General features: G+C 51.9%; 1 protein-coding gene across 1 annotated transcript; it reads right to left on the bottom strand.

The window, feature by feature from the left end:
- Positions 1-503: 503 nt before the first annotated feature.
- Wnt3a (Wnt family member 3A) lies at positions 504-46,132 on the bottom strand. Its single transcript, XM_060363641.1, has 4 exons — positions 45,963-46,132; positions 29,666-29,907; positions 9,530-9,795; positions 504-3,312 (listed from the first exon to the last, which is right to left on the bottom strand). Exons 1-4 carry the CDS (start codon positions 46,031-46,033, stop codon positions 2,833-2,835), a joined length of 1,059 nt encoding a protein of 352 aa, XP_060219624.1. The 5' UTR covers positions 46,034-46,132; the 3' UTR covers positions 504-2,832.
- Positions 46,133-58,241: the final 12,109 nt, after the last annotated feature.

The raw sequence follows: 58,241 nt of genomic DNA, 5'->3' as shown, positions 1-58,241 counted from the left end.
TGTCCTGGACTCGAGTTATAGGCCAGGCTGCCCTTGAATTCCCAGAGATCCACCTGCCTCTGCCTCGCTAGTGTGGGATTAAAGGTGTGTGCCACCACTGCCCAGCTTGTGGCCATCTTCCAGCTGGCTCTCAAATCACTTCAGTTGGGGTGGGGTTGGCAGTAATAGATGTAGGGGGATAAGGAGACACAGGGACAACGACTATGCTCAACTTGGGCCTTCTCTTTTTTTTTTGGGGGGGGGACAGGGTTTCTCTGTAGCCCTGGTGGTCCTAGAACCCACTCTGTAGACCAGGCTGGCCTTGAATTCATAGATCTACCTGCCACTGTCTCTCAAGTGCTACGATTAAAGGCATGTGCCACCCTGCTTAACTTCAACTTGGGCTTTTGAGAAGTAGGACTGGGCTTGCTGCTCTCAGCTTCTTCAGGACATTCATTACCCTGTTGTCTGGACATCAAGACAGGACCCAGAGGTGGGGTTAATCTAGAGATGGACATAGGGGGAACAGAAAAGGGAGAGTTGTGACCTTGAGAGAAGTATGGCTTTCAGAGAGGCCTCCTCCCTTTCTTCCATGGTACCCCTGATACCCACTCCTAATCAGCTGGTTTACCTCCGACAGGATGATTACTGCTACCTGGCTTGGCTAAGGGCCTGGACCCTTGTGAAGACAAGTGGGAGGATGGCAGCTCCTGAGCAAAAACCACCCCCACCCAGAGCTTCCCTTGGGTGGAAACCTGAGACATTCCTGGTCTCAGGCAACTGCCCTCTAATGCCAAGGGCTGACATAGCCTAAATACGGTGTTCCTGGGGGATCTGCTATGTGAATTTGGATTCACTGGGAGGTGATTTGCAACACGTTTCTTCTGCATCACCAGTGCGTGAGGGGTCTTGCTTAAGCCTCTTCTCCTGTGGCCCTTATCTGTTCACTGGAACCACCAATACCCTAATTACTACATGACTCCCCAGCTCCCATACTTGTTCAAACCTAAAACCCCATCTGCACCCTCTATTCGAGCTCTCAGATCTACCCTGCTCCAGATTTTGCTACAGCTGAATGGCTCTTTGCCTGACTTAGCGATTTCTATGATCTCTTCTTGGAATTCTAACCCCACAGCCCTTCTTAGAGGCTTGTTGACAGTCTCTACTTGGTTCTGAGACCCAGAGTCTGAGTTGGCATCTTCAGATCCCCAACTCTGTGCAGACCCACAAGTGATAGGGACAGGGGAAATGTGAATCACCCTCAGGGGATCAGCACAGAATTCCATACCAAACCCCATCCATATTTGCAACTAATACATGTTAATAAAAAAGAAATCTAGTACAAACCACAAACTTGGTTTTCTCTCTCTTATTTTTACTTTCCCCATTATTTGAAACAAACATACTATAAACTAAAATAATTTCTTTCATAGAAAGAAAAGAAAAAAGAAAAAAAATCACGTTCGTCTAAATCCAGTGGATGGTGGATATAGCAGCATTGGAAATAAAATTACAACCCCAAACACAAAGTTCCAGGCAGAAGACAGTCGCCGTGCGAGCGCAGCCTCTCTTCAGTCCTCTTGGGGCACACTCCTATGTGGCCACATGCCCTCCCCTGCCTGGAGGTGGGGACAATTCACAGTGGCAGAGATCAGGAAGCTCTTGTGGCAGATGGACTGCAGCATCTCACTTCCAGGCCAGAGAGACACTGGAGAAGCTTGGGGACAGGCTGGTGGCCAAGAGATCTGGTTACCATTGTCTCAATGTCATGTCCTGGGGATCAGATCGGTCCTGAACATGGGGGCTCCAGGAGACACCCTGCAGCTTGACCATGCCCTGATGTCCCTGAAGTTCAAACAACGCAAAGTGAAGCCAACATCTGTAAGCACCTTTGGAGCCTGAGCATCACTGAGCGGAGGAGCTGGGTTTCCTGGGAGAGCTGAGTGTTGGGTGTCAGGGCAGAGGCAAGCTCTGGTGGGAAGGCACCATGCCCCCAGGACCCTTCTTAGCAGCCCCCACCCATTAAGAACCCTCTCTACTCAAGGTGGGTAGAGAAGGCCAGGCAGAAGGGGTACAGGGCTTAGAAAGAGGTCCCCAGGAATGCGGGTAGGACCTGGGCTCACCCCTGAGTTCTCCATGGCTATTCTGTCAGGAGAACCTGCTATGCACATATGATGCTGGCAGGTGGAACCTTACATGGGGACTGGGAAAAAGCCAGATGGGAGCTGAATTGCCTGCTCCAGAGCCTAGGCTTCAACCAGAAGTCTTCAGAGAAGCCTTGCCTCACCCCAGCGGTCGGTCGGTCTCCTTCTTTTCCTCAGGCCCAGAAGTTCCACTCACTCAGAATGAAGTCCCGCCCCCTCTGCACCCCCAAGCCTGGTAGGGCCCACTCTGAATCAGCCTCCTATCTATCTAGAGCAGCGCCTCTGGGAGGAGGGACCCCATTCCCTCCCCTCCCGCTCATCAACGAACTCCACCTAGTTGAGGGAATTTGCTCACCTGTCCTGGTCTGAGCCCCGTCGCCCCGTTGGGTCAAGAGAAGAGCCCAACCCATATGAGGTAGGACCCCCGTCCCAAATTGGAATTCCATCCCCAGATGGAGCCCCACCCTCAGGTAGAAATCCCGTATCCCAGGAAGGAGCTTCTCCCTAAAAATGAACCCAGACCCCAAGTAGGAACCCCAGCCGAAGCCAGAAACCGAGTCCCTAGGTAGGAGACCCTCACAGGTGGGAGCCCCGCCCTCAAGTAAGAACGGGGTCCCCAGGCAGGAGACCCCTCCAAGTAGGCACGCCCACTCCCAGGTAGGAACCCTGCCCCTAGGCGTGAACCCTGCTCCAAGGAGTAGGAAATCTCCTACTTGCAGGTGTGCACGTCATAGACGCGCGTGCACTCCTGGCAGCTGACATAGCAGCACCAGTGGAAAACACAGTGACACTTCTCCCGCCTTCGCTCGGTGCGCGCGTTGTGGCCGCGCCCGCAGCACAGCAGGTCGCAGCCGTCGATGCCGTGCGAGCTCACGTTGCACGTGCGGTCACGCGTCCCGAAGGAGCCGGTCTCCGGGTTCGGCTCGCAGAAGTTGGGTGAGGCCTCGTAGTAGACCAGGTCGCGCTCTGTTGGCACCTTGAAGTACGTGTAACGAGGCCTCAGGGTCTCCACCCAGCCACGGGACTCCCGGTGTTTCTCCACCACCATCTCCGAGGCGCTGTCGTATTTGTCCTTGAGGAAGTCCCCGATGGTGCGGAAGTCCGGCTGCGACCACCAGCAGGTCTTCACTTCGCAGCTGCCGGAGAGTCCGTGGCACTTACACTTGAGGTGCATGTGACTGGCGATCGCCTGAGGAGGCAAGCACACAAGCCCGCGTCTCTACCCGTCCCTGGTGCGGCTCAAGCAGGCGGCCTGCTCTTCGCTTGCAGCCCACCTGTGCAAGCCTCCGAGACTGCTCTCTGTGGGCACGCAGGGCCACTACCTTCCCTGTGGAACCTGGGCTTTCCCTGCCAGATCCAAGGCCTCAGGGGCCTGGGAGTGTCTTTCTCCTTGTAGGCGCAGCTAATTCCCTTTCCAGGAGTGTGTAGGGTAGAGTAAAGAAAGCAGGGAGCTTCAGGTGGACAGTTTGGGGAAGATGTGGGGGGCTGTCCAGAGCAGATGCCAGGGTGTGAAGACTAGTTCAGAGCAGGGGGCCCTCTACTCCCAGGGCCAGGGTGAGCAGCAGCTTTCCCTGTGGACAATGGAGACCTTGCCCCTTCTTCAAGGGAAGACACGGAGGTGCTTCGAGAAGTAGGGAAACCTGCCGCCCTTTCAAAGGAGTAGGGGTAAAGGGCCATACAATCACCAGAACTTTCTACAGTGGCCCTGTCCATTGTCCTCAGATTCCAAGCCTTCCCTACCCCAGGGACCACTCCCCATTCCTCTGCTCTGGACCTCTAGCCTCCCCACCCAGCCCACAAACACCTGCTCTGGCCAGTTCCTGGTGTCTCTCCTCTTACATTCCAAGAAGCACTCCATGTGTGGAACCTGCCCGGAGCCCTTCAGCCTCAGTGTAAGAAAAGCATTCAGAACACTGGAGACACTGCATTTATGATTACAATTTCCCCTTCCTTCCTTCCTTCCTTCCTTCCTTCCTTCCTTCCTTCCTTCCTTCCTTCCCGTTTGTTTTTTTCAAGACAGGCCTTGGCTGTCCTAGACTCATTTTGTAGACCAGGCTGAACTTGAACTCACAGGAATCCACCTGCCCCTGCCTTCTGAATGCTGGGATTACGGGTGTGTAATCCCAGGGTGCCCAACTGCATTTATAATTTCAACATCCACTGCATTATTGAAATATTGAGCTGGCCTTGGGGTTACCACCATTTAGCTCTGGCTGTAGCTAAGCTTCTCATGCTGGATGCTCGCTAAGAAGCAATAGGAGTCCGAAGGAGTCATGGTTGGAAGGGAGGAATCTATACCTGTTGATAGTCTATAGCGCAAAATGACCACCACAGTAGACAGACAGACAAACAAACAAACAAACAAAAAAACTGCTTCAAAATGAGGAGTGTGAGGTTTCGAATGTTCAAAAGGAAAAAAGAAAAAATCATTTTGAAACAGGTTCTCACTCTGTAGCCCTGGATGGTCTGGAACTCAGTGAAAACCCAGGCTAGCCTCAAACTTGTGGCAATTCTCCTGCCTGTGCCTCCAGGTGCTGGGATTGCAGATATACACCACCAGGCCTGGTCGAAGTGGCTCTTCACGGGATGGGGCTCTTCCCAACCAGTTGGGGTCACGGTGTGCTATGGTCACATAGGGTAAGTTCTCATGCATCTAGGAAGCATGGTCAGTTCAAGCATTTTAAGCAGAGGCAGGAAGCTGTTAGGTGGCTAGGAAGTACCCTCTCAAGGACCTTGCCTGCTGCCCAACTGCTCTATAAAACTACCAGGAGTCTGAGACACGGGCCATCCGCATGTGCCCCTGTGACCTTCCCTATGGTAATAGTTCACTTGTCAGACTCCAGGAGCCAAGAGTCTGTGAGGCTCTCTCTCCATCATTTCCCTTTGTTCATTCTGTATCGAGTCTGGAACTGAAAGGAAGGAGAAGAGAGAGTATGATAAAAGAGCAAGACCAGCCCGTCCTGATGGCTCAAGACCACAATCTCAGTGGCACCGTGGATGCTAAGCCTGGGGGACTGAGCGCTGGGGGAGTCTGAGCAAACACCATAAGACTCTGTCTTTCAAAAGACTCCTAGTGAATTTTAACTCTGCATTTTTTGTTGTTTTTTTAATTGGTTTTGTTCTGTTTTCAACACAGTTTCTCCGTGTAGTCCTAGATGTCCTGGAACTCTTTGTAGACCAGGCTGGCCTTGAACTCAAAGAGACTCACCTGCCTCTGTCTCGGAGTGCTGGAATTAAAGGCATGTGCCACCACTGCCCGGCTCTGGGTATTCTTTCAATATTACTACCCGAAAGCTAATCACTATCCAAGGAGCTCTGGCTGTGGTTTGCAAGGCTGAAGGCTTCAATCATTCTGGGTTCAGACCTGCCTGCACCTCATCTAACTCTGAGCTGCTTCTTCACCCTTCTACGAAGTGGCCCACGGGAATGGCCCTATGCCTGGCTTGTCCAGCTTGTCTAACACCCACATCCCTCTCTTTAGCAGCCAGGCTTTGGGAGACAAGACTCTTTCCAACTGTCCTTTTTCAGTCTCTCTTGTTTCTGTTCTACTTGGTCAAAGAGCTCGATGGCTGCTGAGCCTGCTGGTTAAAACAGGGATCCCGACCAGTGCTCACCTGTGTAGCGTGTCCCCTGACCATGCAGGGCAGTGCACAGGTGGGCTGTCACAGCATTTGTCTTGCTGCTGCTTGAATTTTGAGTGGTAATCAATCTGTTGCTCTCTTACCGTACTCTAAGGTGACATTGCCTTTCCCACACAACCTTTTGCTATGTGATCAACACACCCGTCATGGGCCAGGCATGGTTTTCTCATTTCTAAACACCGTCAGGGCTGGGGATGAAGCTCAGTTGCTGGGGTGCCTGCCCAGCCTGCTGGACATGAAGGCCTGGATTTGATCTCATCTCATGAACTGAAAGTGGTGCCACAAGTCCCAGCACTTGGGAGGTGGAAGGGGGCTGAAAGATGGCTACCTAGAAAATTCAAACCAGCTTGGAATACAGAAAACCTTGTCTCAAAACACAAATGAAAAGGGCTGGAAAGGTAGCTCAGTGGGTGGAGGTCTGGCCACTAAGCTAGTTACCCATTTTCATCCCAGGAACCACATGGTGGCATAAGAAAACCAAGTTCCGTAGGCTGTGGTGGCACATGCGCTTAATCCCAGCACTCAGGGAGGCAGAGCTAGGTGGATCTCTGTGAGTTCCAGGACAGCCTCGTCTACAGACTGAGTTCCAGGAAAGGCAAGGCTATACAGAGAAACCCTGTCCTGAAAAAAATAAATAAATAAAAACCCCTGAAAGTTGTTCCCTAATTTCTACACAGATGGAACACACATTACACACACCTACGCATACACACAAAATGTAATATAAATATTAAAACAAAACAAAAAATATTTACTCCTTTCACCTTCAAGCCATCATTTTGCCATCTGGTAAGCTTTGGAAAATGCTACTGTGTGAGGGCAAATCTTCTCACTATACTACCCTCTTTCATTGTGTAGCTGGGAATGAAATTCTTGGTTTAAAATCATTTTGTCACTCAGAATACCTGAAGTATCACTCTATTTTCTTCTAGCTTCCGACGACGACTTTTTGACGCCCCCGTCCTTTGCAGGGACACTGAATATTCTTTGAAGCTTGGAGGGTTTCTCTAGCATATGCTCTGAATTTCATAATGTATCTTGGGGAAGGCCATTTCCCCCATTTTTTGTAGACTAAGAATTTTTTATGTACATGGCGCGCACACGTGTGTGTGTGTGTGTGTGTGTGTGTGTATGTGTGTGTGTCCATGTGTGTGCATGTGCCAGAAGGGGGTAGGAAGTGTCTTGAGCTGGAGTTGCAGCCAGTTAGGAGCCACTCTGTGTCGGTGCTGATAACCAAACGCTGTTTCTCTTAAACAGTGCATCAAGAGCTCTTACCCCCGGGCCGTCTCTCTATCCCTCTTTCCCCATCCTTGCAGCCAGGTCTGGGGGTCTAGGGAAGTGTCCTGCCTTACATCCTTCTCATGTTCTCCCTTGTCTTGTGAATATACCCTTCGAAACTCCCGGTGAAATGTTCTTGTTATTATATCTGTACATTATTTGTTTTGTTGGCCAGGTGGTGGTGGCACACGCCTTTAATCTCGGCACTTGGGAGGCAGAGGGAGGTGGATTGCTGACTTTGAGGCCAGCCTGGCCTACAGAGTGAGTTCCAGGAGGACAGCCAAGGCTACACTGAGTAATCCTGTCTCAGAAAAAAAACAAACAAGTTGTTTTGTTTAAAACAGGGTTTGTAGCCCTGGGTGTGTAGACGAGGCTGGCCTTGAACTCATATATCTGCCTGCCTCTGCCCCCTGAGCACTGGGGTGAAAGGTGTGTGCCACCACTACCTGGCACATTATCAATTTTTGATTTGTTTTGAGACAGAGTTTCTATGTGTAGCTCTGACTGTCCTAGACTTGCTTTGTAGACGAGGCTGGCCCCAAACTCACAGAGATCTGACTGCCTCTGCCTCCCTGAGTGCTGGGATTATAGGTGTGCACCACCACGCCTGGCATATATATCTATATATATGCACTGAAGGGCAGACATGGTGGCACATACCTTAAATCCCAGCACCCCAGAGCAGACTCCGGCAGATCTCTGAGTTCAAGACCAGCCTGATTACATAGTGAGTTTCAAGACAGCCAGCGCTACATAGAGAAAGCAAGAACAAACAACCCCACCACCTTTCATTCATTTACTGTGTGTGTATATAAATGCACACATGGACGTGTCACAATGTGACATCAGAGAATGTCACTAGCACGAGGAGGGGTTTCTTCTTCCACTCTGTGGATTATGGAAATTGACCTCAAGTTGTCAGCCTTGGAGGCAAGTGTGTTTATCTGCCGTGCCATCTTGCAGGCCAAACATTTTTAATTCCTAAGAGCTCTTCTTTCTCACTCCTTTAAAATAAATAAATAAATAAATTATATATATATATATATATATATATATATATATATATATATATACTGTTCCAGTGTCACGGGTACAATGTTTGATCTCTCTGGGGATTCTGATATTTTTTGTGACTTTTCTACACAAATTCTGTTTGTTTTTAAACCAAGTTGGGTGTTTTGGGTTTTTTCTTTGTTGTTGTTATTGTTTTGTTTTGTTTTTAAACAAGGTCTCACTGTGTACCCCAAGCCAGCCTCAAAGTCACAATGTAGCCCAGGCTCAAACTCATAATCCTCCTTCCTCGGGCCCCCAAGTGCTGGGATTGCTGGCCTGAACCATCACACCTAGCTAAACACTTGTTTGTTGTTTGTTTTATTGTGTGCTTTCTGGAAATTCTGTTTTTTTTTTTTTTTTTTTTTTTTTTTTTGTTCTAGGCTGAGGCGGGAGCAGGGTTTCTATTTGTAGCCCTGGCTGTCCGTCCTGGAACTCTCTAGGTAGGGCAGGCTGGCCTTGAACATAGAGAACCACTTGCCTCTGCTTCAGATTAAAGACCTGCCCCACTCCGCCCTCCTCCACACTGCTTTCTGGAAATTCCTGCAGGTGGGAGGCAATTATCACCTTCAACACAGGCACTGTAAAGTGATCTAAGTGCCCTGTTCTAGGAACCCCCTCCATTCATTCTGAGAGAGCTGGGTTTTCCAGAGGGCAACATCCTATGCTTTGAAGGATAAGGAGGCACTTTGAGCCAGTGTTGGGCTTTAGAAAGAGGTGGAATGTCTGAAGTTCCTTATGTATGGATGTTAAGTTTCACTGTGACGTTTGACATCTGAGCATATCTGCTAACAGCGAAGGACAGGCAGATGCCTGGCTACAGGAGCTGGGCAGAGGAGCCAACAGTTAGGAAAGGTGACGGACATGCCTGGGTGGTGCGAGGTCCCCCTCGATTTGATGACTCAGTTCTTACCTCTTATATGTCGATGGGCACTACCTATCTGGACATTCAACCTGTTCTCTGAGAAGGGAAACAGGGTCTCTGGGTGAGGACGCTAAGCATATCTGAGGATGGGCTGCTGCGGCAGAACCTTGTCTGTGTGTGAAAAGTTCAGACCTTCTCCTGAAATCTCAGCATCAGCTCCCGGAAGTGCAGGCATACCCCAGCCAGGGGAACGAACCCTCAACAACGCTCTGTCATCCCTCCCCCCACCTCGTCTCAATAGCAGAATCCTCAGACACTCCATGCTCTGCAGCTGCCTGCCTCCACTCGTTAACTTCCCAGGTACCCTAAGTCCACAGGTGAGCTTGGCATCCTCTGGGAATGCACTGGACACCTGAGGTACAGCTGGGCAGTGTCGCAACATCCCCTGGTAGAAGGTAAGCAGAGCAGCCCAGTCCGGAAGGGCAGCCCTCCTCCACCCCTGCCCTGCCCCACTGGAGACCCCAATGAAAAAGCAGCTCTCGCTTTACAAGCCTGGGGTTCTGTGTACATACCTGGCGCCCAGCCTCGTTGTTGTGACGGTTCATGGCAGAGCGGGCATCTGGCCGATTCTCCCTGGCATCAGCAAACTCCCGAGACACCATCCCGCCAAATTCAATGTCTTCGCTACAGCCGCCCCACTTCCAGCCCTCGCCCGGGGAGCCCTGGAGGCGGCTGCTGCACCCACAGATGGCAGCTGAGCCTTCAGCACAGGAGCGTGTCACTGCAAAGGCCACTCCAGCAGAGGCGATGGCGTGGACGAAGGCCGACTCTCGGGTGGCTGCAGAGGAAGGAGATGGGGGTGGGGGTGGGGGTGGAAGCCAGGTGAGGAGGGCTGCAGTCCAAAAGGCAGCAGTCCAAAAAGCAGGGCCCAGGAAGGACAACTCAGCACAAACAGGATCCATGCCTCACCCCTGGGCCTCCGAGGAGCTTTTGTGTAGAACACTGGCCCTAATTACCTATGTCCCAACTGTTTTCCCTGTGTGTGTGTGTGTTGTTGTTGTTGAGGTAGGAAATCACTACAGAGCTCTGGCTGGCCTCAAACTCAGAGATACTCCTGCCTCTGCCTCCTGAGTGCAGGGATTAAAGGCATCACCACTGTGCCCAAGCCCTGTGATTTTTCCAGTAGTTTCAGGTCTAACACTGAGTTGGTTTTTTGTGTGTAGGAAATAGGGAGACTCAAGTCGTTCTTCTCCGTGTGGATAAAAATATCCAATTTCCCAGTACCACTTATCAAAGAGACTTTTTCATTTTTTCTCAAATGTGTGTTCTTCATACCTTTTGCTGAAAACCAATTGGGTGTAACTATGTGGATTTAAGCATATCTGAGGATGGGCTGCTGCGGCAGAACCTTGTCTGTGTGTGAAAAGTTCAGACCTTCTCCTGAAATCTCAGCATCAGCTCCCGGAAGTGCAGGCATACCCCAGCCAGGGGAACGAACCCTCAACAACGCTCTGTCATCCCTCCCCCCACCTCGTCTCAATAGCAGAATCCTCAGACACTCCATGCTCTGCAGCTGCCTGCCTCCACTCGTTAACTTCCCAGGTACCCTAAGTCCACAGGTGAGCTTGGCATCCTCTGGGAATGCACTGGACACCTGAGGTACAGCTGGGCAGTGTCGCAACATCCCCTGGTAGAAGGTAAGCAGAGCAGCCCAGTCCGGAATTGCTGTTCCGAGCCATCGGCTTGCGTGTGTTGTTTGAAGCCAGCATGGTATGGTTTTTGTTAGGAGAGCTCTGTAGTGTACACAATGAAATATTATTTAGTCATAAATACATATGAGACCCCGTCACTTGCAGCAAGACTGACGAGCCCAGAGGACATTATACTAAGGGAATAACCCAGGCACAGAAAGACGAGGACTTCAACCCATTAACTCAGGTGTGCACTCTAAAAGCCTTCGTTTCATAGCAGGAAGTAGAATGGGTTAGTGAGCAGAGGCCAGGGCTGGAGAGACAGTGGAGAGAGGTTGATCAGTGGGTCCAAATTTCAGTTAAAGAGGAGGAAAAGGTTCTGGTGTGCTACTAAGCAGTAGTGTGAGGATTGTGAAATTTTGATTGTATTTTTAAAAAGAGCTTTAAGCCAGGGCGTGGTGGTTCATGCCTGTAATCCCAGCATGCAGGGAGGCAGAAGCAGGCAGATCTCTGTGAGTTCAAGGCTGGCCTGGTCTACAAAGTGAGTCCAGGACAGCCAAGGCTACACAAAGAAACCCTGTCTTGAAAAATAAAAAACAAACAAACTAATAAAAATAGCTTTGAAAAGATTTTTAATGTTCTCAGCGGACAGGCTAAGAATCCTGATCATTTTTTAAAATATAATCCTAAACTGAACTATTACATAGTACCTTGAAAATACATACAATTATGTTGGTAGAAGCGAGTAGGGGCTGAGACTGTAGCTCAGGTGGCAGGGTGTTTGCTAAGCATGAGTGGAGCCCTGGGTTCTTAGCCCTAACGCCACGTAAACTGTGTAGCCTTGGGTGTTCAAGACTCACTTTGTAGACTAGGCTGACTTCGAACTCACAGAGATCTGCCTCGCTCTGCCTCCCAGAGTGCCAGGATTACAGGCGTGTGCCACCGGACCAGCTAGGAAAGCTATTCTTGGTTGTCAAATTGACTATATCTGGAACTAACTAAAGCTGAAGCTGCTGAGTATATCTGTGGAGGTGCTTGTTTTGTGTTTTGTTTTGTTTTGTTTTGAGTCAGAGTTTCTCTATGTAATCCCGGCTGTCCTGGAACTCACTTTTTATAAAAACCAGGCTGGCCTAGCACACACAGAGATCTGCCTACCGCTGCTTCCTTCATGCTGGGATTCCAGGTGTGTGCCACCACACTCTGGGAGGAATTTTTCTTGGTTGGATCGTTAGAGGTCAGAAAACCCACCCTGAATCCAGGCTATACTGTCTGGTGGCAGCCTTTAAGCCTATGGCAAGGACATGGAAGAAAGCTTTGGCTTTTTGCCTGCTCCCGTCACTCTCTCCGGTAAGTTCCTTCCTGCACTGGTATTCGATTCGCATTTCTTTGGAATGCCAATGTATACTGAAGGCCAGCTGAGACATCCAGCCTCGTGCACCAGACAACTCCTGAATTCTTGGACCTTCTGTTGGAAGACAGCCGTTGTTGTACTAGCCGGATCGATCGCAGCCTATGAGCTACACTAACAAATCTCTCTATGTAGAGATTCACTCTTATCACTTTTGTTTTCCTGGAGAATCCTGCACAATACACTAGAGTTCCAAAAGTTCACAGCCTGGTGCTGAGCACCACCAGTCAGGGTGCAATGCAAGTCTGTATTAATCTGCACCCCCACCAATGATGAGTAGGAGTAGCTTTTTTTTTTTTTCTTTTTCCCATACAAGATTTCTTTGTGGCCCTGGCTGCCCTGGAGCTCGCTCTGTAACCCAGGCTGGCCTGGAGGACAGGAGTTTCTTACCCCGGGAAGGCACTCCCTCCTCTGCTTGACACCAGATGCAGGTGTACTGAGCACGATGGATATGAGCTTGACACGTTGACTAGCAGTTTACAAACCCAGCCAGAGAGAGGCCCTCCCAGACTGACAGCCTCGCAGGCCTGCAGAGGGTCTCCTGGGTCTGGGGCCCTCTACTACAGGTGGGGTGGTGTCACTGAATCCAGTATAGAGACTCTTAATCACCTCTTGGGATTATAAGACTCTCACAGAAAGTGGTGTTCTCTGCCGTGGTCTCTTCAACCCCGCCTGCACACTCAAGGAGCTGTCATCCTGGGAGACAAGCAGGTGACTGCTTTCCGTGCTTCCACAAGCCCTATCTAAGAGGTTCAACTCTTGGGAGTCTGTGTGTCCCAAAGCCCGAATAGGCAAGGACAGAGAAACTGCGACCGACTACACATGCTCAGACTTGCCCACAAAACCCAGTGCATCCTCGCACAGGATCAAAGAATGCACATTTATTCTCGTACTTAGAACACAGCATGAGCTGTGGCCCCAACAGAGCCCTTAGCCCAGGCTGTGGAGTTGCACCTCTCCCTGGATGGCCCTCTGCAGAATCCAGCTGCTCTGTCCCTACCCTGGGAGCACTGTCAGAGACACCTTCTCCAGCCACCTAGGAGCCCAGCGTCTTCCCACAGGAAGTTGGCTGTCTAGAAACCGCCCACTCTGGATGCCAGAAGATGGACACAGAGTCCATCTCCTACCAGAACTACGGAGAAGCTCTCACTTGGACGGCCACCCAGCATTCAGCTGCCTCCACTGGCGGTGCACACAGCTGCCCACTGCAGGCCCAGCTCTGTGCCCACCGGCGCCAGTGTGATATACGGCCCTCCAAAAGTTATTTAAGATTTCTCACTGCCAGCCTTGATTGCCTCTTCTCAGTCTCTCGCTGGCCTCTGGCCACACTCAACCTTTATTCTTCCCTGGGCCCAAGCTGCTCCTACCTTGGAGCTACCAGTTCCGCTCTGCAGCATGGCGGCTGAGGTCCTGGTCATTGTCTACCCAACATGTGTCCTCCGGCTCCCCGAAATGCCAGCTGTGGCTATCCCTCAAGAGGGGTTCGGCGGAGTCCAAGGGTCTGTATCTTGTCCACTGTTTATTTCCATTCCGGGGCACAGGCTATCTGTAATGTGGTGTCAGAGGTAAGGGCAGGAGTCCAGGGCTGAAGCATTTAGTCCACCTTGGCGAGGCAGGCCCTGGGTGACACTCTACCATATTTTGTGTTCTTGAATGGAGCCAGAAGAGGCACTCTGTTCTTTCCCAGCATCCTTTGTGTTTGTTTTCTGAGACAAGGTTTCTTTGCATACCCTTGGCTTGGCTGTCTTGGACTCACTTTGTAGACCAGGCTGGCCTCAAACTAAGAAACCAGCCTGCCTCTGCCTCCCAGAGTGCTGGGATACAGGCGTGTGCCACGGCGCCCGGCTCCCAGCATCCTCGAAAAGCCCTCCAGTCTGTTTTTGTCTCCTAATACAGGGATAGGACTGGGCAGCTTTTGCAGAGGCAACAGTGACTTAACCATCACCACGACACGCACGTACCATCCTGCCCACCACCTAGCAAAGCCCCTGTCCCTATTTTTTCTACTTCTTTTGTTTAGGCAGGAACTTTAGCAGAAGCTTGCCTGGAGCTTACTGTGTAGCCTGGATGACCTTGAACTCCAGCAGGTGTTAAAATTACAACTGAGTGCCACACACCTCGTTTTATATAGTGCTGGAAATAGAACCTGGGGGTTTGTCCAGGCTAGGCAACGACTCTACCATCCGAGCTACATCCCCAGCCCCTATTTCATCTTTGAAGGGGCCAAGCCACTCTTGTTTGTGCCTCTAAGGCTCTAGCCTCCTGTCTTTCTGCATAGAACCCAAGCCTGGGCCATGGGTGAGCTACCTACCTCCTGGGTGCCTGGCACTCAGAAGTCTACTTCTCTGCCTGCACCCTCACATTCCAAGACTCAGGGCAGCCCTGGGTCACCCAAACGCCCCTCCCCCACCTTTCTTGGCTCTAAAAGATAAGGGGGCCAGCACTCTAGGCCTTGCCCTTGCCCTGCCCAGAACAAGGGCTTCAGGCTCTCGGCTTATCAGGACTCAAGCAAACAGCCTGGAGCTGGTAGACACACTTGAGGGGAAGGGCGCTCAGAAGGAGAAGGCAAAGCAGGCCTTGAAGTGAACAAGAGCTCATTCTTGCTCAGCATTGTCACCAGCAAGCTGAAAAGTCCTCAGTTTCCCCTAGTGTCAAATGAGGAGGTGGGGCTCTTGATCAAGTCAGGGCATGGCAGGCTCTGGGAGCTGGCTTTCAACTGGCTGGGAAAGAAAGGGAAGACCAGAAGCCTCTACAACTGGGTTCAGAAACTCCATCCGACAGGCCAGCGGAGAAGCTGCAGGCTGCAAGCTCGCAGGCCAAATGAATGTGGAATGGAGCATTATGGCCAAAGAAGGTTGCATACAAGCTGCAGCCACAGGTTTTTAAGCAGTTCCTCTCAAGATATTGGCCAGTTAATTGGGGAAACAGCCGACTCCACGTTAGTGAGATCTGGCACACACCTTTGTTTCTTGGATACAGGTCTTCGTAGCCCAGGCTGGCCTGGAACTCGTGATCCTCCTCGCCTCCCTCTTGAGCACTTGGGTTTCACGTGTGCACCACCACACCCATCTGGCAGACACCGCCCTAAGCACGGGATGGAGTTTACATTCCTGGCAGTGAATAGATAGCGCCTACCTCCCAAGAAGGACTGTATTGTCTTCAAGATTTTCTTGCTAAAAATGTAGAGTCTGCATTTAATGGTTTGGAGGCAGCTGCTAAACCAGATTAAAGGTCTTCCCTGCAAAGTGAGGATGATCTTGGCAGGGAAGAAGGGAAGGATAGTGGAGCTCAAGGCACGTGGAGGCGCAAAGACTCGGGTTGGACTTGGCTTTCACCCTCGTGAGAGATGACAGTTTTGCTGGGTACAGTGGTGTGCAAGGTTGCGTGTGAGAGGACCTGGATTTCATACCACTCCCGCAGTGCTGCTCCATGCTTAAGATATCTAATAATCATTGAGACCATGTCTCCATGCAAAGATTTTAATGCATGGAGATTGTTTCCACCCAGGAGTCAGGGGCCAGACTCAGAATTCACATACTTTCAGGGATCTGGGAGCAAACACGATTTCTTGGAGAGGAAATCCATTGCTCTCGTCAGATTTTAGAGTAAATGTGAGTGAATCACTGTCCCAGAGCTGTCCTCTTTGCAGAGAATGAATGGCAATGGGGCTCTCCTGAGATCCCTGAGGGAGGACACAGCAGCCAGCCCAGCCACAGTCATAGCAGCACTGTTTTCTGCCACAAGGAACACTTTTTGTTAGAGGTTTCCGTTTTCTGTTGACTCGGCAGAGGTGGCCAGCCTAAAGGTGAAGGCCTCCTCACTCCCTCCCCCCCAAAAAAAGCAGCAAGTGAATCAGTTCAGGCATTAGACAGATGCCTTGTTTCAAATGGGTGTTGGACATGAGATGAGGAGAGTGTGGGTACCTGTGGGCTACTGGGCCCAGGACTCTTACAGACAAGCGCTGCCAATTAGGGGGAGCCATCTGGGCAGAGCTGAGATACGCTTTGGGGGCTGGAGATACCCACTGTCATCAGACCCGGGACTCTGCCTATTCACCGGGTGCAGGTAAAGATGAAGAAAAGGAACTACCTGAAGAAGTCGTCTACGAGAAGCAAATGCCAGGCCAGGTGTCATGGCTCAGGCCTGTAATTCCAGCGCCAGGAAGGCTGAGATGGGTGGGAAGATTAGGAACTGATGCCTGTGTCACTTCAGCCAGATCTTGGGAGGTGGAGAGCAAATTCTCCCTGCAGACACAATCTTAAGAGACCAGCCTTGCTGTGGTCTTACTGGGTTGAAGCGAAGTATTAGCTCTCTGCGCTTCCTTCCTTCCTATCCATCTATTTCATTATTTATCATCCATCCATCCTCCACCAAGTACGATCCATTCAACTGTCTGTTTACTATCCGCCTATCGACTACTCATTAATCACCCACTGTCCATTATCATTCCGCTTTCCGTTACCTTCCATTCTTACAATTACCTAGCATCCATCCCTCCATCCGCCCAACTATCCAGAATATGAGCGTCCATAATGAGACAGGCACTAGGCTCAGAACCAGAGATGAGGCGAACAGTAACATGCAAGGCGTCTACTCTCAGGAACCAGGGCCTCGAACTAGAGATCCACCTGCCTCGGCCTCCCTGAGTGCTGGGATTACAGATGTGTGCCACGGAGCCTGGAGGGGGTACATTCTTAACCCCAACAGTTGAGAGGTAGAAGTAGGAAGATCATTTTGAAGTCATCCCGTGCTTGCGTGTGTGTGTGCGTGCGTGCGTGCGTGCGTGCGTGCGTGTGTGTGTGTGTGTGTGTGTGTATTGAAGTTGCATACAATTAATGGGTTGATGTTAATCTGTGCCTTTAAGGTGCACCAAAGTTTGGTGCGTGTATGTTTAGGACCGTACATTATGTATAGGTTTGTTTAGGATCATCTACCCCCGTGGAAGCTACCCTGCACAGAGCTAGAACCAGGAAATCCCAGCAGACAACGGGGCACCCTTACCTAAGCTGCACTGCACACTACACCCTCTGGGGACCACAGAAGGGTTAGGGTTGGCAGCCTGGCCTGAGTTTGTCCCTGTCCCCTTAATTTCCAGAGTCCAGCTGGGAGATCACTCCCCTGCCCACTGGTGGGAAGAAGGAAGGCGACCACTCTCCTAAGAGCCCAGCTATGGCATAGCCATAATTGCCCAGACTGGCCAGAGCCTGCAGGCCATGGAGGCCACCCCACTTGGGAGCCTCACCGGCCCGTCACGCTGAGGAAAGGCGAACCATCTCTCCCATTCCCAAACTGATGTCTGAAAGTCCTTCCAGAGCCTTCAGTGGGTGGGCACCCTTCCCCCTCCAGAGCTAAGCACAGCAGGCGGAGGGCAGACAGGAGGATCGGTGCAGCCCCAGCTGGTAGCTCGCGGCCCAGGCCCCGCCCTGGCGCCTCCCCTCCGAGGCTGCCCACCGTCCCTCCTTCCCCAGGCCCTTTTCCTGGCCTCGAGGAGCCGGGCGGCCCGGAGGGGGTGTCGCAGTGGCATTTGGTAATCACACGGCGGCACAAAAGGCCCCGGAGCCACCTGAGAGCGGAATGCGCCGGTGCCCCACCGTGGCCGCGGCCCCTGACACCGCCCGGGCCCGCGCGGCCGGGCGCCTGGCTGACCTGCTGGGGCTGATGAATCCGGCTTTGTGCGACACTGTCACGCCGCGTTAGCCCCACAATGGCCAGCGATATTTTATATGAATTTCCCCCTGGCCGGTGATTAGGCGATCGCCGGCCAGTCATAGCAACCTGGAAGTATGCGCTGCCCGCCGCGCCGTCGGGCGCGAGGGGAAATCCTCTTTCAGACGCTTTAATTCAACACCCCGAAGGGCGTGTGAATCGCCAACAGCATTTTCACTTTTCCCTTGTGCTTAATCTTGTCGTCCTCGCAGGGACATTGTGCTCCGAGCCGAGCGCAGTGGGACGTCGGCCGGGGTCCCCCCTCCCACAGCGGAGAGTTAATGATATACCGGAGAGGCCCCCCGAGCCAGAGGAGCCCCCACCCCCAACGCATCGTAAAATGGTAACACTTTCGGATGGGGGGGTCAGGGGTCGCAACCTGGATTTGGGGACTCTGCTTCCCTAAAAAGCTGCCCTTTCTGTCCCTCCGAGCCCTAGGCTCCGGCTGTCTCACAGGCTCGCCCCATCGGAGCTGGTCCTTCCCTAAGCTGAGCACACAGAGGTGGAGGACCACCCTCTGAGGAGCCTCGGTACTGAGGCCAGGCATCAGGAAGGGGTTTTGCCTGGGGGAGGGGAGGAGGCCAGGCTGTTCTTCCCTGCTCAGACCCCACGTAGAGGAGGGAGTGAGCTCTTCCCTGGGTTAACCAAGGCCGAAGGGTCTATACTCAGCAGACCTGGAGGCTCTGGTGTCCTTAAACGCCACCTGTTGTGACTCCAGAGGTCCTAGGGACCCAACAGAAGCCCAATATGCTGCAAGTATGGCTGGCCTGGAGGTACGTCACGCGAGGGATCACACCCAACACAAGGAAAGAGGGTCAGGCTGGCGAGACACTTCAGGTCAGCAAGGTCCAAATAAAGAACTCACAGTGAGGAAGGGTTGCCTGGACCAGCAGCGAGCCCAGGAGCCCTTAGGGGCTTGTGGAGACCACCCGAACTAGGGCTGAAGAGTTGCAAGAACGGGTAGGTGACGCCCTTCCCTCTCATGGAAGCCATTAGGGCCCAGGAACCTTGAGCTTCCGAGGACCCCTGGGCTAGCCATCCCAGCATCAGGCTGGCAGAGACCCCAGTTTCCACTGCTGTGGGCTCCAGGCTCCAGCCATGCTCCTTTATGTCCTGAATGTGTCTGTCCCACTCAGCCCAAAGAAAGCTGTCCCCACACAAGGCCACAGACACATAGGACTCTGGGCCCCCATGTCCTATGTGTCTCCCACTGGTCTCCTTCTAGCCTGACCAGCTGTTTCAGTGACCTTCATCCCAAGCCCTGCCTCTGGACAGGCTGGCCCTGCAGCCACCCCACCCATTTCACCTTGCCAAAGGTCAAGACGGGGAGCGCCTGCCTCCAAATGTCCAGGGCCCACCCCAAAGGATGTAGAAACTGCTCATAATCATCCCATACTTAAGATTCTTCAAGTGCTTCCTGAGCCAAGGCAGGTAGGTCGCTCCCTGCCACCTTTGGGTGCAAGAGCCGAGGCCTCTGGAGCCCAGCTCAGCATCCAGAGGCTGGAGCTTCCTCAGGCTCAGTGCCGCATCCTGGGTCTCAGGCCAGGCAGACACAGGAGGGACGGTACTGGCATCAGATGTGAGCACACACTTGCCGTGTATGCTCACAGGTGCCCATTCACACACGCATGCTCACGGCACATCCATGTCCACATCCACAAAGCCACTTGGGTACCCACTTGTGTGTGCATCTGAGCACACTCATGCATACATTTGTGTGTAACCGCATTAACACATCTACGCACACCACACACATGCGATACACAGGTGCGAAAATGTGCGTGCACACCGGCACGAGCATACTTAAACACATCCTGACATTCACACACATTCCCACGTAAGGCACATCCACGCACATGCGCAGATACGTGGGCAGACATATTCACTAACGTGCACATTCACAAGCGCACACACCCACCTAAGACACTCTGTGTGCACGCATGCGCACAGAAAACACACACACTTGTGTACAGCCCGTGGCTGCACAAGCTCACATGCGTACATGCACGGGAGAGGCTGGCTCCCTTCCTCACAGCTGGCTGGTAGATGTTAAACTGCTCAACAGAGGCCACCTCAGCAGGGGTGGCCGGGCACCCCTGTGGTCCCTTCCACAAAGCCTAGGGTAACCTTTGACATGATTAGGGTTGCCCTGACCCTAATCCAATCAGATTGATTACTTCGAGGCCAGCGGGCAGGCAGGGGGTGGGGGGCACAAGGGCTTCTGGAGCCAGCCCTTCTGGGGGCACATGGAGAGCTCCTTCCTCCCCTGGCCACCAGAAGAGAAGGAGAACAAGAACCGAGAACCCGGGAGGCTCACCCGGGGAGAGAGAGGACGGGGTGGGGGGAGGGGGAGGACGCTTTCAGGGAGCGGAGGGACTAGTGAAAGAGGAGCTGGCAAACCCAGAGGGGCTGAGACGCGTTTGCAGGGAGGACCGTGCGTGCTTGCAGGCTGCTGTCTGGCAGGAAATCCTCCTGTACCACCAGGGGAGAGTGGATGGGATCCTGAGGCCTGACATCCTAGGCTCTCTGCTGCAGGTGGCTTCTGGGAGGCGAGGGTGGAGACAGGGTTAGGCGCAGCCAAGGCTGACGTGACTCTCTGCTTTCTAGGGCAGGACCTGCGGCAGCTGCTTACCCCTAGACAGCCTGGTGTGCTTGTCCAAGAGCCTTCTGCGGGGGACCCTCAACACTCTGCAGCTCACCCAACCTCACCCCAAAATGTGAATGTGAGGGGGCGCCAGCCTCAGGGACATCCGGTCTTTTTCCTCCACCCTTGCACCTCCTCTCCTCACAGGCTCCTGCCACGCCAGGAACAGTTTAATCATACCCGTGAGCCCTGCTGCCTTCCCCTGTTCCTTTTTTTCCCTCCCTCCCCCACCCCCGGGGTCTCCCCAAGACCATACCACTGTCTACCTGGAGAGTTTGGAGCCAGGCTGATGAGCACCAATTTTTGCCTCAGTTTCCTGACTTGTAAAACAATATGCACCACAATATCAGCCTCGGATAAGTCTTAGGATTCAAGCGGCTACTGTCTGCTGAATTCTCAGACAGCTCCTGGGAATCATTGCCTGTGCATACTTGAAGAGAGGAAAGGAAAAAGTCCCTCATGATCCAGCCTCCGAGTCTCTCCCCCAAGAAGCCCTCCAAGATACCCCTGGGCATCTGCACCTTGTCCTGGGCTGCCCATAGAGTGTTCATCTCGTGCACAAGGCAGTGTGCACACTCAGTGTGCAGTGAGGGGTTACTACACCTGCTGGAGAACCTCTCGTGGCCCAGCTCTGGTTCTGGAAGATCTCTGGATCTTTCTAGAATGTGCTCAGCCTCAAGAAAGGGGCACTGCCACTAGCTACAGGGCCTTGTGGAACTCTGGTTGCCTCCACTTCTGTTTTCTGCAAAACTTAAGGACGGAAGATGAGTGGGTGGCCCATGCCGGTAGTCTCAGCGACTTGGAAGGTGGAGGCAGTAGGATTGCCTGAATTGGAGCATTCAAGAAGAGCCTGGGCAACACAGTAAGGGGACACCTCTAAACAAACAAACAAGCAAGCAAGCAAATAAATAAATAAATGAGATTGAATTTAGAAAACTTTTTCCCCCCTGAGACAAGGTCTCCCTTGGCTAGCCTGAAACTTGCTATGCAGGCCGGGCTGGCCTCAAACTCATGAAATTCCACCTGTTTCTGCCTCCCAAGTACTGGGATTAAAGATGTATGCCACCATGTCCCCTCTAACCTCCCCTTTTTGTTTTCATTCTTTTGTTTGTTTGTTTTGAGACAGGGTTTCTCTGTGTAGCCTTGGCTGTCCTAGGCTCACTCTGTAGACCAGGCTGGCCTCAAACTCACAGAGATCTGCCTGCCTCTGCCTCTCAAGTGCTGGAATTACAGGCATGTGCCATCTTTTGATAATAGATTGTCATCAAACTTTTGGCATAATTCCAAAAGATCACAAGAATGGATTATTTAAAACAAACATCTCTCAGGGCTGGAAAGATGGCTCAAAAGGTAAGAGTGTGCACAGCTCTTGCAGAGGACTCACCACCTGCATGGCACTTCACAACCATCTGTAACTCCAGCCCCAGGGGATGAATGACCCCTTTTGGCCTTGCACGGAAGCATGCACAGATCTGTGCATGTGCACTCACACGAACAGACTCACAAATAAAATAATAAAATCAAACAAACATATTTTAAGAGACCCTTTAGAGGCTAGAGAGATGGCTCGGTTGTTACGAGCACTGGCTGAGGATACAAGCAGATGCAGAGACTCACAGCTGAAGTCTTATTGAAGAAGGGGGAGATAGAAAGACCTGGAGGGAACAGGAGCCACACAAGGAGATCACCAAGGCCAAAAAAGCAGGGTCCAGGGGGAACTGCAGAGACTGATGCATCCACCGAAGACCATGCATAGAGAGGACCTAGACCCCCTGCTCGGATGTAGCCCATAGACAGCTCAGTCTCTACGTGGGTGCCCTAGTAAAGGGAGAAGAGACAGTCTCTGACATGAACTCGGTTGTCTGCTCCTCGATCACTTCTACCTGGTGGGGCCACCTAGCCAGTCCACAGAGGAAGAGGATCTGATCTAGGCAGTCCTGATGAGACCTGATAGGATAGGGTCAGACAGCAGGGGAGGACTTCCCCTATCAGTGGATTAGGAAAGAGGGATAAGGGAGGAAGAGGGAGGGAGGTTGGGACTGGGAGATGAGGGAAGGGCTACAATAATTATAATAATAAAAGAAAAAAAAAGAGCACTGGCTGATCTTCCAGAGGCCCCAAGTTGTATTCCCAGCACCTTCACGGTGGCTCACAACCATCTGGAAAGCCAGCTCCAGGGACACACCGCCCTCTTCTGGCCACTGTAGGCACTGCATGAATGTGGTGCATAGCCATACATGCAGCCATACCCATAAGATAAAAATAAATGAAATCGTTTTAATTTTGGTTTCCTGAGACAGGGTTTCTCCGTGTAGCCTTGGCTATCCTGGATTCACTTTGTAGACCAGGCTGGCCTCAAACAGGCAGCGATCTGCCTGCCTCTGCCTCCCAGAGTGCTGGGATTACAGGTGTGTGTCACCACGCCCAGCTAATAAATGAAATCTTTAAAAGATATATATCCTTTATCTACTGGTACGTGAATAGTTTCTTACTCTGGAATCTACAAAGCTAAAAATTTGGATGGGCCCACAACTATCACTGCCTATGGTAAAGGGCCGAAAGCTTTTACTTCACACCAGCCCCACAGATTTCTGCTTCCTAGCAACGAACAATCCAAACACAATACCAAACAGGTTAATAAAACAATAATGAGCTGGGAGCAGGAGTTAAAAAAAGGAACACACTGCAAAGCTATAGACATGAAAACAGCATGGCACTGCCATAAAGATGATCATAAAGACCAGTGGAATAGAACAGGCAACTTATACATAAATGCACACATATAGGGCCAGTTGATTTTTCGTGAGTGAACCAAGAACATTCAATGGGGGAACAATACTCTTTTCCACACAGTAAAGAATGAACTTAGAGCCCAGCTGTGGTGACACATGCCTTAAATTCCAGCACTTAGGAGGCAGAGGCAGGTGGATCTCTGTGAGTTCAAGACCAGTCTCATCTACAGAATGAGTTCCAGGACAGCTAGGACTACACAGAGAAACCCTATCTTGGAAAAGAAAAAAAAAAAAGAGCTAGAGAGGTGATGCAGTATTTGAGAACACTGATTACTCTCCCAGAGGACCTTGGTTTAATTTCCAGCACCCACATGGCAACAACCATCTGTAATTACAGTCTCAGAGGATTCTTCTGGCCTCTGTGAGCACCAGGCACATGGTACATAAGCATACATGTATGCAAACACCCAGACACATAAAATAAATATTTAAAAAAAATAAAACAAAACCACAGACCTAAATGTCAGAGTGAAAGCTGTAAGAATCTTTTGTTTTGTTTGTTTTTGCTTTTGTAGACCAGGCTGGCCTCAAACTCACAAAGATCTGCCTGCCTCTGCCTGCCTGAATGCTAGGATTACAGGCATGCACTATGGTGCCCAGCAGCTATAAGAATCTTTACTTTTAAAAAAAATATAGAATATATATATATTTTCTCTATTTTATATCTATCTATCATCTATCTATCTATCTATCTATCTATCTATCTATCTCTATATCTCTCTATAGCTGTATCTATCTATACCTATTCTCACTGTGAGCCCTGACTGGCCTGAACTTACTATAGAGACCAGGCTGTTCTTGCATTTACAGTGATCAGGCTTCTGCCTCCTGAGTAAGAATGAAGCCATACCACATACCATCACATCTAGCTTGAAACTGCAAGACTCCTTCAGGAAAATGTAGTAAAAGCAAGCTTTTGTAGCCAGTGTGAGGCAGAGGCAGAGGCAGAGGCAGAGGCAGAGGCAGAGGCAGAGGCAGAGGCAGAGGCAGAGGCAGAGGCAGAGGCAGGTGATCTCTGTGAGTTTTAGGTCAACTTGGTCTAGAAACATTGGTGACCTCAGGTTCAGCAAAAGTTTTCTTAGAGATCAAAAGCCAAAGAAAGAGTTGGGAGATTGCCATCAAAGTTAAAGGCTCTAGGAGGAGCTCAGAGAGACAGTTCAGCAGTTGACAGTATGTTCTGCTCAAGTCCAGTTCCCAGCACGCATATTGGACATTTCACAACTGCCTGCAACTCCAGCTCAGGGGAGATCTTAACCCTCTTCTAACCCCCAAGGGCACCCTCACACAAGTGCACAAACCCATACATAAACAGACACAGTGCTACACACTAAAAAATAACTTCATATGTATGTGTGTTTTGTCTTCATGTTATGGAGGCTAGATGAGAGTGTAGGATTCCATGAGACTGGAGTTACTGAAGGCTGTGAACCTCCGTGCGGGGGCTGGGAAGTGAACCCAGGTCCTCTGGAAAAGCAGCCAGTGCTCTCAACTACTGGGCCATATCTCCAGACCCTTCAAAATTAATCTTAAAAAATATTATACTTCAACCTTAGAGAGAGTTGAAAAGAATGTCAAACCTGGGACCATATGCTTATTAATGTCAGCTCTCAAGAGACGGAGGCAAGAAGATCAGGAGTTTAAGGCCAGCCCAGGCTACACAAAACCTGGTGCCAAAAAGAGAAAAAGAGTCTAAGAATGACAAAACATTTGCAAGTTATATAATGGCTGAAGGATTTGTATGCAGACCACACACATGTATGTATGTACATACATATACACACATGCTTTTTATATTATGTTATTTATGTTGTATATTTATACTGTATCATTTATATTATATAAGCTAATACAATCCTATGTAATACTCTTAAAGACTTTTTAAAATTATTTATATATTTTTATTTTATATACATTGGTGTAATGCTTGCTTGTATGTGTGTGTGAGTGTGTCAGATCTGGAATTAGAGTTACGGACAGTTGTGAACTGCCATGTGGGTGCTGGGAATCGAATCCTAGACCTCTGGAAGAGCAGCCAATGCTCTTAACTGCTGAGCCAACTCTCTGGCCCTTCTTTAAGTCTCTCCCTCCCTCTCTCTCTCTGTGTGTTTTGTTTTGTTTTCTTTTTTTTATATTTAATTAGAGTTTATTAATGGGTAAGTCATTTAAGATTGTAATCCCCCAAAAGAAACAAAATATTAATGATACCAATGTTCATATAAAGTGTGCATATACTCTGTATTTACCCATATAGTTATTAAAAGTTATGTGTCATGGACGTGTGATGCATGCCTATTCATTCATTCATTTATTTATTTATTTCCAATGCAGTTTATTCAGGAACCTTGAACAATCCTTGGACCCTGGGGAAAGCCAGCCCACAGCTTAAATAGCCTCTGGGTAGCCAACCCCAGCGTGCCACGTGGGCAATGCAGATAGGTCCACATACACGGAAGCAAGCCAGATCCTCAGCCTTAGCCAAATGTGGAGTTGTTTGTGACAGAGAGCACTCACCATCGGGAAGGTGGAAGGCGGAAACCAGCTCCATCTTTAAGGCATAGCATTCCGCAGCGCTCTACAGTTCCCCCTTTTTGTTTTAGACCCATCAGGCAAGAGTAGAGGTCTGATCTCTGATATTAGAAATAAATTGGGACTTTGTACCCATCTTCATTTAGGTGTCATCCCAAAGAGCATCAGACCCGTCCGATACCTTTTTCTCAGAGGCGGGTTGTTTTGTTTTCTACACAGGGTTCCTCTATGTATCTGTTACTGCCTCAGACTTGGTTTGTAGACCAGACTGGTCTCGAACTCACAGAGATCCACCAGCCTCTGCCTCCCTGAGTGCTGGGAGTACAGGCGTGCACCACTGTGGCCGGCTCTCTTAAAGACTTTTAAAATCAAACTACCAGGATCGGCAAGATGGTTCCATGGGTAAAGGAACTTGTCACCAAGCCTGATGATCTGAGTTCAATCCCTGGGACCCACATGGTAGGAAGAGAGAAAAGATTCTTACTGTCTGACTTTCACATATGCACTGAGGCATAAACATTCACACACACACACACACACACACACACACACACCACAGAGAGAGAGAGAGGGAAAGAGAGGGAGAAACCAAATAACCATATTAAAACAGGAATAGAAGAACTGACTAGCTATTTTTCAAAAAGGAATATAATCAACAAATTCAAGAAAAGATGCTCATACCCACCAAGGCAGCTATGAGAAAACAGCAATGACAAGTGCTGGAGAAGAGGAGAAATTATCTGACAGCAACGGGAATATAGAAGTTTGTGAGTGCTAAAACACAGTTGATGGGTCGTGCGGGTCCCCTCCTGGTTCCTGTCAAAGACGGGCCTTAGCATGATGGGGGGAGTCAGCCAGCTTGTTCCCAGACTCCCACCAGTAGGGGGTGGACGTACGAGTAACTGTTGCTGAGATAAAAGACCCAACCGAAACCTTGCGTGGCTCAGGATGCCAGTAGTTTGAGGCCATCACAGAGGGCAGGAGGGTGGAGAGGCTCTCTCTGCGGTGAAAGTAGCCAGGTTTGTTCCTTGCAGCACAGGCCGCAGGCAGGGACCTTCAAAGGCCATCCCCTCGAGAGCGCAGCTTCGAAGGGCTCCACAGCCTTCAACATAAGGTCCCAAGCTGGGGACTGAGTGTTTCAAGCATGAGCCTGTGGAGGACACTCCAGTTTCCAAGCACAAGGGTTTAGGAAACAGTGGTCATTTCTCCTCACCCACTCAACACATCCTTTGTGACATGAGGTGGCCTCAAGTGGGACAGCCTTCCACCTTCTATCCAGATTCCCTTCTATTTCCTTCTTATCTGGAGAGGCAAGGTCCTGAGGACCCCAGGCTGGGCTTGGAGTGGCCTGTATGAATACACATGTCTCCTGCCTGGGCACCATGGCCATGACGAGGCACAGGAGACCCGCATAAGAAACAGCAGTTCTGCACACACACTGAGCAATCACATGTGCGCATTCCATATATATGCACACGTGCACCAAACCCGGATGCCACTGTGTGCAGCCACACGCATGCACACGGGTTCACATGTGAGTGCAGCCCCCCACTGAAGCCACCTGGGCACACGCATGTACACAGCAGCCACACACACTGTCTTGCTTTGAGATGAAGCGAAGCGTGGCCTGCTGGAGGGCTGTTGAGGTGACTGGGTCCTGGGCTGGGAGCTAATTAGCAGACTTGACAGAGTCATAATATCATGGTGTTGTTGAGAGACAGGGGCCTAGTTGGGGGAAGAGGGCAGAAGCATGATAGAGGCACGCCCTGGAAAGATATCTTTCATCTTTAGCTCCTTCCTGCTGCTTTCTCTGCTTTCTGGTTATACAGTGAGGTAAGAAACTTTTTATACCACATTCCAGTCACCTCAAGACTGCCTTTCCTGAGGCAATGGAGCCAAACAAGCATGGGCTAAGCTCTCTGAAACCGTGAGCCGAAATAAATAAAGCTTCCCCTTTTAAGTGGTTTGTATCAGGTACACTCATCATAGCAAAAACAAAAACAAAAAACCCTTATGTGCTGCTTGTACATAGTCTCAGAGAAAGCTGCGCACACACTAGCATTTGCATTGCTGCATGTGCATACATCACGGTCCCGTGAATCCACAGGATGGACCACATTCACACACACTATAAGCCGTGCTTGGTAAGTCGTACCACCCCGGGGACCCTAACTTTCCCTATATACAGTAGTGGCTGTTCCTGTGGGGAGTAACTGTGTAATTAGCCTGACTCACAGCTCTGAGGTTGCAAGCTGCAATTACTTTCCCATTTTATAGACAGGGACGCCGACACTCCTGGAAGTGAACTGAGAGATGTCACCAGGAAAGAAAATCAATGGCGGGTCATGATGTTGGGTGAAAGGGGGTCAGAGGAACTACAGGGTCAGGGCTGGTGGCATGATGTGAGAAGAACAAGCTGGCTTAAGAATGGAGGCTGATGGGACTGGGTGGAGCCAGGTGGATGGCTGAGGGCCGGAAGTAAAAGGCAAGGCAGACTGTGCACCCCAAAGCCCCATGCTATCGCCTCCTTTGACTTGCCTGGAAAAAAGAATTTAAACACCTTCAAGATCACAGGGAGGCCACTACAGGTGCCCAGCTCCAGCTCCCTCTCCTCGAGGACAGTGTCCAGGGCCCATGCTTCCAAGCCAGACTCACAAAGTCCCATTTACTGTTCCATCAAGTGTGGAAGCATCTAGCAGGCACACAGGACCAGGGGGGCTCGTCAAGAGAGTATTTTGGCCTCTGCAGCAAACACCCGAGGCTGGGTGGCTCAGGAACCACAGACGTCCATTGCGCACAGTTTTGGCCTACCCTCTCCACTTTGGTTCCACAGGGAACGGATGTCCTGGTCAGGTCGAAATACATTCTACATGCATGTGAAGGCGTCCTCACAAAATCCAGCACAATGAATATATGCCAAGAAAAGAAAAGGAAATGAAATTCACACGTGGCATCATCCTTTACATATAAAATTCAAAGGTGCACACTCGCACACACACACACACACACACACGCATGCACACACACCACGTAATGGAATAGTGTTCAGCCATCAAAAGGAATGAAGCAATGATGTGTGTGGCAACACAGAAGGACTGTGCAAAACTCACACTCAGTGAAAGGAGCCAGCTACAAAGGGCCACAGAGTGCATAATTACATGGAGAGGAAATGTCCAGAATAAGAAAACCACAGGGGTAGGAGGCAAACCAGTGGTTTCCAGGGGCACCGCGTAATGGGCTTGGGGTTTCCTTTGAGATGATGGAAATATTTTGGAATTAGGAGTGGTGGTATCGCAATTCTGTGGGTGTACTAAGTGTGCTGAGGTTGTACGTTCTAAAGTGATTCAAATTATATGATTTTTCCCTTCTCTTTCAAAGCATGAAAGCTTTCATTTGGTGTGTGTTCTCTCCCTTCCTGTCCCCTGTTTCTCCTCCGCCTCTTTGTCTCTCTTCTTATTTCTCGGTCTCTCTGATTCTGCCTCCCCTGCCTCTGTCTCCCTCTCTGTCTCTGTCCTGGGTCCCAGGAACCACAGAAAGAGGTCTTTGCCCTCTCTTGGAACTGGTGCTGAGCCAGCCTCACTCCACGTGGATGGGATACAGGGAGGAACAGAGCCAGCCCAGCGCCTGACCCCTGGCAGCAGGAGGTCAACACCTGGTAATTACTGCCTTAACCACTACACTTTAGGATAATTTGCTCCTTGCCAGCAGCTAACCGACACCCAGCCCTCCTGCCTTTCTCTTCTTTCCAAACCAGCCCAGGAGCCACAGGCCCTCCTGGCTGGCAAACCACCTCCCCAATACCCTCCAAGCCTCTCCTACCCCGTGGTTCCTCCAAGGCCCTCCTGAAACACTGATTAGGAGGAGGAAGAAGGAAGATCAGCCTGGTAGTTTGGAAGGCCTTCCGATGTACATACAGAGATGACCCCAACCTCCCAGGGTACCTTTGTCCAGAACAGGGCCAAAGATTGCCAGGCTGTTGCTGACAGTGGTGCAGTTCCAACGCCGGCCTCGGAACTGGTGCTGGCACTCCTGGATGCCAGCCTTGACACCCTCGGCCACGCTGGGCATGATCTCCACGTAGTTCCTGCAGAAGCGCAGCTGCTTGGGTACCAGGCCTGGGATGCTGGCGCAGAGGATGGGCTGAGTGCTCAGGGAGGAGTACTGGGGTCCCACGGCCAAGGACCTGGGGGGGGGAGACAAGAAGGTGAGTGAGACCCTCTCTGCAAACAGACAGACTCTGCCGTGTTCACATGCTTGGCCTGATCTTCTGCCGTGAAGGACATCCACAGACAGGACGTTGTTATGGTCCCAGGATGTACATCAGATGTCAAGCTGTCATGATCTGCTGTGTGCAAGAACCAGACCGGCATCCCAGCAGTCTGGGGACCCTCAGCCTATGGCTCAGGCTTCCGCTGGCCCTGGAGAATATAGGCACTGATGTGGAGCCAGGATGAAGATGACTGCTGAAGGGTCTCAGTGGATCCCAGAGCAGGCGGCCCTGGTCAGCTCAGGAGGAGGAGCGTGGTCGGGTTGGGGGGAGGGGGAAACACCAACTTCCAAGGCACCTGTGCTAAATTCATTCCTGCCTACTTTGGGCTATTCACCCCCAAGATATGAAAGCAAATGTCCTCATAAAAGGGTGAGGAGGGGATGGGAAAGAGAAGGCTGTTGGTAAAGTGCATGCCAGGCAAGCGTGGGGGCCTGAGATAGGATCCTTAGCACCCATGTGAAAGCCAGGTTGCCATGTCTGTAACCATAGCGCTGAGGGTGAGGTGGGGCACAGAGACAGCCAGTGTAGCCAGTGACAGACCCTGGGTGTCTCCAGAATCAAAGTGGAGAGTTACAGAAGAGGACATCAACGTTTGGCTTACACACACACAGAGCAGATATTCAGATCTTTCGTATAAAATGGCGTGGTCTTTGTACATAGCCAGCATGCTGTCTGTACACACCAAACCTAGATGATATTAACACAGAAGAGCGTCACACTATACTGCAAGGAATGCTCATGCCGGAAGCCCACACACATTCAGTACATATGCAGTGACTTTTCCAAGTATTTTCTATTTTTTTTTTCCTGTTGGTTTTTGTGTTTTTGTTGTTTTTTAAGACAGGGTCTCATGTAGCATAGACTGCCCTCAAACTTGCTCTGTGGCCAAGGATGACCTTGAACCTCTGATCCTCTGGCTGGAATCACAGGCATGAACCACCATGCCTGGCTCCCAATATCTATCGATTGTCTTCTTTCTCAAGGGCTCGCTCTGTAGCCCCAGTTGACATAGTACTTGCTATGTAGCCTCGGGGTCCTCTCGGATCACCCTCTGAAGTGCTGGGATGTCAGGTCTCTGCCGCCACACAGCTCTTTCCAAACACTTTCGATTTTCAGTCAGCTAAACCTGTGCCCACAGGACCCTCACACACAGGGAGCTGACTGTACAAAATTCAACATCAATTTGTTTATCTATTGAGACGAGGTTATATGTAGCTCAAGCAAGTCTGGAACTCACTATGTAGCTGAGGATGACCTTGAATTGTTGATCATTTTGCTTCCACATCTCTGGCACTGGGGTCATAGGCACGCAGCGCCACAATTTATGCTATCCTGGGGTAGGGGGGTGTCAAACCTAGGGTTTTCGTTCACACTAGAAAAGCACTCATCAGGCTGGAGAGATGGCTCAGCCATGAAAGGCTAGGCTCACAACCAAAAATATAAGAAAAGCACTCATCATCATGGTTTTGGTTTTTGTTTTTGTTTTTTTTGACAGGGTTTTTCTGTGTAGCTATGGCTACACAGAAATGGAACTCTCTTTGTACACCACATTGGCCTCAAACTCAGAGATCCACCTGCCTCTTCCTCCTGAGTGCTGGGATTAAAGGCAAGTGCCACCAAACCTGGTTATCATCATTGTTTTTAGAAGTACTATTAGGACTCATTGTGTAGCCGAGGCTAGCCTGGGACTGTTTATGTAGTCAAGGCTGGAACTTAATGATCCTTAGACTCCTACTGCTGGGATTTTAGGCATCACCACAGCCAGCTTTTCTATATCACAACTGGCTAGGTCCTTTTGCGTTTGTTTTTGTTTTGTTTTCGACAGGGCTTCTTTGTGTAGCATTGGCTATGCTAGAACTAGCTCTGTAGTCCAGGATGGCCTGAAAATTACAGAGATTTGCTTGCTTCTGCCTCCCAAGTGATGGGATTAAAGAGGTGTGTCCCCACCACCTGGTGTGGCTAGGTCCCTTTGGGGACTGGTCAGGAGGGAAGAACAGAGTTTTTTCATGGCTATGGCCGCCCCAAATGATACTATTATCCCATTAAGTACCACCACTCGCAACCCACAGTTTTTGGATCCCTGGAACACCCATCCTTGGAGTCTTCTCCCATAGAGCTGGGCTCTCCTGTCTCCTGAAACACTCACGAGAGCTGTGTCACACACACACTGCCACATGCCTGCCCTTGGTGTAGCCTGTGCTTACACCATGACAGGGAGGGGCTGCTCTTTTCTCCTTCATGCTTTCTCTCTTTGGTATGAATAAGGCCTGTGGAGTGGGTGGGCAGGTTTCTTCCATGCACACCCACCCATGATTGGCCCCATGTTCGTGGGAAGGCCAGCCCTGTGCAGACTTGCCTGCTTCTGCTCTAGGTAGCTGTGAGTTTTTCTTCTCCAGGCCCCTGACCTCCATGCTTAGTCTGGCTCAAAGATGACCCCTTCCCTGCCTTCAGTAAGAATCAGCTTGCATTCTCCTCTCTAGGTGCAGACTACCATGGCCTGTGTGTCCCTGATGACACTAGATGGACCACATGGGCACCTCTGAGTATGGGGTGAGCAGACAGTTGGCAAGATGAAGAAACCACTGTCCAAGGTCCTGGCTTGAGGCCGGAGATGTGGGCATATGGAGTGGATTGGGTTCTATGCTCCTTGCCCTTAAGGATGGCAGAGAGGATGGGCCTGGCCAGGTACCCAGAGCAGAGATAAAGAGACTAGACCATGGAGGAAAGCCACTGCTGTGCCTTGCCATCATGACACTTTGAGGTGACCACCTTAAAACCAGAGGTCCCAACATGTCTTATCAAGGCCACTTGCTTTCCTCCTCTTATAGTGGATCCAGAAGGACTTTGGCTCTCCTTCCACCATTCCTCAGCCCTCCCACTGACCCTACTGCACCCACACTCACCCTCACTCACCCCAAGATTCTCCCAACTGTGGAAATTTGAGACAGGATCTCTACATACCCCTGTCTGTCTTAGAACTCACTATGTAGGCCAAGCTGGCCTCAGATTCACAGAGATCTGCCTGCCTCTGCCTCCCAAGTACAATTTCTTTCTTTAAACACATACACACACACACACACACTTATCTTTAGTTTGTTTTTATGGTATGGGTGTTTTGCCTGCATGCTGTGCACTACCACACTTGTTTCTGCAGTGCTGGGGATCAAATGTAGGGTTTCATAGATGCTAGGCAATCATTCTACCCACTGAGCTGCATTCACAGCTTCCGGAGAAGCAGCATCTGTATATCCATTAAAAAAAATAAAAATAAAAAACTTCGTGACTGCAGTTAACTGGGAAACATAGAGCAAATGGAAAGCACAGTCATTCTCAAATAGCAGAAAAAAGAGAACCTGGCCATTTCTGTCCTCACAGTAGGAACTGCCCAGGGCCAGTGGCCAGTCCTTAGGAATGGGTGGTCTCCTTTATTAGATTCCAGAAGAGAACACAGCACTCATCCTGGATTCTGATGATGCAGGGTTGGAAGATGGGCTAAAGAAGAGGATATTGGGACAGGAGATGGTGGTGCTGCCTTTAATCCCAGCACTTGGGAGGCAGAGGCAGGTGGAGCTCTGAGAGTTTGAGGTCAGCTTGGTCTACAGGGTGAGATCAGAACAGCCAGGGCTACAGGAGGAGGAGGAGGAGGAGGAGGAGGAGGAGGAGGAGGAGGAGGAGGAGGAGGAGGAGGAGAAGAAGAAGAAGGGAGGAGGAGGAGGAGGAGGAGGAAGAGGAGAAGAAGAAGGAGAAGGAGGAGGAGGAGAAGAAGGAGAAGGAGAAGGAGGAGAAGGAGAAGAAGGAGACACAGAGCCCTGAAGCTGCTGCTGCTGGCATAGAGTAGTCAGACCTCAGCTCCCTTCCCACCTTGATGGGAGTGGCCCCCAGGGAAGGCAGAGATGGGACTTCCCAGGTCCATGGCTGCTTCCCAGCCCCTCTTCCTCTAGGAATGCTGAGTCAGCCTGCTCTGCCTCCCCTCTTCTGGGCAGGTCCCTGCTCGCCACATCTCCTAGCTAGGAGGCCAGGGTGTGGGCAGCTCCAGCAAGCTCTCTCCTGCTCCTTCTCATAGATTTAGGGAGGTGGAAGAGAGCATTATCTGGACCCAAGAGCACGTAAGCGCCTTGAATCACAGCCTGGATCATTTCTCAGTTCCCTGAGAGTTGGACCATCAGGAAAGTCCAGGCACAGAGGCTTTGTGGAAAGAAATAGAGAGGGCTGAGAAAGAGGTGCCTGTTGTATGATGGAGAAAGGAAGAGTAGGGTCAAGGAGGTTCATAAACTTCTGGATTTCAGCTGGGCTGTGATGGTCAATCTAGTTTTTAGTTTGTTTACTTCTTTCAATCTGCCTGTCTGCCTGTATTTGTTTCTTGAGACAGGGCCTCATATAACCCACACTAACTTCCAATTTGTTAAGTTGCTAAAGATGACCTTGAAATGTTCATCCTCCTGCCTCTGCCTCCTGAGATTGCAGGTGTGGGCTGTGTGTGCTAGGCAAGCACACTACTGATTAAACTACACCTGGAAATTCATTCTGTAGACCAGGCTAGCCTCACATTCACAGAGATCTGCTTGCCTCTGCTTTCCAAGTACTGGGATTAAAGGCCCGTGCCACCATGTCCAGTTTTCCAAAAATTTTCAGTTCTCAGCTGGCTAAGCCTATGCCTTCAGAGCCCTTAAATACAGAGGGATGGCTGTTCAGAGTTAAACACATATTTATTTATTTATTTATCTATTTATTTTTATGTATGCCTTTGAGACAGAGTCTCTTGTGTCCTGGTCTCTAATTCCGTACGTAGCCAAGGGTGACTTTGAACTTCTGATCCTCCCCAGGACTATTTCACATGTTCCCCCAGACATTTGCTTCCCATTTCCTGAGTGTCTCTCTCCTCCTTCCCCTTCTCAGCTAACGAGAGTTGTTGTCAGGCAGCAACTACTAAGCAACAAGCTCTTGCTGGGTAGTCCAGGCTAGCCTCAAACACACGATTCTCTAGGGTCAGCCTCCTTAAATTGGGATCACAAGTGAGTATTGCCATACCTGGTTTACTCTTTCTTAACACCGGAACAAAGGGAAACTGACTACAACCTAAGTGCCAAGGGCTCTGTCATCAAGACACATTCCAGGGTAGGGAGATAGTTCAGTGAGTCTAGGTGCCTGTTGCCAAGCCTGAGAGACTTCAGGTTGATCCCTAGAATCCACACCATGGGAGGAGAGAAAAGATTCCTGAAATTGTCTTCTGACAACCCCTACCCGAAGCACGCCGTGGTATGTGCACAAGTGACACACACAATAAATAAATAAAACGCAATTAAAATTAAAAAGGAAAAGAAATAGTCCAGGAGGAACGTGGAGACAATACAGCTATGACGAACCGAAACAGGAGTTCTAGGAAGAAGAGCAAGTTTGAATTTTGTAGGGCTCATGCTATTGTGCATGCTGGACTTCGGCATAACTCTAAACAGCAACAGCATCTGTAATTTCTTCTCCGGCTCTCACCCACCATGACAGTATCTGTCTTCCCTCAATGGTGTTAGAGACCATGGCTGTGACAGCAGTGTGTCGCCTCCTTTCATGACTGAAGGTGAGGTTCCCCTGCCATCTGCAGAGCTCAGAAGGAGAACCCCATTCCTCATCCCATCTGGAGCATGGGCATGCGACTAGCACCCAGAGGCTGCACAGGATTATGACTCAAGGGCTCGGATGTCCACCGCAGGCTCTCAGAAGGAATTGGCTGCTCCCTAGGACCCCCCAGAGCCTCTCCAAGACCAGAACCTTGTAACACCCCAAATTCTGAGGTGTCCATAGTGCTGAGGTCCAGACCTATGCGCAGACACTCTTACCAGGACTTTAGGGGCATACATTGAGGCCTGGAGGTCTAAGGTTACCTATTTATGTATGCTTTCAGAAGTTGGGCCTAAAGCATGGAGTTTACCTCCAAGTGTCTGGAACCAAGACCAGAGAACTTTCAGGAGCTGCTCCAAGCCACGGCCAGCCAGTGCTGGAGAACTCTGTCCTACAAACATATGAAATGACGCCCGACAACGTGAATGAGGCTAGAAGTGGCTTCCCCAGGCTGGCTGACGCCTGTGAGCTGCGAAAGTTTCTCAAATCTGTGTGCATCTGTTCTGCTTTGACAAGAACCAGGGGGCACCCCACTGTCCTCATTTGCACCAGATTCTCCTACCCTTCCCTGAATCCTAAAACCCACCCAGAAAAAAAATTTAAAAAAAAAATCATCTCTAAGAGATGCCACCTTCTAGGGCACCTCCGGCTACCACCTCGTTGGCTTAGCCTGTGGACAGCAGCCCCTTCCTGCTGCTTTCTTCCTGGGACCTCTCTTTCCAGAGATCATCTCATGTTGTGTTCAAGCCTTCAAACCTCTCATCGTTACCCCAGCCCTGCATCTGCCTGCCCTCTGATCCAGTGCCCCTGGGTGGAGCTCCCGGGTGACGCTTTCATAGACCCTGGATGGGACTCCCTCCAGCCAGCTAAACTAGGACAGGTGCAAGCCAAGGCCACCTGGGACAAGAAACCAAGGCTTGGTGGGTGGGGCCTGGGCCATGATCTCATGTTAACATGGCAAAAACAGTGGTTCCAGCACACTGGCTCCCAAGGGTACCCCTTCATGCATTCCTGTCCAGGTGTGTACACATGCGTTGGATGCCAGGGTCAATCTTGTGTGTCGTTTCTTAGGGAAAATGTACCCTGTGCTCTGTTCTAGGGCCTCTCGTTGGAACCTATAGCTCACTAGTTAGGTTAGGTCAGCTGGTCAGTGACCCCTAGGAGCCTGCCTGTCCCTACCTCCTCAACACTGGCATTTGGAAACTATGCCACTGTATTCCACTTTTTATGTGTGTCCTGGGGTTCAAACACAAGCCACTGTACTTTTGTATCAGGGACTTATTTTACTGACTGAGCCATCATCTTGGCCCCAATACACTATGACATTCTTAAAATGTATTAGCAAAAGAGCATTTATGAACGAGTCCAATATAAAGAGATGCATCAAGCAGGGTCCATGTTCGGCCACCACATCAAAATGACACAGCATTACAGAGGTGGCTTGCTTCCGCCAATGGTAAGTCATCAGAGGAGCTGAGGGTGGCAGCCCCAACCCTCATCTTACCCACCATGCTGTTCTGCCCTCTGAGACTCTTGGAGCCTCAGTTTCCCTAGCTGAACAGGAGGTGACTTGTTTAGAGCATACTGGACCCAGTGTCAGAAACATGGCTTTCCAACCACTGATCTGAGGCCTCTTCCAGCCAGATGTTCCACGACTCAAAAGATACTCCACAGGCAAGGAATTTCCCAAGGCTTGAGTCCAAATGCAAAGCTCCTGAGAGCCTCCATGGGACCTGAAGGGCCTTTACCTCTTGCCTTTTATGCTTTCTCCACCTCATCCGTGGACACCTGGACTTCCACCGGCCTCTCTAGAGCCGTTGCTCCTCCTCAAAGGCCAAGACTTATCAGATCCACACCCTCAAGAGATATCAGGGGTTGGAGAAAGGACCAGAACCAGTGGAACCTGAGCCCTGGTAGTTAGCCAGTCAGTCACCCTTGCCTGATGACAAGCCGTGAGAGATGGCAGACAGACAGACAAACTGGTGGCCTTCATTCTGTCCAGCATGAGCCTAGTCTTTATTAAGCCCCAAGTGCCCACCCTGAGCTCCCAGAAGTGTCTGATGAACTCTCTGGCCTCACCCTGTCACAGGTGTAAACCAGTGTCCAAACAAAGGGATCCCTCATTGAAGGTAATTCAGAGGACCCTGTGCCCTGGCTTAAGCTGTGTCCCTGTCTCTTACCAAGGACAGTATTCAGACTAGGAGACCCTGTAACCAGCCACTCCCAATCCATACCCAGCTCCTCCAGTTGGGAGGTCACTGGAAGGTCTGAACCCTGCCTTGGGGTGATGGAAACAGCTAGGGCAGGAGGGCCCTGCCTGGGCCTGGGGAGAAGTTGGGAGGCCGGCACACCCTCACTGCACCCATTTCTCTGCACCTGGCCTTTGTGATTCACTGCAGCAGGAATTCATTCCATTTCCCCTCTCTCTGCCAACCAGGGTGGAGGACAGCCTCTCGGGAGAAGCCTACAACCTCTACTTTCAGCTAGAACTTTAACTGTCCAACTGGATGTCACATTGCAAGGTTCCCTAGATTACACCTCCTTCACCCCCAAATCAGAGTGTTCCCCTGTCACTCCCCTGAGAGGTCTGAACATCCCCCCACCCCCACCCCAGCCAGGAAGCCTTTTCCTGGATCCCATCAGGATTGGCAGCCAAAGTTAGGTAGTGGACTCAGCACTGCAAACACCACGTAACCGCTAAGGCCACCATCAGAAAGTTCCCAAAGTGCAGATGTTTAGACTAAGCCTCAGAAAGCAGGGCTGAAACTCTGGATCCTCACAAAGGCATGTATCTGTGGGTCAAACAAGAACAACCCATACCAATGGAAAAAAAAAATGCGTGTTATACCAATCAGATCTCCTCTTCATTTTCACTAATGCTGTTAATTTTTTTTTTTATTATTATTACTTAGTCATAGTTTGTTTTTAAAAGGGTTGGTATCGCCTTCAACTTGGAGCATGCAGAATGCCGTTTTGGAACACAGCCCCATCCGTAGGCTTGGGGTTTCATCCTGTGGCTGCAGCCACGTGAGCCACGCCTGCCAGCCTGCAAACACTAATGGTTTTTCTCCCTCCTCCTTCCCTAGCTCCTGTTGAAAGGCCGGGCACCTGGCCAGGGATAGAGCAGAGATGCTGGCTGTGACATGCAGGGGAGGAAGGAGGCTGGCCCAGGACTGGGAGATGGGCAGCAGGCCAGCCTAGCCTGGGCCAGTACTGGCCTCCCTGGGCCAAGGGTCCCCAGCTTCTATTTGGTCTCGAGCGAATTTTCCCATCCTTGTGTCATGGCACGGGTTCCACGTTAGCTGGTGTCCAGCCTCCTGGGGCCAGCAGGGGACCCACGCTCATTTAAGGTGGAAGCTTATGGCAGAGAGGGGCTGTGAGGAAGCAAGCTGGCAGCAGTGCTGGGGCCAGTTGCATTTGGACAGGCATAGGTGAGGGGCCCAGGCTGCAGTGCTATTAACCACTTGAGTACTGTGACACCCTTTCATGTCCTGGGCCTCAGTTTCCCTATCTATCCAATGAGGTGGAGAGACTGTATTCCAGCTGAGGCTTCATGATAGGAGTCAGACATACAAGACTCCATTGCTTTTCTGACTTTATAGAGTCTGAGAGCCACAACCTATGGACAGGGCCTCTGCTCACCCCTGCCCACCCCCCCCACCCCCCACTCCTGGAAGCTAGCCCTGCTACCTGCCTGTCTGGGGCTGTCTCCTGTCCACCTCTCCCTGCATCTGTATCTGGTACAGAAAGTGTCTTTCTTCCCTGACTTCTCTTGTCCCCTGCTGGCATGGAGTCAGGCACAGTAAGCATGGAGTTGGATCCTGGCAGGTGGGATTCTCAAGGCTCTGCCCAGGCCCAGAGGAAACAAGAAGGATCATGGGTAGAGAGGTCTCTACAGATAAGGGCCAGCGTATTGTGGGTTGACGGAGTCATTTGGGCCTTTCTCTTTGGAGTACTGGGCCTCTCGGTGGCATCACCAGGCTCCCGTTCTCATACCTGAGACCCAGAGTATGGAGGTTCGCTCTGCTCATGGACAACCAATGCACACACCCCGCTCTTGAATGAGGCTGCCCAGGAAACACCCAGATCCCCAGGGGTACCTGTGTTCCTGAGATCCCCAACGATCGCCTGCCTTCCCACAAATTGACAGCATCTCCAGACCGTGGAAGCCCTCGAGATTCAGCACTTTCTGAGTTGGGGAGGGGGTCCCAGGTCCTCACTCCAGGCTGCACAGGGCCCTGCCTGAAGCCTTCCCAGCCAACGCCTGTCCTGCCCCGCCGGGCCAGCAGGATTACTGACACATACTTTGAGCGAGTCCTGGCAGGCGGGAGGCTCCCGCGCCGGCGGCCATGTGTTTGCCAGCCTCCCTGGGCGGCAGCGGCACGTTCTGCTGGTGAAGGAATGTGGAAGCACCAATGTATCAGACACCTCCAGGGTGTCACCTGGGGAGCCCTGGAGGGAGACCTAGGCTGAGGCAGAGGCCAGGTTCCCCTGGGTCTCCGGGCTGAAAAGTTGTCACGTGGTGGGATGGGGGAAGGTATTGGAAATAGTAAAATGTGTCGCTGTGTCCTCCTCAGGTACAGTGTCCGTCTGTCACAGGAAAGGCCCTGTCCATTCATCCACTCAATAAAACCTTACTGATTGGCTGCAGAGGGCAAAAAGCAAGGCCAGGAAGGACAAAGGAAGCTATCCTGACTGAGTCTGCTTGATGGTGTCACAACCTTGATGACAGATACAGGGAGTGTGCTATTTCCAAAGGGAGAGAAATGGTCCTGAGGACAGGTGGCAGGCCCACATGGCTAAAGCCTTTCTGGTCATGGGCCTGTGTCTTTTCTCTGAAATTTAGTTCCACAACTATCTACAAATACAGCATGTGTCCAACAGCTCACCACAGGGACACATTTTCCTTCAAGTGCACATGTGGAGTTTAGGGCTTTCTGGACTCTAAGGAGGACTGGGCTATGTGGCCCTGGCATCGTTAACAGTCTCCTAGAACTTTCAGCCCTCGGGAGGGAAGTGGCCAGCTCCCTTTCTGGATTCTGAAGCCTTGGATTCTGAAGCTCACCATGTCCCAGATAGCAAGATTGGTACCAGGTCAAACTCTGGTACCTTTTCACACCCTGAACCCATGTCAGCTTCCACACCCTTGGCCACAGCTTCTGAGGCCAAGCAGAAGCCAGGGCCTCCTTCCAGAGGCCCATTAGAGACCCAAATGGTCCTCCCCGAAGCCTCTCATCCTAAGAGCCTGATTCTTCAGCTTCCCAGAATAGAAGCAAATGCAGAAATCTCAAAGGCTGGCCCAGTAGTACTCACACCTAGGACCCAGGTATAGGATGGGGAAGAACGCTTCTGCTGAGCGATTTCAGGCTGGCACACAGGCTTAGACGCTTCCAAGACCAACCAGAGAAGAACCTGACTTGTTGGTGCAATGACATTAAGCTGCCATGATATCACCTCCTCCCACCACACACACACACACACACACACACACACACACACACGTTTCTTCACGGGCAATTGACTGATCATTCACAGGTGGGCTCTGGTCACACATCAAAAACCACTGATCATATTCTGAGGACCAAGCTGACAAATTTAAGTCCTGTTTCCTGAATCCTGGACCATACCGAAAAAGGATAGATGAGCTGCCAAGGGACTAGAAAATGTTGAGTCTCCAGGCTAAATTGTTGTTGGTTTTGTTTGTTTGTTTCTGAGACAGGGTTTCTCTGTGTAGCCCTGGCTGTCCTGGAACTCACTCTGTAGAGCAGGTTGGTCTGCCTCTGCCTCCACAAGTACTGAGGTCAAAGGTGTGTGTGCCACCACTGCCCAGCCAGGCCAAACATTTGTACAATGGACCAAACATCTGTGTATGTAGATGTTACCAGGCCATTAGAAGATCGCCTGGGAGTAAACTCACTGGTACTGTATTGACTCACTCTCTGCTCTGGCTACAAAGGAGTCTGGGAAGCTGTATGCAAATGAGACAGAAAATCATTTTAAGGGGACATGAAGCTGGGTGGAAGGAAGACACCCAGCCTTGGAGACATCCTCCATAACACTTGCAGGGTTTGAGCATCAAAGTCTGGAAGAGTTGGGCAACCTGGGCTCTGGAAAGGGCTGGCTTTGAATATTCCTCTTGTTAATGATGATTGGAAGTTCTGGGGAAGCATCCCCTAGCCCAGTGCCTTATGAATTGCAATGCTAATAGCAGTGTTGATTTGCTTAGAAATCAGTCTTGATTTCTTTTGCTTTGTGGGTTTTATATTAGTTACTGATCAAGAGAGGTGAGAGAAGGGAAGAAGAAGGGAGAGAGGGAAGGATGGAGGTAGTGAGCGAGGGAGGGAACAGCAAAATAGAAAAGTGAGAGACAGGTGGGCAGATGGGAAAGAGCAAGAAGATGAGGGAGAGAGCGGGCTTTAATGGCTGGACTGGGATGAAGGCTCATAAATGACAGCTCTGGATACGCTCCGCAGCCCTGCCTGCAAGAAACCAAGAAATTTAGCTGACTCTTCCTCAGTCTACCTGTCTTTGCCAAGCTGGCCTCTCTCTCTCGTCTCCTTGTCTGCTCCACACAACAGCTATGCACCTGTTCACCTTGGCAACCTGGTGAGCCTCGCTGGATCATCCACCTCCTCGTCACACAGCCCTCTCGACTCTCTCATCTACCCTGCGTGCTCCACCAGGAGGCTTTGTCTCCACTGTGGGGCAGTTTGCTGTCAGCCGTCACTGGGCCACAGGGGGGTGGAAAGAAGGCTAAGAAGACAGCCTCCTAGGAGGCTGTCTGTGCCCAGCAGTGCATAGTGGTCAAGGTTGCAGAGAACAGTGACAAGCCAGAGGAACCTAGGTGCTGAGAAGAGGAGCTAGAGTTGGTTCTAAAGAAATGGGGCTCGTTAAGGTGCCCCTGGCACACAGCACGCAGCTTTGGGGACACCAGGGAGAACCCCAGAGAGGACACTGTTAGGAGCTACTGAAAGCTGGGCACTGTGCCCCACCTGATCTGCAGTGTGCTTTCCATACCCAGGGACCCATGGTCCAACAGGAACTTGTCCATAGGAGAGGAGCCCTGAGGAAGGACGGAGAAAGGGGAGCTGGCATGCAGGCTCTCCCGCAAGTAAGGGAGCCAGGAGCAGGGAAGCAGCCACACACAGGAAGCCCAGGTGGCAGTGACAGTATGGGGTAAGTGTTGGGGTGAGAACGAAGAACTGAGGCAAGAAGTGGCCAGCGAGGGTGGCAATGCGGCAGGGTAGCCCAAGGAGGGCCCAGAGGAATCTCTAAGTTTGAATAAAGTCAATTCCCCAGCCACAAAGCAGGAGAAAGCAAGACGCTAGGCAAATCACCATTACTATCAGTATTGCAACTCCTGGGCATCTTAAATTTCTTCCAGTGTCTGTGAGGACTGTCCTCTGTCCGGGTCCACACTCTTTCAGCCTGGTGGTTCTGCTCCTCTTCCCGTGAGCTCCTTCCAATCAGTTCTAACACCGAGAGAAGACAGTCTGTCAAAGGCGGGGAGGGAAAAGGCAAAGAGAACCTTCCTGTGGGACTTGGTCTGGTCCGCTTGCCTGCCTCTTACCGGACCACCTGAAGATGCCAACACAGAGACTCTGGGAGGGGGTCTGACTTTGGATAGGCCTGTCTCTCTGCGGTATCAGGGCTGGCGTTGGGGTTGAACACACCATCCCTCAGAGCAGGTCCTGAGGAGGTGGTGGACCTTCTCCGTCCCACAGGGAGCAGAGGAGTACCAACTTTCTCCTCTCTCCTTCCCCTCCTTCCCACCCCCCAGAGCCACACCAACGTCAAAAGACTAATTACCCCTGATTTGAAATTTCCTGGTTTTGTTCCTCCAGGTGAGGAAGTTCGGTGCCGCTCACTTTCACTTTCACAGGTAAGGGGAGCTGGGGACCTGAGGCAGGCTCTGGCTAGGTGGGAGGTGAGGTGAAACCATCCGTGGGTAGGCTGAAGGTAAATGTAACAAATCAGGAGAAAAAGTTCACAAGCCCCCCCCCTTGGCCTCTGTGTGAAGCTCACCGGGAGCCCACCCGGCAGTGACCATGATGTCCCTCCATTTGGGGGGCTATGCCTCATCAAGGACCCGGAGTGTAGGCAGGAGAAAAGAGGAGACACTTGAGGCTTGGATAGGGAAAGCGCCAAGCGACCTTTATTAAAAAGCCAGCCTCCACACGCTGTGTAAAGTGGCTGCAGCCGCTGCTGCCTTTTAGGGACCCTTCCTCTCCGTTCTGCCAGCATGCCCGTTCCAACTGACACTCGGAGCTTGCCGGGGGCTGAGAGGGAATAGAGCTCGGTCTTGTCCCTAGGAAGCTAGCATCCCAGAGTGTGTGTGTGGTGGTGGTGGCGGTGGTGGTGGTGGCGGGGAGGCTGCGTCTCAGGAAGCAGAATTGCTAAGTGTGAGAATCCTACAGAGAACAAAGTGGGAGTAGGGGGTGGGCGGAGAGGTGGCCCTTGTCACCCACCCCTATGAATACCAGGTGGACTTCCGTATCGCTTTCTGGGGCCAAAGGGCTGCCCTGGTCCTTTGAGGGGAGGTGTGGGAAAGCGAAGGGCCTCGCTCCTCTCACACCCCTCCCCTCTCACCTGGAGAACGCCGCATGCACCCGAGGGGGTCTAACAGCCCAGGTGAAAAGGAGAAAAGGAAACTAGACTCCCTCTTGGCCTGGGTGGACCCGACTAGAGACGTCGCCCACCCCTCCCCCCTCCACGACCCTAGGGACAGAAATCTCAGGACGCAGGGTAGCTAGCCCAGGAGGCCGGCGACAAGGCCCTTCTTTATGGGAGTGGAGCGGGGGCGAAGGCGCTTCCTCCTGAGCCCGGGAGCTGAGCGGCGGCGGGGTCTAATTAGAAGCCTGGCGCAGGAGCGGGCGGCCCGCGGGGCTCCCCCGGACGCGCGGCCCCCGGCTCCCCGCGGACGGCGGGGCGCGCCCGGGGCGTCCGCGTTCCCAGACGCGTCCGTCGCGGCCCTGGCTCCCGGAGGCCACGGGGCTCCACAGGTGCCGCTCCGGCTCTCAAGAACCCCACCGGAGGCTCGGCCGGATCGCCGCCGCCCGGCGGCCTCCCCGGCCCCTACCCTGCATCCCTGCGCGGCTCGGCCCGGCGCCCCCTCCCCGGGCTTCTCCGCGCCTCTCTCCCCTGAAGCATCTCCAAGAGAAAAATGATTATCGGATTAGATGTACGTCGGCTCGCTGGGTCCCCCCTTCCCCTCGGCGTAATTATTATAATTCCAGGCAAGCCGTCGGAGGGGGGGGCGTGTGCGCACGTTGGTGGGGAGGCTTCTGTCCAGCCGAGCCTCGCCGCCGGCGCGCCCGGGCCCCTGGGCGCTCGCGTTCCTCGCGAGGGAGCTCTGCGCGTCTGATCGCGGCCTTAAGCCTCGCGCCCCACGCCGGGAGGAGGGTGTCCACCAAACGCCCCGAGGAAGGGTCACCCCAGCTTCCCCTCCCCTCGGGGTATTCGCGGAGGACACAGGGCCCCCCGGGGGCCGGCACTTTTCCTTCCGCTCCATTTCCTCCCCTCCCCAGGCCGGGAAGGGTCTCCTCGGCCTGGCAGCCTCCTTTTCTGGAGTGGAGGACGCCGGCCAGCCTCACCAGGGCCGGGTCCCCTCGGCCTCTCGGCCCCGGGAGACGCAGAGCCTCGCTTTCCCTCCCGCTCACCCCTCCAGGCAGCTGCGCCCCCCCGCCAGGCGGATCGAGCTGGGCCGCGGACGGCCGAGCGACCCCTGCCACCCGACCGCCTCGAAGAAGCGACAGCAGCAGCTTCGGGGGGACGCGCGCGGGGCCCCGGGCTGGCTCCGGTGCGCCCCGCTCGCCGCAGGCTCCGCGCCACTCCCGGCTCGGGCTCCGGCTGGCTTTACGTAACCGCGCTGCCCCGAGCTGTTCGGTCTTGTCTTGCCGATTTTTTGGGTGTTAAAGCGTGCGTGCATCTGTGTGTGTGTGTGTGTGTGTGTGTGTGTGTGTGTGTGTGTGTGTGTGTGTAAGACAGGGTCCCCAAGAAGAGCGTCCCTCTGCCTCGCGCTGCTGCCCCTCTGTACTCTTTCCTCGACCATCGCCTCGGCGTCGGTGTCATGTGCTAACCCGTTTTCCGCCACTCTTGTTCGACGCCAGGGACGGCACAGACTTTCACTGTCCCCCCCCTCCCCGCCTGCCAGGGGAGTCGGTGTCCCCGGAAGCTCCGCCAGCGGCGTCCCAGCTGCGGCCCGAACAGCACCAAGCGGCGGCCAAGGAAAACCCAAGCCGCCCGCAGCCCGGGCGCTGAGCGACGGTGGGGGCCCGGCTGCCCCGGGGGGTGGGGGGCGGCTGCCCCAGGGGTGGCCCCGGGGGGCCGGGGCGAACGCGCGGAGACTCACTCACCACCAGATCGGGTAGCTGCCCAGCGCCTGCTTCAGGCTGCAGAGCACCAAGAGGTATCCGAGAGGAGCCATCGCGGGCTTGGCGGGGCGCCGGGGCTGGCCCGGCCCTCGGAGGTGGCGCGGCTGCGGCGGCGCGGGGAACCTCTGCGGCGGCGGGGCGCGCGGGGTTCCCGGGTGTGCACCGGGACGCGGGCTCCGAGGGCGGCGCTGCGCCAGGTGGGCCGGCGGCCGGGCCGAGGCCCTGGGCGGCGCGGGGCGGCGGGGGCGGGGCAGCGCCGCGGGGGGCGCCCGCCGGGGCCGGGGCCGGGGCGGGGCGGGGCGGCCGGGGGGCGGGCGGGGCCCCGGGGGCTCCGGAGCCTCGCGGGGGCCGGCCCCTCCCGCGGCCGACGGGGCGCGGGGCGCTCGGGTGACCCGGTGTGGAAGGTGCGTGCGGGGCCCGGGGTGGGTCGGCGTGCCCGGGGGTGGGGGTGCGGGGGGCGCCGGGATGCTCGCGGGGTGCTTGGGGCGCTGCGGGTACGCGCCGGAGTGCGAGGAGCGCCGGGGGTTAGAGGTGCCCAGGTGCGCCTCGGGCGCGGGGTTAGCGGCCTGGCAGGGCCCCCCTGTGCCAGCTGGGAACTGCAATGCGTGGTCCTCGGGCTTGGGCTCGGTTCTTCCCGGTCTCAGCCTCTGGGGTCGTTCTGCCAGGCCCCCGGTTCCAGCTCCGCGCTCCCTCAGCTAAGGGCAAGGCACACAGCCCGCCTCTGGCGCTTTCTCCCCCGGTTCTGCCACATCCTGTGTCTTGCTCCTGAAGCGTTGACGCTCCCGTACCCTTCACCTTGTCCTAGCCGCCAGTCTGCAGCCACACCCCCGCCCTGCGCAGGGACCACTGCCCTACCCCCGAGGGCAGGTAGCCGCTACAGAGTCCAAGGACAGTACGGACACCTCTGCTCTCTCCCTCCTATCCTGCCAGGGAAGGGAACACAGAAATCCACGGGAAGGGCTCAGGCTCCGGAACCATCACTTCTAGTTCAAGGCAGTAGCAGCCTGCTCAGGGAAAAGGAAAATAATAATAACAACCCTGGCAATTTCGGCAGACCTTATTTTTTTGGCTGATTGGGAAGGCAAAGTGAATTTTCCAAAGTCATACACGCTGACTCCTCCTGACTGAGGCCATTCGTAGAATGCTGTAGCCCAGCAAAAGACCCTAGGGAGTTTTGTAATTTGAAGACAAGGTACAAGTTTGGATGCGCTCCAGCCTCTCCCCGGGGCACCCAAAGGCGTAACAGGTAAGAGGCACGTCCCACCGGGGATTGGTCCTCAGCACTCGAGGCTGTAAAGGAAACTCAGCAGGCTTTTTTTTTTTTTTTTTTTTTTTTTTGTGGCGTTTTGAAGTGAGGAAAGAGCCACCGTGACAGAGCTACAAATGCGAGTTTTGGGCTTGGTACCCGGTGACCTGCCCGTTTCTAGAGCCCTTGGTCTTGAGTCGACTCAGCCTGACTCAGCCTGTGGCTTGGGGTGAGAACATAAAGTGGTCTCCGGTGTGTGTGTGTGTAGCTGTGCAAGATTGCTTCTCAGAGCAGAAGATGCCCAGCTGTTTCGGTAAGCTCAGTGTGGACTGGAGAAAGAGAGGCAGGCTGCTTCCTAAAGCCTGCCCCCTTCCTCCCAATGTCCACACTGGGTTTACCATCTGTCAAGGGAGCTGATGTTGAGGTTGTCACTCGTGGTTTTATAGACCCTGGCTCCAGGAGGCACCTGGATATGCCATCACAAGACCCAAGTTTAGAGAGAGAACCATTCTTTTTTTTCTTTCTTTCTTTTTCTTTTTTGTTATGTGCCACCATTGTAAGGCTGCACAGTCTAAGTAAATCTGGCCTTTGTCCACCCTCCCTAGTCTGAGCAGTCGCGACTTAGACCCCTACTCTCAGAGGGAAGGAGGGGAGAGCTGTGGAATGAGGCACGGAGGGAGGAGAGCTGGCTCATCAGTACTTTGGACTTTCCCTCTCTCTTAGTGAAAATCCCACCCAATTATCGAATTACTGGGGGAACCTGGGCTAAGGATGGGGGGGTTAGCTGAGCCCAGCAGGCAGGCTTCCAGCACCTCCACCTTCCAAGTGATGCGGTCTGGGGATTAGAGCGATGGTGAGGAGCACTCCGGAGGCTGCTGCCTCTCCAGACACAAAGGAGGGGACAGCAAGTACCAGCCAGCTGGAGGCATCCTTGTTCTCCGGAGAATTTTTACAGGTGCCACCAAATGAGGCTTAGGTTCTGCTCTCTCAGGCCGCCCCACCCACCCTTCCTGTCTGCAAAGCCTTTCTCTGGGCCCTCAGCTTCTCCCATCTTCTCTGAGAGGCCACCTGTAGTCCACCTGTGGGTGGTGGGCACCAAAAGCCCAGGACCCCACCCTGCTATTAGGACAGAGGAAGCGGAGGAGTTGAGATCTAAGCTCTGTCCCCACCAGGGCTTGTAGGTGGGGCTCTGTCTCGCTGAGCTTTCACTGGATCGTCATCACACCATCCCCTCAGGACAGTGGAGCTAACGGAGCCAGGGCCAGCGGGGGCTGCTGCTGGGCTGGGAGCATCCAGGGCAGTGCAGAGAGAGGCTCTTCCTTGGCTCCCCGCATTTGTACTGGGCCCTGCACAGCCAGCTAGAGGGAGGAGAGAGAGGAGGAGAGCCAGAGCACCTTGAATTCCCCCCCCCCCCGCCAGGTAGGAGGACACACTTGAGGGATCACTAGCCCTCCTGAGGACCCTGCACCAGGCTTGCTCAGAATTTGTAGGCAACCACCAAGACGTGAGAGGCCGTGCCTTCGTCTGGATCTCATCATCTCTGGGCAGCAGAAAAGCAGCCTCCACGAGCCTGGAGGATGAGTCCTCCCTTAGTGTGGACCATTGGAGTTAGAGAGCTTTTCTACTACACTGGAACTGCTGGGGTTCTCTCTTTTCATCCTTCCATTTTGTCATTCCTCCTTTCCTTGCTTGCCACTTACGTTTGCCCTTTCATTCCTGCCTGCCTACCTTTCTTGTTTGGCCTGGAACTCACTACTTGAATTAGTCTGGCCTTAGGCTTGCTCTCCATTTGCCTCAGCCCCTGTTTTGCAGCAGCTGTGTGCCATCACTCCCAGTGTTTCTTTGTGCCCTCTGACTAACAGCCTGGCTTGGGGGGGGGGGGCGGGGGGCTGTGCAGTCCATGACACACCTACATTTTGTCTCTTCCTGGGTGCACTTGCATTGCCAGTGGATTCCTCCTTGTCTGGAGATCAGGGTGTTCCTGGGAGCGCCCTCTGCTGTCTCCCAAGGAACTGTTTTTTACCAGGCAGTGTGCCCTCAAACCAAGTATGTGAGGGAGTAGGACAGCATCTGTACCCTGGTCACAGAGTGGTCACTTGGTGAATACATGGTAGATGCTGAATAGTGAGACCTAGTCCCTTTAACCACAGGCCTTGTCCCAGCACAATGGAGAGAGCTGAACTAGGACAGGACAGGGGCATGGGGGAGGCCGCCGAGCCAGTATTGCACATGGTTTGTGGTGACCAAGGGAGGGTGTTTGAGGTTTCCCTGTGGAAACCACTTTGGAGCCGAGCCTCAAGGGACCGTGGTTTTGATGAGAAAAGACACCATTATGCGTGGTCCTGGAGGGAAATCATTTTTGTCCAGACAAAGAGATTAGTGAGCAGGCAGGATGGGATCCCAAGGACAGAAGAGGCAGCGCCTTCATTTCTACCCTGCAGCCTCTCAGATACTTCCTTCCTTCCAGGAACTTCCCTTGACCGACCCTGTGGTGTCCTTCCTGTGACCTTTTCGAAGGACTGGGTCCTCTGACCTCAAAGGTAGAGAGTTTCAAAGTTTTCTCTGAACCTAGCCTAGAAGAAATACCTAGCCAGGTGTGGGGGAATACACCTTTAATTCCAGCAGAGGCAGGTGGATCTCTGTAAGTTCAAGGCCAGCCTGGTCTACAAATCGAGTCCAGGACAGCTAGGGCTACACAAAGAAACCCTGTCTTGAAAAACAAAACCAACCAACCAACCAACCAAGCAAACAACAGAAACCTCCTAGATCCAAGCAATATTCAGAAGTTACCCATCCTCAGGGATTTGCACACATGCCCTCTGACATCTAGCCACAGCCACAGCCAATACATGCTATTTTAATATTTTTATTTTATTTAAGTTTTTATGTATATGAGTATTTCCCTGAATGTATGCATATATTTGTGCCTGGTACCCAAGGAGTTTACAAGTGGGTATCAGATTCCCTGGAGCTGGAGTTATAGGTGTTGGTAAACCACCGTGAGGTGAGCGTACTATGAATAGAACCCAGATAATAAGTAAAAGCAGCAACTGCTTTCGATCACGGGGTCCTCTTTTGAGCCTCCTTATTTTTGTTTTTTTAAATTTTATGTGTATGAGAATTTTGTCTGTGTGTGTGTGTGTGTTTGTACCATGTATGTGTAGTGTCTATAGGAGCCAGAAAGAGTATCAGATCCTCTGAAGATGGAGTTACAAACAGTTGTGAGCCACCATGTCGGCGATGGGAACTGAACCCAGGTCCTTTGGAAGAGCACCCGGAGCTTTTAGTCATCAAGCTATTGCTCTGGTTCCACGCCCCCTTTTTTAATTGCTTTTTGTGTACGGGTATTTTGTTTACATGTATGTCTGTGCACCGTGGGGAAGGAAGCCAGGAGAAGGTATCAAATTTCCTGAAGTGGAATTACAAATGGTTGTGAGCCACCATTTAGTGCTGAGACTAGAACCTGGGTCCTCAGGAAGCGCTGTGCCCTTAACCACTTAGCCATCATGCCAGCCACACCTGCTACTTGAACTTCACTTATTGTAGCTGTTTGAGGCAAGGTCTCTGTAAATCTGGAACTCGCTGTGTAGACTAGGGTCTTTACTCTCATTCAGAGATATCTGCCAATCTCTGCCTCCGGAGCTGGAGGATTAAAGGCAGGTAGCACTGCACCCGGCCACTTTCATTCTTCAACAACTGCAGTCCCCACAGACCAAAAACTCCATCTGTAGGCTTATGTGTGCACCACCTTTTCTTTAAACGGTAGGAACAGCCTCCGAGCCCAGTCTCACAGAGACAAGATGCTAGAGAGGACTTTAGAACCCCCTGCACTAAAATGAAGCATGCCTGTCCCTGACAGGGATCCGTGGGCAGCATTCTGCACCACACTTGGAGCTTTCTGGGGCACCCCGGCCTGTCTTGGCATTCACTTTTAGAAAGATAGCGCTAAAGCAAGCAGGTGGGACCGTGCCCCAGCACGTGGCTGTGCAGAGCTGAGAGGAGGAAAAGAAACGATTCAGCCACCTCTGCTCCTGGAGCTGTCCTTGAAGAGTGAACTCTCTTGACCTTGAACTCCGGTTTCCCTCTACTCACGTCTAGCCTCCTGTTAAGGCACGTAGCAGCCATCTGTGTTACACACACCCGTCTAAGTGGTTTGTTCTGCCCTGCCCTTCCTTTCTTCCTAGCCGGTGAGCTTCCTTTTCATCTAGGATTGCTTTTCCTTCTTGCACCTTCTCTCCACTATGATGTCTCTGCCCCTCCATCCCCTGCATCTTTTTTCAGGAACCAGCAGTACTGCCACTCCCACCGCTGTGTCTGTGGCAATCACTGACATGGGTCTGTCTCTGCAGGGCCTCTGCAAGCAAGGTTTACAGCTTCGGTAGCCTGTCTTTGAGGTCCACCTTACTTTGCCTTCTGCGAGAGGATGCTTGTACGGTCTGTGTGTGCTCTATACCCCGTCTCCCAGCTTGCTCCCAGCTCCTGCAGTGAGTTATTACACTGTACTCTTGCTTGCTGTCTGGCCTTGTGCCAGGCAGGTGCAGCCCTAGCAGCTGTTCCGCTTATGGTGTTGTGCCCACCAGCTGTCTGGGTGTTCTGCTTCCTCAGCCACGTCCCTTGATTCAGCATCTTGTCCTGCTGATTTGGCTCAGTGTGTTTCTCCTGTCAGATTAGGCCCACCCACCCCACCCATCCTTCCTTCCCTTCCTTCCCTTCCTTCCCTTCCTTCCTTCCTTCCTTCCTTCCTTCCTTCCTTCTTTCCTTCCACGTTTTCTTGTTTGTTGTGACATTGGGAGCTCCTGTAGCCAAGGCTGATCTTGACAAGGCTGTGGACGACCTGACTGTGATGTCTTTGCTTCTGGGTGCCTTATTGTCTTAGCTTATGGTAATTAATGTGCTCTCACCCCTTCTCCCCAGCCTTTATTCAAAGTTTTACTTTCGATGGTTTCAGTCACACAGTCCAGAAACACTGTGGGGAGAATTCCAGAAATAAACAAATTTCCCTCCGTGATGTGCAGTGTGATGAAATCTGACCCTCTCCCCTGTGGAATGTCTCTCAGCTCATTCCCTCACTGCCCAAAATACCACACTGTGAACTCTACCCTCGTCTCAAGTCTCTGTAACGAGAGCGCAGTATCCCTACCACTGCGCTCCCATTTGAGTGACCCTTTCTTTACTCCAGACCCAAAAGAGTAGTGAGGCTGGCATTCAAATGTGTCAAAGAGAAGCTAGAAAGTGTTTCCTTTTATTAAAATGGTAAACGTTTTCAATTAGGAGAGAAAATTAGCCGCTCGTAGGGGCGCACGTCTATAATTCCAGCACTCGGGGAGACAGAGGCAGGTGGATCTCTGTGAGTTCAAGGCCAGCCTGGTCTACAAAGTGAGTCCAGGACAGCCAAGGCTACACAGGGAAACCCTGTCTCAAAAAACCCAACCAACTAGCCACACAAACAAACCAAATAAGACTGAGTGGTCTGTCTTCAGAGCTGAGAGGAAGGAGACTGTTCCGTTTATTCTGAGTCTGGTTGTTTAAGGTCCTAGTATGCCCGGTTTAGAAATACAACTTCATTACAGGTACGTGAGGGGAAATTACCCTATGCAGGACTCGGTTGTTGTTGGTGGTGGTTTTATACATTCCTCTTTTTTTTTTTTCTTTTTCCTCCAAAAGTGTTTCCCAAAGTTACAGGGAGCTACCGTATCTCCTCTAATTCTGACCCCCCCCCCTTGTTAGATTTCCATGTTCTCTCGGTTCTTGGGAAAATTCCTGGCGTAATATGGGTTTCCAGTGAGAATAATTCTTAATGCCCTAGCAGGATGAGAACACAACCACACCGCTGTGCTCCCTGTCCTCTCTCGAGGCTGCGCGATCCCAGGGTCCTGGGCTGAGCACCATCACTCATCGCCTTCTGCTTCCTGGCTGCTTCTACACAGTGAGCACCTGCCTCAGGCTCCTGCCGTGCTGGACGGAAACCTCACACTGTGAGCCCAACGGTGAGAAAGCTGGTGAGCTGATGTGAGCCCATCCCACTCCCCCATGCACGGCTGTTTTTCTGAGTTGACCTCTGAGACACCCATTTCCAAATGAAGACGGTAGATGCGATGTCTGGCTTTCCCATTGCTGCTCCTGGAGAGATCATACAGGAGAAAAGGAAGCTTCTCTTTCTCAGTTTCTGGGCTTTCCTCCTCTCATACTCACATCTCCAAATGGCCCTTCCGGAATACTATTTTAGTCTTATCAGTGTTAACTGTATCTTAGTCTGGTTTTTGTTGCTACAATGTGGTATCAGAGGCTGGGCAACTTTGAAGGAAAAAAAGCTTATAAGGGATCATGGACCTGGAGGTTCGCAGCTGAGGGGTGCCTCAATAATTTTTAAAAATTCGTGTGTATGTATGTATGTGTGTATGTATGTATGTATGTGTCTGTTCAAGGTCCTCTCCCTATTCCTATAAATTCACTGCTATTCATTCACCGGGCCCTCTCTGGACTGTATCTAGCCTAACCATCCCCCTAAGACTCCACCTCTAAACATTACATTATCTAACTGAAACGTCAGTTAGATTTCTACCCTCTTTAGAGCCCACAAGGAGGATTAAATTTCAGTCTATGAAGCCTGGGAAAACACACTCAGATTATACCGAAGCTATCTCAGATACTATGGAAGTAACCAGAAGCTTGGGCTAGCACTCCCCATACAGAAAAATTGGGCTCCCGGTGACGAGGCAGAGTGAGGAGAACCAGTCGAGATCCTAATCTAGGGGTCCCTTCCCCAGGCACCCTTCTGTGCTCTACACCCTCTTCTTTCCGTCTGCTTGACAGCCCAGCCTGGACGTCTGGATGCTTTTCCAGCCCTCCCCTCTTCATTTAGGGCAGAGTCTCCTGAGAGCAAGCCCAGTACTGTCGTCACTGGGAGTTGTCTTTGCAGGGACCCTCTGTGCAGGCGTGTGGCACCATGGATCTCTACACAGAAGATTAAACCAGACAGAATCTCAGAGTTATGGGCACAGGACACCGCCTCCAGCTGGCGGCAAATCCCTTGCGGTGGGAGGGATGAGTGCACAAGCCAGCAGCACCCGACTGAGATCCCAGGGCTCAAGCAGCCGCTTAGACAGAACCCCTGAATCCTGGAATTCTGTGATTCTCAAAACAAAGGGCCATCGCTAGAGCATCACATAAGAAAACGGAATTTGGAATTAAAAATATATATATCACAACGACGACGAGGCTCTCTAGAATCCTAGCCTGCCAGCACAGGAGGTCAGAACCTACAGCTTCATGCTTGCCTTTCTGGATCCCAGGCTTTAGCAGGAAGTTGAAGGCATTAGACTGCTTGGCCTTTCTTAGTGACTGGGTTCTGCTTTTCAGTCAATACCGCCACCACGTGGAGATGCTCAGGGCCAAGGAGCTTGGAAAGTGCTCCGACATTCGTTTGCACGTGAAGTGGGCTTATGGATGGCCTCTGTGGTGTCTCCTCTCAATACTCTCAGCATTGCTGTGGTCCAAGCCGGGTTTTGCATTGTGTGGATGACACATCTCACGACAGCGGCAACCATAACTCCTCCCTCCTGTATGCCAGGCTCTGTGTGGACCAAAGTGTCCCCATCCTTGAAGCATAAGTCAGCGCACATTCCTGTCCTAGCCTAACTAGGAACGTGACAACAAAATGGAGTCAATCTGCCAAAGAAGCACCAGCAAGCTTGTGCTCACCCCAGCACCATTTACAGTGGCCAAGAAACAGAAGCAACCCAAGTGGCCATTGACCGATAAATGGGTAAAGGAAATTGTGGTACACTATATCTATCAGCCACAAAAATTGGATGTCTTTGGTGACATGAATTGGATTAGAGGATATCTGTAGAGGAGTTAAGCCAGGCCCAGAAAGACAAGTGTCGTGTGCTCTACTCCATATTGGGAAGCTAAAAGTGTTTCTCTTAAAGAGCAGGGAAACTGCACTGGGGAGGTTCTCTTCCACTCTGGTTTTCTCCTAGCCCCACCATTAACAGGCCAGACCTGCCTCGAGGCACACAGAGGAGCCATGTGGTAGAGACTTCCTAAAGACCTCACTCACCCTTAGCGCGTGCTGTTTGCACGCTGTCTTGCAGAAAGGCTCCATTCTTGTCTACCAGTGTATCCCCCCTCCCCCACAGTGTGGGGCACCTCCAGACCCTTCACTCCATCTCCGAGACCTGTCTCATTCCTCTGCCCCTCTGCTTCTCTTTAGGGTAGGTTAGGCCTCCTTCGCTTTCCCTTCCCTCTTGAATTAAGCCTTATCTTTCTGTGAAGAATACCAAAGGAAAGAGGTTTATTTAGAAACAGTTTGGGAGGCTGAAAGTCTAGCTTCGGGCAGCCAATCTGTCTTGTGGAGAGGGAAGATGAAACTGTGACAGGAGCACATATAGGCAGAAGAGATCTTGCTGCAAAGCAGGAGGCCAGAGGGACTGAGGGATTTTAAGACAGCGCTCTTGGGAACCACCTAGGACCAGGAGCATCTCTACCACTTTCAAGTACAGGTGACCCAGTCACCTTTCTATCTGTCTGTCTCTCTGTCTGTCTGTCTCTCTGGGCAGGGTCTCACTATTCAACCCTGCTGGCCTGGTACTCACTATGTAGAGCAGGCTGAGTTTGCCTCCTGAGTGCTAGATTAAACACTGTGCCATCATAACTGGCAAAACAAAAAGAAAAAAAATTTTTTTTGGGAAAGGATCTCATTCTGTAGCCCAGGCTGGCCTCAAATTTGCAACCTAGTCCAATCTCCCGAGTACTGTAATTATAAGAATGTTCCACCATACCCAGATGACACTTTGACTTCTCATTTTATGCCACTGCTGTCAGAAAAGACCCATGCTATATGCTGGGATTGCGGAGTTAACCCCTAAGCCTGCCTTGGACACCCCTTCTTTCTTTTTCTTGTAGATTTATTTATGTTTATGTCTTTGCACTGCACTTGTGCAGTGTCTCAAGAGGCCAGAAGAGGGCATTGGCCCTCCTGGAACTGGAGTTAAAGACAGTAGTGAGCTGCCATGCAGGGAGCACAAACTGGGTTTTCTGCGAGAACAACGCGTCTTCTCAAGCCCCGAGCCATCTCTTCAACTCCGAGGCATCGTTTCTTAACAGTCTCCAGTGCTGTAACATGGAAGGCCACGCTCCCAACACAAAAACCTGGGGGACACACTCACCCAAATCCAGTTCAGCACTTCTCTCCAGGGGCTTTCCCCCTCCTCATGTGTTCCTTCTGGACATCTTCAGAGAAGACAAAATAACCACAGAGAGGCCTTGGGGAGAAAGCTCAGTCAGCAAAGCATCTGCTGTGCAGGAAGGACCAAACGCTAGCATCTACACAAAAACCCAGGTGCCGCAAAATGATAGTCCCGGGGCTGGGGAGACACTAGAGACAGGGACAGGTAGATCCTTAGTCTTAGTTCAAGGGCAGCAAAACAATAACAGCAACAGGAGGAGAGAGACAGAGAGAAGAAAAGGAAGGAGAGACAGAAGGAAGAAAAGGAAAAGGAAAAAAAGAAGAAAAGAAAGAAAAAGCCTTTCCGGGTTATGGTAGTCTATGGTTCTCCAAAGAGGGCTGAGCCACAGGCTTTGAGGTTGTTTTAGGGGACACCAAGGATAGAGGCCATGATGTTTGTGGATGGGCTGGTGATCCGAGGTGGAGATCTTGTCAAGACTGCTATCACCGTGTGCTCAGTCAGGTGTGCTGGGCATCAAAGCAAAGATCATCCTTCCCTGGGATGCACAAGGTAAGATTAAGAAGTTCCTGCCTGGCATTGCAACCCAGCAACGAGATCCCCACCTTCACAACCGCGGAGCTGAAAGCCACTTTCCGTGCCTTAGCCAGTACCCACAGCAAAACAGGGCCTGGGAGTAGTGTCTAGAGTCTGAATATTGTTTTGCAAAGACAATTTAATAAAAGTGTTGCACACAAAGGAAAAAGAGCAACCGATTTCTCGCACTCGCCTCCCAAACGATATACTGGTATGGATGAAGTCTGCCTTCTGCCTGGCGCCTGTGCCAAGCCAGGTCTCGGGCTGGGTGCGGGCCCAGACAGCAGGTATGATGGCTGGAATGATAGCCAAGACGCTGGCTGGGGCACTGGCCATTCTCTCATTGACCGGCAGGGGGCAGCCTGGCTTTGCAGTTCAGTTTCCAGGCTTGGCATAAGAGTTGTGTGTGTGTATGTGTGTTCTCTCTCTCTCTCCACACACACACACACACACACACACACACACACACACACACACACACACACACAGCATATTATCACAGCCATGAGCTCATTTTGTCCACGTCTGGCAATCTGGGTGGGTTCATGTCTCCTCACACTCTGTCCAGCTTCATTTCAAATGACTCATTCGTGGTTTTTTGCCTTCTTCCCCAGGGAGACCCCTGCCCAACCTTCTCAATTAGGCAGTGTTTCCTGATAAGTGGCCCCTTGCCCCACTCCTCCCAGACCACCCGAGATTGGCCCCCCGGGTCCCAAATGCTTAGTGAGTGAGCGTATGAGACAGGGACAAACGCTACCACCATAACCTCTTCCTGCCTGCTGTGGGTCCCGCTGCAGCCCTGGTCTGGGGGAAATGGCAGCCGGATGGCCTTGGGATCCACAGGACGCTTTGTGAAATGGGGTGGAGCTAGGACAGCAATGATTGTCACCTGTCTCTCTCAACCCTGCCTTCCCAGGGGAGGGCAGTGACACTTCAATTCCCCCGGGAATCCACTGAGTCCAGAACCTGGGTCCAGTCATCTCAAAAAGATCTGGTCATTTCCTTTCCCCTCATGGATGGTCACTTCGGTAAAAGTCCTAGAGGCAGGCTGGGAGAATATCAGCATAAAACCTGGGCGAGGTACAGGGTCCTTTCTCAAGGGGACATGGCCTTCCCTTAACTAGGGGCTTCTGGCCTTGTAAGTGGGCTCAAGCCTAAGGACCCTTCAAAGGACTGTAGCTCGGCTTAGAATTTCAGTTAGACTTCTTGAGCTCTTGATTGGGAATACAGTGGCCCCTGGCCCCTACCCTG

The sequence above is a fragment of the Meriones unguiculatus genome, chromosome 11 (genome assembly GCF_030254825.1).
Source record: "Meriones unguiculatus strain TT.TT164.6M chromosome 11, Bangor_MerUng_6.1, whole genome shotgun sequence".
NCBI classification, from domain to species: domain Eukaryota; kingdom Metazoa; phylum Chordata; class Mammalia; order Rodentia; family Muridae; genus Meriones; species Meriones unguiculatus.
This window is presented reverse-complemented; position numbering and strand designations above follow the sequence as displayed.

Excerpts from the sequence above, each read along its gene's own strand:
- Wnt3a (XM_060363641.1), bottom strand. The coding sequence starts at position 46,033 with ATGGCTCCTCTCGGATACCTCTTGGTGCTCTGCAGCCTGAAGCAGGCG. Across the intron at positions 29,908-45,962 it reads GGCAGCTACCCGATCTGGTG|GTCCTTGGCCGTGGGACCCC; the intron begins GTGAGTGAGTCT and ends TCCCCCCCCCAG. Across the intron at positions 3,313-9,529 it reads ACAACGAGGCTGGGCGCCAG|GCGATCGCCAGTCACATGCA; the intron begins GTATGTACACAG and ends TTGCCTCCTCAG.